Source organism: Dendrobates tinctorius, unplaced genomic scaffold (genome assembly GCF_039654945.1).
Source record: "Dendrobates tinctorius isolate UK_male_01 unplaced genomic scaffold, ASM3965494v1 ptg000324l, whole genome shotgun sequence".
Taxonomy (NCBI): Eukaryota; Metazoa; Chordata; class Amphibia; order Anura; family Dendrobatidae; genus Dendrobates; species Dendrobates tinctorius.
Genome location: NW_027361991.1, coordinates 2,441,111 through 2,513,199, shown reverse-complemented (window position 1 = coordinate 2,513,199; position 72,089 = coordinate 2,441,111). Strand labels below are relative to the sequence as shown.

The 72,089-nt window shown below is 46.5% G+C and overlaps 1 protein-coding gene across 5 annotated transcripts; it reads left to right on the top strand.

The window, feature by feature from the left end:
• The first annotated feature begins 20,615 nt into the window (after nucleotides 1–20,615).
• LOC141074136 (probable N-acetyltransferase 16) lies at nucleotides 20,616–44,584 on the top strand. Of its 5 annotated transcripts, none has more exons than XM_073561667.1 (4): nucleotides 20,616–20,827; nucleotides 35,197–35,417; nucleotides 43,562–43,786; nucleotides 43,958–44,584. In XM_073561667.1, the coding sequence occupies exons 1-4, from the start codon at nucleotides 20,716–20,718 to the stop codon at nucleotides 44,567–44,569; spliced, it is 1,170 nt and encodes a 389-aa protein (XP_073417768.1). In that variant the 5' UTR covers nucleotides 20,616–20,715; the 3' UTR covers nucleotides 44,570–44,584. The 5 variants fall into 5 exon arrangements, with proteins under 5 accessions (XP_073417768.1, XP_073417771.1, XP_073417772.1 ...); XM_073561670.1 differs by having other exon boundaries at nucleotides 20,688–20,827; nucleotides 35,202–35,417; XM_073561671.1 differs by lacking the exon at nucleotides 20,616–20,827 and adding an exon at nucleotides 21,647–21,712.
• Nucleotides 44,585–72,089: the final 27,505 nt, after the last annotated feature.

Genomic DNA, 72,089 nt, shown 5'->3' with positions numbered 1-72,089 from the left:
GCCGTACACACAATGCGCCTTAAACTTTGCAAGGTGTCATAAAAAGTGTTTTGAGGATTGGCTGTTTTTACCATCCTCATTTCACTTATTGTGATACTAGGCAAGGGGGATTATTGATATACCTTGTAATTAACAACATACTCTTATTACGTGTGTGTTGAATCTACTGGTGGGTAAAATACACGTCATATGTTAAATACCAACTGGTGAAACTCGGGCAAAAAAAAGTCGAGTTTCGTTCAAAACCCTACCACAATGTTAGTTAATGGGTTAATGGGAAATAAAAGTCGGCATTGAGCGGATTACATTCATCCACTCAATGCAGACTTTTATTCCCCATTGACTTGCATTGGGGTCTGGTTTTGAACGAAACTCCGACTTTTTTTCCACTAGTCGGACCAGTTTCATTTGAAACGAATTTGGTTTCATGAAACCCGATCCTACCAAAGTTGCTCAACTCTAATAATAACTATTTATCAATCATGGCCTGGTTAATACACATATCATATTTAACCTGCAGCTTTGCTTACGTACCAATATATTTCACTGAGACTAGCGATGCTGCAGTTTAACTCATATGTGTATTTACCTGCCCAGGTGTGAAAACACCATGAATTCACAGGTATACATGGGAAGTTTTTTATTTTATTGGAGTGTAAAAAACATAGTGCACTCGGTACTGGTATCAAAACAGGTTTTTTATTAACATACACACACGAAAACATTTTTACACCATTTCATCTTGCCAGTGCACCCGTCCTACATCAGAGATAAAGTAGGCCGCAAATTGGTCCCTCCTTTGGCCAACTTCAAGGGATGACCTGAGAGGGTGCTGAGTGAATTCAGGCAATGGGTTAGGAGCAGCATCATCGAGTTCAAAGGTCGGGTGCTCTTTAGCCATCAGAAAATGATGTGGAACCACACACGCCTTCACCACCTCATCCACTGTTTCAAGTTTAAGACTAATGGCTGTGCCAAGAATTCACCATCTGGAGACAAGAATCCCAAAAGCACACTCTATAGTCCTTCTGGCCCTGGTCATCCTGTAGTTAAAGATTTTTTTGGTGTGGTCGAAGTCATGGCTGGAGTAGGGTTTCAGTAGGTTTGCGCACATTTGAAAAGCCTCATCCCCAACCATTACAAAGGGCAGTGGCGGAGCTTCGGTGTGAGGAAGAGGCCGTGGCATAGGGAAATTAAATTGGTTGCCATACAACCTCTGGCCCATGTCTGAGTTTTTAAAAGCCTGGGAGTCATTACCACGGCCAAATGCTCCAATGTCCACTGCTACAAACATACATCCGACATGGCAATGAGTACTATTGAAAAGTACTTTTTGTAATTATAGTACTCAGATCCAGTTATTTTGGGTTTGATGATCCATATGTGTTTACCATCAACAGCTCCCAAACAGTAGGGGAAATTGCAGACTGTCCAGAATTTGTCAGCAATTTCCATCCACTTTTCAGCGGTGGGCAGGGGCATAAATTCTGGACAAAGAACGTTCCAGAGTGCCCGGCAGGTGTCCACATTAATTCCAGACAAGGTAGAGATTCCAATACGGTACTGGAAGTGTAGTGAAGATAGGGTCTCTCCAGTCGCCAGGAATCTGCGAAACAGAGAAAGAAGTAAAATTAATATTTCTGCATATGGTTTTTTAAAACTATAAAATAAAAAATTAGTACATTCATGAAAAATAATTAGCCCAGGTTTTGAATAGTACATGTAAAAAAAAAAAAAACTATCAGACCCCACCCCTTGGTTTTTAAATATTACGTACCGTAATGTCACCAGGAGCCGTTCCTCAGGAGGAATCGCATGACGGAGCTGTGTGTCCTGTCTCCGGATGGATTCTTGGACACGAGCAAACAAATCCCTGAAGCTTTCTTGGGACATCCGGATATCATCTGTAAATTTCTCTGGGTTTGCCTGTAGCTCACTGTAGAGAGTGTGGTACGCCCCACGGCTCTCCCGGAGTTCAACAATCGGATGTATCCACATACGCCGCCGCTGCCGTCTTCGCTGTCTCTCTCTCTTCCTTTGTTCATGGCAAGCAACTACATAAGCCTGAGCCATCGCGATGTCCAAATCCAAGTTGAAGTGAAAACTCTTCCAGCGCAGGTCCATGTTGACAGGAGAAAAATCAAGCAAATGTGAAGAATACTGTAGACAGGGTCTATCTATTAACATACCGCACCGCCACTGACGTCCCATTGGTCGTGTGTGTTGCAAGATTGTTATCTAGATTTTTTTTTGGGTGAGGACAAACAATGTGCAAAAAAACGCAAACGCACTAAAAATGCATACAAACGCTGCGTTTTTTTCCTGCATGCGCATAAAAATGCTTGCAAAAAACGCAGCGTTTGTATGCGTTTTTTTCATGCATTTGTGTGCGCAAAAAGCGCACCGCAAAAAGACGCAAGTGTGAAAGTAGCCTAAATGCTGCTGTTCTCCTGAATCTGGCGATGACTGTCTTTTGTTCCTGAACCTCCCCATTATTGAGATATGGCCTCCTCTTTTTTTGTGTTGAAATGTATTATTTGTAGCTAACTGGGAGTTGTCCTCAAGAAAAAAAGATTTGATGATCACACCCACTTGGTTTAAAAAAGGTCTAGATTTACATACAGACCAAAGGGGGCTATATCTCGGGAAGAGAAGAAAACCAATACCAGATCCAGGAGAACGGTGGCGTTTACACCAGGGTAATTTTGTTTTTTATTTCAAACCAATGAAATTTCACACAAAGCCGGTTCTACAGTATATATGACAATTGTCAAATTTTTTACCAAAAATATTTTGTGAACTGTACCAGGCCAAGCATTTTTTTAAAATTTTAACCCACCGTAGTTTTACACTAAGCATGTTAAAGTGTATGCACAAATCCTTAAAACTTTTTGGAACCTTTTTTTTTTTAGAGTTTAATACACCAGTGAAATGTAGCAAGAACGGCGTTACAGTGTGTCATGAACTGGGGGTGTTTGGTTGCTCCAATTGTCAGGGATTTATTATACCCCACTTTCCAGTTCTGATTTGGAACTTGCAGCTCTCTGGCATGCCCCCTTACCTCAGATCAGTCAGGGAACTACACCTAGGATAAGTAGTCACCAGAAAGACTGCCTTGCTCTGTACTGGCTATTGGGCACTCTACAGTGAGAGCGGAATGTATATCCTCTGTCTCAAGGAGGAAATACTAACATAAAATATCCGTTCCTTCACTGCCAGAGTCTCCCAAATACCCTAGGACACTTTGCTGCCACCAGCTCCCCATTCTACATAAAAATGAATACTGGGTCAGGAGCCAACCCACTAGGTAGCGTAAATTTAGCATGGAGGATGTGGCGGTACGTTATAGAGCAAGGAAAATTAAATTTTTTATAGATTTACACCAGAAAGTTTAGGCAGTGTTCACAAAAATATAAAAGATGTTACAAACGAGACAAGATACAGAATATACAGATAGTTACAAAATAAAAATGGATTAAAGTATGAAACTTACATATCTCAGACAATGGCATGCCATGTCGAGGAAGGGTGCCGTCTCCAATGGAAAATGGTCTATCAGCTCAGCTTCCAAGCTGGCACTCCAGGCAAATGATGACTTCCTACTCGAGCACCCTAGTCTTATGCCTTTCCCTGGGTGACCTCACTGGGTAGGTGAAACTATGGAAAGCACTCCCCTTTTGAAAGTTACTAACAAACTTATGAGAACCATAACTCTGGATGTGAGGCTCACAGCTTGCTGGCAGGAGTGTTATAGTTTTCTGACAAAATTAGCTTTCATTTAAGTCTAAACATCATATCTCTAGGTATTATGGGGAAGCATATACCCGTTTCTCAGTTTCTAGCGAGCATGGAAGTCGCAAAACACTGTGGTGAATAGCTCAAAGGATGTAGATTCCAAATATATATGTTTCCTGCCTCTATGCCTAATCTGCATTATTATATTCCAGTTTAAATGAACAAAGAAAACATGTGCTTAAAGAACTGCTTTTATCCAGTTAGGGTCATAAACTGTTCCTTGTGTTGCAGGCATTCCACAGTCTCACGTTACACCAAGCTGGAGTAGCTAGAGGGAGGGGGAATGTTGGTGAGCTCGGTGTCCTTTTTAAACCAATGGGTGGAGGGAAAGTGATTCATAGAGCAGAGAGAGTGGGGGGAGCTTCAAGGGGGATCATTGCTGGAGCATGTCATTCACATTCCAAGTATTTTCCTGACACAGTGTATGGATGAATCATTGAATCCATAAACATTTTTTCAAGGTTAATTTTATTTTATATACCACTGAAATGTAACAGAAAGCATGTAATACTGTATGGATGGGGAATTGAATCCAAACAAATTTCTCACTTCTTTTTTTGTAGTATTATATACACTGGCGACCAAAAGTTTTGCATTTTTTTAAAGTGTGATTACTTCTGTCTGGTTGATGTGATGTCATTTTCCTGGTGAGCTGAAAGTACATGAAGTTGTCATCATAAAAGATCTTAATTTTAACCAAAATGCTTTATAATATTTTTATGGTTATTTAAAGAAAACTGACTGTCATCAGTTTTGCATATACTATTTATTTATTTATTTATAATAGATAGATAGCAGTGCTAATATATGCACAGAGAACCAGCTGCAAATAAGACCATAAACCACATAGGCCAATGAGGAATTAAATGCAAAATATTGTTTATTTACGCTGTGGTTAAGTGTGCAGGAGATGATGGATCCAATAAAGGGAGGAGGAGGAGGAAGAGTTAATAACTCGTGTTCCAACACCAAGTAAAAGACAGGATTGTAATAAACTTATGAAGCACACTGCAATGCCTAAAACAACGGTGAATAACCTTGTATTGTGAGAAGGTCAGGGCCTCCGTGAGAATTCTTGTAGAATCGTAGGTATTTCTTCCTTGAATAGACTCAGAGGTTGGTAAATAGCAGGCAGGCAGCTATGCTGCAAATTGAGTAAACTGTAGAAAGTTGGAGCACTGTCCCAGCCGGTGACAAGCGCTCAATACACTGTATCTGGCAGTACCTGTGTTGAGGCTTCAGTACTTGCAGGATCTGTGTGACGTATTCGGTCACAACAGTGCTACAACTAGGGGCTGATATTAATAGGCTGGAAAGATCCATGGATATTGGCCCCTTCCCAGCCTAATAACACCTGCCTTTAGCCACCCCAGAAATGATGCATCCATTAGATGCACCAATTCTGTCTTTTAGCCTCTGCTCTTCCTGACAGCCCTGGTGCTTTGGCAATTGGGGTAATGGTTTATGGGTGTCATTTGTTATTTTTTGTCTTAAATGTAGTAATTGATAAAGGCCGGATGTGGCCGAAACATTTTTTTGGACTGCATTAAAAACCATCAAAAATTGATCCACAAGTTGAGTGTCTAGTTTTTAACTATATGATATATGGTGTGGGATCCTACTACGGCACCTTCTCGGTAGTGCACGCGGTTTCTTCTATATCCATATAAATGGCCCACCCTGTATATTTCTTTTGACCATTGGGTTAGTAATGGGGGTGTCTAATAGATGCCTCTACTTTACTAACCCTGGGGACTGATGTCAGCTGAAATTAAAAAGCTGACATCAACCCCATAAACCATTACCCCAAATTCCACCACACCAGGGCAAACAGAAAGAGCCCAAGCTGGCGCATCTAATAGCTGGCCATTTCTGGAGTGGCTGAGGGCTGTTCTTATTGGGATGGAAAGTTCTAATATCCATCTTTCTCAGCCTATTAATATAAGTCCACAGCTGTCTCCTTAGCCATTGCTGGTTAGTAAAAATAGGGGGATCCCACTTAATTTTTCTTATGGTTCCCCTTTTTAATAACCAGTAAAGGCTATGAAGACAGCTGTGAGCTGATATTAATGGGCAAGGAGGGTACATGGATATTGGCTCCTTCCCAGCATAATAACACCAGATCACAGCTGTCTGTTTTCCCTTAACTGGTTATTAAAAATAGGTGGAAACCATGCCTTTTTTATATAATAATTTAGTTAATAGATTAAATAAAGTTAAACACCCTTTATTGCCACATGAAAGGCACTAAAGGATCTTAATTTATTATATGTAGGGCACTTGTGACATTAAATATCTACTGGATATATAGCTACTCTATCTATCATCTATGTATATGTTTATATAAGAGTGATTTCTTATTTATGACCACAAGATTTAATTTACATACAGTAGTATTCTAGTATGTAAAACATGATGTTAAAAACGCATGTCATACTGATGCTAAGTGTGAATAGAAAGCACACTCACATGACATATGGAGTGACATACACCTGACACTCACCAACTTTTCTGGCTGAGAATCTGGGCGGTTTTACTTATGCAGATGTGAGTGAACCCTAAGGCTGTTATGTGGTACAGTGTCAAATGCGTTTGTAAAGTCCAGATAAATCCCATCAGCCGCATTACCAACATCCAGATTGCCTAAGAAGATTAGATACATAGGTCTGTCAATTATTGAGCTAAATTCCCTCAGTATCCGTGGATGAATGCCATCTGGGCCGGGGGATTTGTCAATGTTTGATATGCTCATATGCAGGCAAACTTTTTCTCGTGGTAAACTAGTTATATCAGGTGGTGAACTTTGATTTTTGCCTTGTGGAATGATTTGTGGCACAGTCAGTTTATTGGTGAACACGGATGACAAGTGCCTGTTTAATATCTCAGCCTTTTCTTTGTCCTCAATCACGTAACACAATTTTTGCTCCCGAGTTCTGTTATATTTCAACTTCTCACATATAAACTTGATAAAAAATTACCAACGTTCTTCATGAACTTTGATTTTCTGACAACGCGTGTTTTGTATTTATTGCAATAAAATAATCAATTTTGACTTGTGCTTGCGCTTTATCACAGAAACAATCAGCACTTCACTACAAATATGAATTTATTATTAAACTTGATCAATGCTGTGCAAAATAGCTTAAAAATATATATATTTATTTTCTGGATATGTGACTCTATTGTATATCACTTTCATGAATCAGTCCCCAAATATAGTCTCCCATCATGTTCTCGTCACACTGTCCTTGGTAACGGAATTCAAAGTTTATTATTTTCTGACGAAAGCGCTCGCCTTGCTCCTTTGAATAAGCTCAAATATTCTCTTTGCATTCATCAAGATGGGAATCAAGAATATGGACTCTGAGTGACATCCTGCAGCCCATAGCAGCATAGTTAGTTCTTTATCAGACTCTGTACCAACTGTGCATAGTTTTCATCCTTGTGATTGCCTAGGAAGCTGGGAACCATGACAAATCTGTTCCTAGACGCTTTCTGCTTCCTATTCAGCTTCTTATGAAATTTGCTGCAATCTATGATTTTCTTGACTTGTGGTCTGATGAAGAGAAGACGCTAGCTTTGACCTTTGCCTCAGACAACTTAAGGTCCCGTTACATTTAGCGATGCACCAGCGATCCCGACAACGATACGACCCGGTCAGGATCGCTGGTGCATCGCTAAATTGTCGCTAGTGAGCTGCCAAACAGGCAGATCTCACCAGCGATGCAGCAGCGATCGGCGGTCGTCACTTACCTGTCACACGCAGCGAGGGTGACGTCTTCCGCCCGCGTCCACGGAGTCGCTCGTCGGCGCCAGCAGGAAGCTGATGACGAGAAATGGACCATCCCGTTTTGCGCGATCAGCGATATCCAGCGGGGTACCGGGTCGGAGGTAAGTGCCACATGTAGCGAGATCGCTACCGATATCGCTGTTGCGTCACAAAATCGGTGACGCTTTAGCGATATCGCTAGCGATCTCGCTATGTGTGAAGGGGGCTTTAGGGAAAGGATCTTGGAGATTCTTGAATGTCCTGACTCGTTATCAAGAGCTGTGACAAATTGTTTTATGAGACCAAGGTCTCTGATCAGATAGATTAAGTCTTTTTGGTTAGGATAGCATGGATTCCCTTCCTCAGCTGCATCTCAAAAACTGAAATTGGGATCTTCAAAGTATTCCTAATTGTCTGACTTGTTGCTTTCTCCTGAAAGTGGTTGATCCCTGTCTGGAGGAGTTGGTACAATGAGCTCAGGGCAGAAAGTACTAGGGTGAAGGATAAAGGAATATCAGGATACGTGACAGGAGGTGCGTTTTTGACAGTTTGAGGTTTACAAGGGTCCACCATGTAGAAGTAGCAATTGGTTGAGTGGTTAATTGGTTCACGCCAAATTCTAAGGATAGCAAAATGCATGACTTTCTATTCTCCCGTGCACCAACATATGACAAAATAAAATAAAATTTGGATAGAGAATTTGATTTATTTCACACATTACTAGTAATATGTAAGGGATTAACATAGTAAATATTGTATATTTTTCCAGAATATTGACATTTGTGAAAAAGGTCTTAATTACAGCTCTTTTAAAGTTTAATAGATCTTAAAATTTAGCAAAATAAAAATTGGCCATCTAAGGCTAGTTTCACATTTGCGCTCAGGAAGGCTGCAGATGGATGCCTACTTCTTCCCTTCTTCCTCCCTCAAGCTCTGCCTATGCTCCACCTAATTCTGTATGTGTCCTGCATTTCTATTGGCGTTTGCGGCTGCAACGCCACCCGCTGGTTATCCTGTGAGGTTAACAGGGCCAGCGTGATTACCTTATTTGTGCAGAGACGACTCTGTCTTAACAGAGTCACTCTTAGGCTCTCGGGTGACGTTAACCCGAGCGCTGTACACCATCTTCTAGCGTGTCTGCCATTGTCCAGCAGCGGTCTAGTCACTTACCGCACGGTGGACCCCGGGTGGCGAATGCACCTCCTATTATTTATATTTGGTGCGTTCCACCGTCCCTAACACAATGTTACAGGTGTCAATGATACACTTAGAGTGTTGTTTGGAGGAGGACTTCCTGGCAGAAAGTGTACAGTATCACCAGATACCAGGTATATATAGCATAGTTTAAAAATTAACAATGTACGTCTATATATTCAGGAGTAGTGTTGAGCCACCCCGCTAGTGTTTTGGTTCGTCGCACAGGAGGCAAGTTCGTCGAATGTTCGTCGAACCCCATTGAAAACAATCGCAGGCAAGCACAAACACATACAGTCATGGCCAAAAGTATTGACACCCCTGCAATTCTGTCAGATAATATTCAGTTTCTTCCTGAAAATGATTGCAAACACAAATTCTTTGGTATTATTATCTTCATTTAATTTGTCTTAAATGAAAAAACACAAAAGAGAATGAAGCAAAAAGCAAAACATTGATCATTTCACACAAAACTCCAAAAATGGGCAAGACAAAAGTATTGGCACCCTCAGCCTAATACTTGGTTGCACAACCTTTAGCCAAAATAACTGCGACCAACTGCTTCCGGTAACCATCAATGAGTTTCTTACAATGCTCTGCTGGAATTTTAGACCATTCTTCTTTGGCAAACTGCTCCAGGTCCCTGATATTTGAAGGGTGCCTTCTCCAAACTGCCATTTTTAGATCTCCCCACAGGTGTTCTATGGGATTCAGGTCTGGACTCATTGCTGGCCACCTTAGAAGTCTCCAGTGCTTTCTCTCAAACCATTTTCTAGTGCTTTTTGAAGTGTGTTTTTTGTCCTGCTGGAAGACCCATGACCTCTGAGGTAGACCCAGCTTTCTCACACTGGGCCCTAAATTATGCTGCAAAATTTGTTGGTAGTCTTCTGACTTCATAATGCCATGCACACGGTCAAGCAGTCCAGTGCCAGAGGCAGCAAAGCAACCCCAAAACATCAGGGAACCTCCGCTATGTTTGACTGTAGGGACCGTGTACTTTTCTTTGAATGCCTCTTTTTTCTCCTGTAAACTCTATGTTGATGCCTTTGCCCAAAAAGCTCTACTTTTGTTTCATCTGCCCAGAGAACATTCTTCCAAAATGTTTTAGGCTTTTTCAGGTAAGTTTTGGCAAACTCCAGCCTGGCTTTTTTATGTCTCGGGGTAAGAAGTGGGGTCTTCCTGGGTCTCCTACCATACAGTCCCTTTTCATTCAGATGCCGACGGATAGTACGGGTTGACACCGTTGTACCCTCGGACTGCAGGGCAGCTTGAACTTGTTTGGATGTTAGTGGAGGTTCTTTATCCAACATCCGCACAATCTTGCATTGAAATCTCTTGTCAATTTTTCTTTTCCGTCCACATCTAGGGAGGTTAGCCACAGTGCCATGGGCTTTAAACTTCTTGATGACACTGCGCACGGTAGACACAGGAACATTCAGGTCTTTGGAGATGGACTTGTAGCCTTGAGATTGCTCATGCTTCCTCACAATTTGGTTTCTCAAGTCCTCAGACAGTTCTTTGGTCTTCTTTCTTTTCTCCATGCTCAATGTGGTACACACAAGGACACAGGACAGAGGTTGAGTCAACTTTAATCCATGTCAACTGGCTGCAAGTGTGATTTAGTTATTGCCAACACCTGTTAGGTGCCACAGGTAAGTTACAGGTGCTGTTAATTACACAAATTAGAGAAGCATCACATGATTTTTCGAACAGTGCCAATACTTTTGTCCACCCTCTTTGTTATGTTTGGTGTGGAATTATATCCAATTTGGCTTTAGGACAATTCTTTTTGTGTTTTTTCATTTAAGACAAATTAAATGAAGATAATAATACCAAAGAATTTGTGTTTGCAATCATTTTCAGGAAGAAACTGAGTATTATCTGACAGAATTGCAGGGGTGTCAATACTTTTGGCCATGACTGTACAAACACATAGAAAACAATTACAAAACACCTTAAAAGGTGTCCCAAAGCAGACAAAATGCTCAGAAGACAAAAAAAACATATGGAAAAGGGCAACTACATTTAGAAAAGAGGTGGAGGAGTAAAAGGAGGAGGTGGAGGAGACACAGATATAGGCTTGTCATGCCCTTATGAAGTCAAGAAAGGCTGGAATAAAAATGTAAAATACAAACACAAAAAAAAAAAATTCTGAAATCGAACATGATCATATACCGTTGGACTTCCCACCAATAAATTATGCCAACTGGCGATGGGGCGGCGTTATTCCCACGAACCTCCAAACAGCGTCATAAAGGCAAAGTGTTTGCTTTCCGGGGGCAGTATGATTGCAAAGCTGAACCTTAAAGGTATGTCCAAAAGGGCACCACCAGGAGTGGAGCCTGTGGCTTAATTGGACTCCACCTGGGAAACCACAACCATGCCACCTAAAGAAAAGATGCACAAATTGAAAGCTTTGTCGATTCTGTGTGTGGTATGTCCGTTTGTAGTAGTGCTAGTGATTTCTCAGCTTTATTCCGTTAACGACCGAGACTCCGGCATGCCCCCGTGGTATGCGTCAAGCTTACTAGAGGGATAAGCGAGGCTCTGGCACGCGAGATCGAGCAATAACAGGTCTATCATGCCCTTTCATGTCCGGGGCTGCATGCGCGCTACACTGAAAGGACCAGCTTTTGTCGCTTACAGGTGCAGATAACCCGCTGAACACTGTTAGTGATGTGGATCTGGGATTCCAATTATTCCCCGCGAACGATGATTTCCCAGTAAGTGCAGGTCAAGCGCAATTCCAGAATTAGGCTTAACCGGCATTCCTGAAAAAATTACGTGTCCAAACCACAGGTGCTGTAGCTTGCTTAACAGCTCTTCAGCCGTTCTCAGGCCCAGTATGGATTCGACAACATTGTAGAAAGTTGATAAAGGGTAACGTATCACCGGATAACAGGTGTATATGTAGCATAGTTTACACATTAAAAACCTATGTCTATATATCAGGAGGCAGGCTCAGACGGTCTCAGGCCCAGTATGGATTAGACGTGATTGGACAAAGGTGAGAAAGGGTACATTATCACTGGATAGCAGGTATATATAGCATAGTTTAAACATTTAAAATCTCCGTGTTCTCAGTATGGATTAGACAACAATCTAAAAAGTAGAAAAAAGGAAATGTATTTGAAGCGTACACCAGTATAAACTTTTGGTGGTATTTTTAAATCTTCATATATATTTCTGTCTCAGTAAGACAGTCCAGCCTCTCCGCAATAGGAAATGAGATGCATACAATTAATGACAAAGTCTAGTGATTGCAGAAATCTAGGAATTACTAATCACGGGAAAAACTTCCGTCACAATTCACAGAGGCGATGCTGACCCTCCATTAATTTGTGTGTGGAGACAGCGAAAACATTTCTTTGTGAATAAAGTGTTGCTGTATCGCAGTACCGTTGATCCCATCAGCGTTACTCATCTCCATCAAATTTTTATCACAGGGAGAGATGTAAACATGGTGCTCACTGCCTATCATGATCTGTCACGTAACTTTGGAGTGCAAAAGACAGAAGCCACAGGCCATAGGCGATTCTATGGGATTGGCATGAGAGGGCACATTTAAAAATGTGAGCCGGAATGTCACACGTCTGTGAGTAGGAAAACTGTGAAAGCTGATGATAAACCACCACTGCATGTCATTGTGAGTCGACGTCCATAAGAAATGGAAGCCATTGATCATCTGAAGCTAGAGCCCGGCCAGCGGGACAGGACATAGCTACGTATTAACCATCATCTATCAGTTCAACAAATTTGTAGTGGCAGTCCCAGTGAAGGATTTGACACCCCAGACTACACAGCGGAGGAGCAGGGAGAGGTAAACATTGCAAATGCTGTGGCCCTGCCCAAGCAAGGAGGGCACACTCGTGGGCATCAGTACTGGCACTGGGCCCCTCATAGTACGGCGGTGTGTCTGACAGAGGGTGTGCACCCCCACCGTCAGAGACACTTGATTGCACTATGAGGGACCCTGTGGGAGTGCCAGCACCCAAGAGTCGGCCTACCCACCTGTCCAGGGCAACGGCACTAGCACGTTTGCGTGCGCTAAGTGGTGACCCCGGCCATTGGGGGGAGGCAGCCAGTTAGGTTTACAAAATGGCATATGTTGATGTGGGACACTCAGCTGCTGCTAAAGGAGAAATTGGTCAAGCCCCAGGAAGAGGAGGACCAAAGCAAGCCATTTTTCTGGCAACCTATATGTCATTAGGGTAAGGTGGGACAAAATCCTTGGAAACCCATGCATGGTTCATTTTAATGAAGGTTAGATCATCCACATTTTGCGTCGACAGACGGGTCCTTTTTTCTGTCAGGATTGATCCAGCTGCACTGAAGACTCTTTCCGATAGCACACTTGCAGCTGGGCAAGCGAGCTCCTGTAATGCATATTGTGCCAATTCAGGCCAGGTGTCCAGTTTAGCGGCCCAACAGTCAAATGGGAATGACCTGTGAGGGAGAACATCGATATGGGATGAGAAGTAGTTTGTAACCATAATTGACAACTGCTGTCTCCTGTTACTTTCAATCGATGCAGTATTACCAGTCGTGTGAGCGGGACTTGAAAAATCAGTCCACAACATGGTCAACATGGTCATGAAACCCCTGTCTCCAACGCCACTTCTGATGTGTGCACCACGAACATCTCTTTCAAGCTGCCCCTGGCCCGTACGGCTCGTGTGAGAACCATCACCGCTGCTGTGTGCTGGGAATGCCTCAACCAACCGGTTTACCAGAGTTGCTTGTTTGTTAGCCAATATTAGGTCAAGGTTCTCCTGTGGCATTATGCTTTGGAATTTGCCTTTATAGCGTGGATCCAGGATGCTAGCCAACCAGTAGTCGTCATCGTTCATCATTTTGGCAATGCTGGGGTCCCTTTTTAGGATCCGCAAGGCATAATCTAACATGTGGGCCAATGTTCCCGGTGTCAATGATGCACTGCGAGTGCTGGTTGGAGGAGCACTTTCTGGCAAATACACATCCCTCCAGTCACGCACAAACCCTGTACCAGACCTTGCCACGCCAACATTTTCTCTTGCCCCACGAGAAGCATCCTCCTCCCTTAAATAATCATCCCCATCCTCCTCCTCCTCTTCTTCCTCCACCTCGTCCAGGAGAGGTCCTGGAGCAGACAATGGCTGACTGTCGTCACGGCTTCCCTCCTCCTCTTCCTCCTCATCAACCTCGGCTGCAGACGCCTGCTCCTTAATGTGCATCAAAGTTTGCATGAGCAGACGCATAAGTGGGAAGCTCATGCTTATGATGGCATCATCTGCGCTTACCAGCCATGTGCATTCCTCAAAACACTGAAGGACTTTACAGAGGTCTTTCAGCTTCGACCACTGCACACCTGTCAACTCCATGTCTGCCCTCAAAGTGCCTGCCCGTGTATCCTCTCACAAATGCATTACGGCCTGCCTCTGTTCGCACAGCCGCTCAACCATGTGCAGGGTGGAGTTCCACCTTGTTGCAACGTCGATAATTAGGCGGTGCTTGGGAAGGTGGAGCAATCGCTGCAGCTTCTGCATACGACTGGAGTGTACCGGCAACCGGCGGATGTGCGAGCACAGTATTTGAACCTTATGGAGCAGGCCTGTTAACTCCGGATAATTATTGAGAAAGCACTGCACCACCAGGTTCAAGGTGTGAGCCAAGCAAGGTATGTGTCTGAATTTTGAAAGGGCTATGGCTGCCACAAAATTCCGGCCGTTATCACTAACTACCTTGCCTGCCTCAAGATGTAGACTGCCCAGCCATGACTCAGTTTGTCACTGAAAGTAGTCGGCCAGTACCTCCGCGGTGTGTCTGTCGCCCAAACACATCATCTTCAACACAGCCTGCTGACGCTTTCCACTAGCTGATAGATAGGGGGACACCTCGTGTGCAACACTGGCACCTGCAGATGGAGTGCTTGTGCGACTGCGCTCTGTGGACGAGCTTTCGCTTCTGGAGGAGGAGGAGGGTCGAACGCCTACAGCCAACTGTTTCCTATACCGTGGGCTAGGCAGCACTGTCCCACCACCGCTGTCCCCTGTGGACCCTGCATCCACCACATTAACCCAGTGCGCAGTGATGGACACGTAACGGCCCTGGCCATGCCTACTGGACCATGCATCAGTTGTGAGGTGCACCTTTCCACTCACTGATTTCTTGAGTGCATGGACAATGCGGTCTTTCACATGAAGGTGGAGGGCTGGGATGGCTTTGCGAGAAAAGAAGTGGCGACTGGGTAGGTCATAGCGTGGTACTGCTTAGGCCATGAGTTCGCGGAAAGCTGCGCTTTCAACCAAGCGATAGGGCATCATCTCTAATGAGATTAGTGTGGCAATGTGGGCGTTCAAACCCAGTGTACGCGGATGAGAGGATGAGTACTTTCTTGTCCTACTCATAGTCTCTGGTAGGTTGAGCTGGACTTGAGAGCTACACATGGTGGAACTAGTGGTGAACATGGCGGACAGAGAGAGGGTTAATGATGGTGATGGAGTTGGTGTTCTTTCTGATGACCTAGATTCAGTTTTTTGTTGATATAACATTGTGATTCCCTGACTGCTTTGGCCTTGCGATGACACCTCAACATTTGCTGCTGGTGGTGTGCTAACCGGTGTGCTTACAGTGGGGGAAACAATTGAGGACAATGTAATGCTCTGAGTGAATGTACCAGCAGATAAATCTAGCAGTGGCTGTGCATCAGTGCACTCCATGTCAGATTCATCTTGGCCTGGGTAATTCACGATTTGACTTGATAACCCAGGCATGGTATGTGAAATCAGCTCCATGGAGTAATCTGTAGTGTGGCCTGCCGCATCCTTCAATTTTGGTTGGGGTGAAGGACACAAGGAAAGGTGTGGTTCATGACCATGAGCCTCCAATGACGACTCAGTGCTTTTATTTTTTAAAACTTCAGAAGAGGAGGCAATAGAGCTGGAGGCTGAGTCAGCAATGTAAGCCAAAACTTGTTCCTGAAGCTCCGGCTTTAAAATCGGTTTACCTACTCCCAGAAAAGGGAGCCTTCGAGGCCTTGTGGAGCCAGATGATGACGCAGGCTCAACACCTCCTGCATTTGGTGCTATTTTGCTTTTGCCACTACCAGCAGATCCACCACCAACACCATCATTACCAGCTGCCAACTCCCCCACTTCCATGGACTCTACCACCACTCTTCCTCATTTTTGGGGAAAATGTACCCAAAATACCATCAACTATATGGTACTGTAAAACAAGGTACAAGGTGTATATAGTAATGGGGAGTATTTGAATCTCTCTACAGACTTCAGGACACAGTTGTATTCTGTCAGGCCCTGTGTATATTACACCTCAAAGTATCAGGCTGATTCTGGATGGTGTAAAAGAGGTGTATAGTAGACTGGGGAGAAATGGAATCCCTCTACAGACTTCAGGACACAGTTGGATTCTGTCAGGCCCTGGGTATATTACACCTCAAAGTAACAGGCTGATTCTGGATGGTGTAAAAGAGGTGTATAGAGGACTGGGGAGAAATGTAATCTCTCTACAGACTTCAGGACACAGTTGGATTCTGTCAGGCCCTGTGTATATTACACCTCAAAGTAACAGACTGATTCTGGATGGTGTAAAAGAGGTGTATATGTTAGGAATCTGTGTCCTGCCATACTTATGCAGAGATCCAGATCCTGGCATTTGTCTCCAGAGGCTAAGACCTTTCAGCCAGCTTCTGAGCATGCTCTTGGAATGAGCCCCCATTGGAATTCAGGAGTCAGGTGCTCAGGTCCTGCTCCTGATTCCATTGGCTTAGCTCAGGGCTCTGGAGATTTCCGGCAGGTCCCGTACGCTATAAAAAGTGCGCATGGCCGCTATGCCATGCGCTAGTATTTTCATACTGCTGCTGTATGTATGGTGATGGATGCTTGGACTGGTGACTGACTTATTATGAAACCCCTTCCCTCTGATATTATGATTGTGTGAGTGATTGGGCAGCCGCCAGTAGCAGCGCTTGCACCAGCGCGCTCCAGCTATACGTTCTCAGCAGCTAGCGTCCTGCATCGCGCCAGCGAGATTGCGGTGTCTTCTCTGTGGCTCCGTTCACACCGCGCTGCAGTTGCAGTTTTTCCGCGACTGCAGTTGCGACGCCTCCTGTCTGATTTCACGGTAGGTCTAGAGGGAGTAGTCCTGCTGCCTAAGGCTACTTCTGTGACTATTTATACCGTGACAGTTTCGCTGTTAGTCTGTGTCCCCGAACAGACTTAGCGTATTACTTTATTCTTTTGTCTGCAGCTCTGTGAGCATTACAGAGCTCGCTTCTGTGCACTTAGGGTGCAGTTAACCCCGTGCACATTACCGCCATAGTGCTCTGCCTCTGTAGCAGCGGTTATATCACCTGCCGCACGGTGGACCCCGGGCGGCGAACACGTTTATTTATATTTTTTTAAGCGTGTTCCGCCGCCGTAACATAATACTAGCGCCAGGGTCTGGCTAGAGATGGCAGATCAGCAGCAGCTGTTACAGCTTGTGCGTCAGCTCGAGGCTCGTCTTGCTACCCTTGAGAGGTCTCTCGCAGCTGCGCAGGCTACAGATGCTGCCGTCCAGGCACTTACGGACACGGTAGGGCGTATGTCCATGTCCGCCCTTTTGCCGACAGTTACCCGCCTCCCGTTGCCCGATAAATATGCTGGGGATGGCGCCTCCTGTAGGGGTTTTATCAGCCAGTACTCGATACACCTAGAGCTGCTGGCTGCGCAATTCCCTACAGAGCGGGCTAAGGTGGCTTTTGTTATCTCCCTACTGTCGGGCAAGGCGCTGGAATGGGCTACGCCTCTGTGGGAGCGTGGTGACTCCGAGATTCGGTCCGCGGCTAACTTGCTAACTGCCATCAGGCAAGTTTTTTTCGGTCCTTGGGTCATGCATGATACGTCCCTGCAGCTACTCGCCCTTACTCAGGGGTCACTCTCGGTTAGCCAGTATGCCATCCGTTTTCGGACACTGGCGTCCGAATTGGAATCGTCCGACAAGGCCCTAATCCCCGTTTTTTGGCGAGGTCTAGCGGAGCATGTGAAGGATGCTCTCTCTACCAGAGAGATCCCCACTAGCTTGGAAGAGCTAATCTCAGTCTCCTCTCGTATCGATCTCCGTTTCTCGGAGCGCGGTATGGAGCGGGCTCACTCCAAGTGCAAATCCGTTTCGGCTCCCAAATTTTTTGTACCCCTTGAGCTAGACGAGCTGGAGGTTCTACCTCCTGAGCCCATGGAGGTGTCTTGCACCAACTTTAATACAGACTTTGACCAGGAATCCATCTGCGGTTGTCACCATGTCTGTGCGGTTTCTCTGGAAACCGGTCCCCCGCAAAGGTTGGAGCCTGAACCGGCTATCGAGACCTTTGTCCCTCCTCATCTCCGGGCTCAGGTGCTCGCCTGGGCGCATGCGTCTAACACGCACCACCATCAGGGCTATATGCAGGTTTCAAAACTGTTGGCTAATGCGTATTGGTGGCCCCATAGAGCTCGGGACATAAAAAAATGTATTCAGGCTTGCACCTTATGTGCCCAGCCTAAACCTCCTAGGCAGAGGGTGGCGATATCTGCCAACACACAGCAGCGTGCCTCTGTCACTCCCGCTCCTACTATCTCCCAAGTGTCTCTCTTGAAACCTGGTGACCTCGGTTCCTCTGATGCCTTCCAGGTGTCTCGGGGAGGAGGGGGCCTTAGGAGGGGGCTAATATTAGGAATTTGTGCCCTGCCATACTTATGCAGAGATCCAGATCCTCACATTTGTCTCCAGAGGCTAAGTCCTTTCAGCCAGCTTCTGAGCATGCTCCTCTAATGAGCCCCCATTGGAATTCAGGAGTCAGGTGCTCAGGTCCTGCTCCTGATTCCATTGGCTTAGCTCAGGGCTCTGGAGATTTCCGGCAGGTCTCATACGCTATAAAAAGTGCGCATGGCCGCTATGCCATGCGTTAGTATTTTCATACTGCTGCTGTATGCATAGTGATGGATGCTTGGACTGGTGACTGACTTATTATGAAACCCCTTCCCTCTGATATTACGATTGTGTGAGTGATTGGGCAGCCGCCAGTAGCAGCGCTTGCGCCAGCGCGCTCCAGTTATACGTTCTCAGCAGCTAGCGTCCTGCATCGCGCCAGCGAGATTGCGGTGTCTTCTCTGTGGCTCCGTTCACACCGCGCTGCGATTGCGACGCCTCCTGTCTGATTTCACGGTAGGTCTAGAGGGAGTAGTCCTGCTGCCTAAGGCTACTTCTGTGACTATTTATACCGTGACAGTTTCGCTGTTAGTCTGTGTCCCCGAACAGACTTAGCGTATTACTTTATTCTTTTGTCTGCAGCTCTGTGAGCATAACAGAGCTCGCTTCTGTGCACTTAGGGTGCAGTTAACCCCATGCACATTACCGCCATAGTGCTCTGCCTCTCTAGCAGCGGTTATATCACCTGCCGCACGGTGGACCCCGGGCGGCGAACACGTTTATTTATATTTTTTTAAGCGTGTTCCGCCGCCGTAACAGTATAGAGGACTGGGGAGAAATGGAATCTCTCTACAGACTTCAGGACACAGTTGGATTCTGTCAGGCCCTGGGTATATTACACCTCAAATTAACAGGCTGATTCTGGATGGTGTAAAAAAGGGTATAGAGGACTGGGGAGAATTGGAATCTCTCTACAGACTTCAGGACACAGTTGTATTCTGTCAGGCCCTGTGTATATTACACCACAATGTAACAGGCAAAAATTGCCTAGTGTATGACAAACTACAAGGTGTATATAGAATTGGGCAGAATTGGAATCTCCATAGAGTGTAGGTCTGTAAGAACGGACAAACTCCTCGACTTTTCCTTACAGAGTCACACACAGATTGTCAAGCTCCGTGTTTTTGTATATGGACTGACACACGCTGTCTCTCTCTAGTTTTGAATGTAATCAAACAGCAAATATACGAAACTGTTTGAAAAACGGACAAAACTCTAAGGTGTAGGTCTGTAAGAACGGACAAAGTCCGCGGCTTTTCCTTACAGAGTCACACACAGCTTCAATTTTGCCGTGATAACAGCCGGTACACAGTACTGTGTGAGGAGCGTACACCGCTGTACGGTGTGTGAAAAAATGAACGCTCAGTACACCTCACCAGGACAAAACAGTAAAATTTGGATTGCTTTTAAAAAAGCAGTTTGAACACCAGTGTGCGCACAGCAATGCAGCAAGCCTTAAACGGCAGGCTAATCACCACCAGCGCTGCTGCACAAAAGCAAAAATCTTCACCTTTCACTGCACACTAACTACAGTAAAAAGCACTATCAGCAGAAGCAGTTTTTTTTTTTCTTTTTGCCTTCCTAACGCTCTCCCTACAGAATCATCATCATCAGCAGCAGCTCTCCCTATTCTGAGATCAGCATAAGTAAGATGGCGGTCGGCGTGCACGCCCTTTTATACCCCCTGTCACGCCCCCAAAGCAAGCCAATCACTTGCATGCCCTTCTCAAAGATGGTGGTGACCGCTGCCAATGTCATCACGTTGCCCACAGTGTCTGTTCTTCCTGATTGGCTGAAAAAGGGCGCTAAAGCATCTTTTGAAACGCGACTTTGGCGCTCTGGTCGCCGACCTCACGCTAAGGTCGGGTTTCGTTTCATGAAACCCGCGTTTGGCGAAAGTCGGTGACTTTTGAATTTTTTCGACCCGTTTCGCTCAACTCTATTTATAATACAATAGGCTGTTCACCACTGAAAGGAGCACTTGAGGGGTTAAGGAATTCTCTGACAAAGGAGGCGAATCGTCCTAGATTACAATAGGCTCCCTATGTTCAGCCTGGAGCAAATACCCTGACGAAGTGGAGCACACGATTCCCTGAAATGCATTGGTTTCCTTTTTGGCTCCTTCTGGACACCGTACTGTGTGATGCCACACTCTTTTTCCAGTGAAGCCGTACATCTTGGATTCAGGTATCCAAGGAGGCTACCGGCTGGAGTGTGCACTGGCTCTGCACATGCGGCTTCTCCTTCCCCTGCTGACTCGCGGAAGCGTGTGTCTGTCTAAGGACGCAGCGCTCATCACAGCAACATCGCTGCAGGCAGGATTCTACACCGACCTAAAGCTGAGTGAGTACCGCTCATTTTTAAGTTTAATAACACTGCATCACCAATGAGAGCGCTTGAAAGTATTTCACGTGAGATTCTAAACTTGGTATTTGTGTCTATAATCACCAGAGTCAGGATTTCCACTCTCTTTCTGTCTTTTTGTTACTTTGTGTCGGGGCTGTCAGTCTCTGCTGCAATCACCTGTGTTCATTTTCCTTAATCAAGCTTCCACTTAAGCATGCTAGTTCCTCCTCCCAGTGTCAATCATACACTTGCTTTTGCCTGTGGAAGATTGATCCCTCTGCGCCAGTGGCGTATCTACAAAGTTATGGGCCCCAATGCAAACTTTCAAATGGGGCCCCCATGCCAAAATACACGCACATCTCTGCCCCGTCCACCTCGCGCACGCGCGGCTCCGCTCCGTACACCTCGCACACGCGCGGCTCCGCTCCGTACACCTCGCACACGCGCGGCTCCGCTCCGTACACCTCGCACACGCGCGGCTCCGCTCCGTACACCTCGCACACGCGCGGCTCCGCTCCGTACACCTCGCACACGCGCGGCTCCGCTCCGTACACCTCGCACACGCGCGGCTCCGCTCCGTACACCTCGCACACGCGCGGCTCCGCTCCGTACACCCATGGCTATGCTTCCCTGTGTGAACATTGCCACATACGGATTATTTTTTTGCACTGGTGTGCCACACGGCCAATCCCTGATTGTAGGCTGGCTGTCTCATTAGGTATTATTGCACCTGTGCAGTTGCCATTTTACTTGGGTCCGCTGCATTTGTATTGAGGTCTGTCTATACAGGTAAGCATTGCAGCCTGTTTTTGTTTTTTTCTCAAATATTGGAGGATTTTTTCCTCTTTCTGTGGTTTTCATGTTGGAGTAGGACTGGCAAGTGTAAGGAACTTTGACGTTAGTTTGCAGCTTATGTATTATGGCCATAATATTAACCAATACCTTACATATATTGATATGTTTGTTGTGCACTGTATATCTTTTCAGGGTGCAGTTGGGCCCAAATGGTTCTGTAAACTGTGGCCTCTGTTCACACGGGATGCATTCTAGTTATCACTGGGCAGCCCCCCTATATGGTGTTACTTAGGCCTGGATCACACTTCTGTTTTTTTAAATCTGTCGTTTTCCGTTAAACGGATCTGCCATGTTTTTGGCGGATCCGTTTTTTTCCCCCATAGACTTGCATTAGCGGCTACCGCGGATCCGTCAAAAAGACAGATCCTAACTGTTCCGTTAGCGGCAAAAAACGGAAACGGATCCGTTTGGCGGACACAAAAAACGGATGTGTGAAACAGGGCTAAGAGGCTGTGAACCATACGCTCTGCATTCCCTGTGTGAACACTGCCACCTGCGGATTATTTTTTCTGCACTGGTGTACCACACGGCCAATCCCTGATTGTAGGCTGGCTGCTTCATTTGGTATTTATACACCTGTGCAGTTGCCATTTTACTTGGGTCCGCTGCACTCTGATGCATTTGTATTGAGGTCTGTCTATACAGGTAAGCATCTCTGCCTGTTTTTTTTCTACGCGCCGCACACCCCATACACACACAGCTCCGCTCTGCACACTCCATGAACACATGGCTCCGCTCCGTACACACCCAGCTCCGCTCTGCACACCCCATGAACACATGGCTCCGCTCTGCACACCCCATACACACGCGGCTCCGCTCTGCACACCCCATACACACGCAGCTCCGCTCTGCACACCCCATACACACGCAGCTCCGCTCTGCACACCCCATACACACGCAGCTCCGCTCTGCACACCCCATACACACGCAGCTCCGCTCTGCACACCCCATACACACGCAGCTCCGCTCTGCACACCCCATACACACGCAGCTCCGCTCTGCACACCCCATACACACGCAGCTCCGCTCTGCACACCCCATACACACGCAGCTCCGCTCTGCACACCCCATACACACGCACCTCCGCTCTGCACACCCCATACACACGCACCTCCGCTCTGCACACCCCATACACACGCGGCTCCGCTCTGCACACCCCATACACACACGGCTCCGCTCTGCACACCCCATACACACACGGCTCCGCTCTGCACACTCCATGAACACACAGCTCCGCTCTGCACACCCCATACACACCCGGCTCCGCTCTGCACACCCCATACACACCCGGCTCCGCTCTGCACACCCCATACACACCCGGCTCCGCTCTGCACACCCCATACACACCCGGCTCCGCTCTGCACACCCCATACACACCCGGCTCCGCTCTGCACACCCCATACACACCCGGCTCCGCTCTGCACACCCCATACACACCCGGCTCCGCTCTGCACACCCCATACACACCCGGCTCCGCTCTGCACACCCCATACACACACGGCTCCGCTCTGCACACCCCATACACACACGGCTCCGCTCTGCACACCCCATACACACCCGGCTCCGCTCTGCACACCCCATACACACCCGGCTCCGCTCTGCACACCCCATACACACCCGGCTCCGCTCTGCACACCCCATACACACCCGGCTCCGCTCTGCACACCCCATACACACCCGGCTCCGCTCTGCACACCCCATACACACACGGCTCCGCTCTGCACACCCCATACACACACGGCTCCGCTCTGCACACCCCATACACACACGGCTCCGCTCCGCACACCCCATACACACACGGCTCCGCTCCGTACACCCCATACACACACGGCTCCGCTCCGCACACCCCATACACACACGGCTCCGCTCTGCACACTCCATGAACACACAGCTCCGCTCTGCACACCCCATACACACCCGGCTCCGCTCTGCACACCCCATACACACCCGGCTCCGCTCTGCACACCCCATACACACCCGGCTCCGCTCTGCACACCCCATACACACCCGGCTCCGCTCTGCACACCCCATACACACCCGGCTCCGCTCTGCACACCCCATACACACACAGCTCCGCTCTGCACACCCCATACACACACAGCTCCGCTCTGCACACTCCATGAACACATGGCTCCGCTCCGTACACACCCAGCTCCGCTCTGCACACCCCATACACACCCAGCTCCGCTCTGCACACCCCATACACACCCAGCTCCGCTCTGCACACCCCATACACACACAGCTCCGCTCTGCACACCCCATACACACACAGCTCCGCTCTGCACACCCCATACACACACAGCTCCGCTCTGCACACTCCATGAACACATGGCTCCGCTCCGTACACACCCAGCTCCGCTCTGCACACCCCATACACACCCAGCTCCGCTCTGCACACCCCATACACACCCGGCTCCGCTCTGCACACCCCATACACACCCGGCTCCGCTCTGCACACCCCATACACACCCGGCTCCGCTCTGCACACCCCATACACACCCGGCTCCGCTCTGCACACCCCATACACACCCGGCTCCGCTCTGCACACCCCATACACACCCGGCTCCGCTCTGCACACCCCATACACACACGGCTCCGCTCTGCACACCCCATACACACACGGCTCCGCTCTGCACACCCCATACACACACGGCTCCGCTCCGCACACCCCATACACACACGGCTCCGCTCCGTACACCCCATACACACACGGCTCCGCTCCGCACACCCCATACACACACGGCTCCGCTCTGCACACTCCATGAACACACAGCTCCGCTCTGCACACCCCATACACACCCGGCTCCGCTCTGCACACCCCATACACACCCGGCTCCGCTCTGCACACCCCATACACACCCGGCTCCGCTCTGCACACCCCATACACACCCGGCTCCGCTCTGCACACCCCATACACACCCGGCTCCGCTCTGCACACCCCATACACACCCGGCTCCGCTCTGCACACCCCATACACACCCGGCTCCGCTCTGCACACCCCATACACACCCGGCTCCGCTCTGCACACCCCATACACACCCGGCTCCGCTCTGCACACCCCATACACACACGGCTCCGCTCTGCACACCCCATACACACACGGCTCCGCTCTGCACACCCCATACACACACGGCTCCGCTCTGCACACCCCATACACACACGGCTCCGCTCTGCACACCCCATACACACACGGCTCCGCTCTGCACACCCCATACACACACGGCTCCGCTCTGCACACCCCATACACACACGGCTCCGCTCTGCACACCCCATACACACACGGCTCCGCTCTGCACACCCCATACACACACGGCTCCGCTCTGCACACCCCATACACACACGGCTCCGCTCCGCACACCCCATACACACACGGCTCCGCTCCGCACACCCCATACACACACGGCTCCGCTCCGCACACCCCATACACACACGGCTCCGCTCCGCACACCCCATACACACACGGCTCCGCTCCGCACACCCCATACACACACGGCTCCGCTCTGCACACCCCATACACACACGGCTCCGCTCTGCACACCCCATACACACACGGCTCCGCTCTGCACACCCCATACACACACAGCTCCGCTCTGCACACCCCATACACACACAGCTCCGCTCTGCACACCCCATACACACACAGCTCCGCTCTGCACACCCCATACACACACAGCTCCGCTCTGCACACCCCATACACACACAGCTCCGCTCTGCACACCCCATACACACACAGCTCCGCTCTGCACACCCCATACACACACAGCTCCGCTCTGCACACCCCATACACACACAGCTCCGCTCTGCACACCCCATACACACACAGCTCCGCTCTGCACACCCCATACACACACAGCTCCGCTCTGCACACCCCATACACACACAGCTCCGCTCTGCACACCCCATACACACACAGCTCCGCTCTGCACACCCCATACACACACAGCTCCGCTCTGCACACCCCATACACACACAGCTCCGCTCTGCACACCCCATACACACACAGCTCCGCTCTGCACACTCCATGAACACATGGCTCCGCTCCGTACACACCCAGCTCCGCTCTGCACACCCCATACACACCCAGCTCCGCTCTGCACACCCCATACACACACAGCTCCGCTCTGCACACCCCATACACACACAGCTCCGCTCTGCACACCCCATACACACACAGCTCCGCTCTGCACACTCCATGAACACATGGCTCCGCTCCGTACACACCCAGCTCCGCTCTGCACACCCCATACACACCCAGCTCCGCTCTGCACACCCCATACACACCCAGCTCCGCTCTGCACACCCCATACACACCCAGCTCCGCTCTGCACACCCCATACACACACAGCTCCGCTCTGCACACCCCATACACACACAGCTCCGCTCTGCACACCCCATACACACACAGCTCCGCTCTGCACACTCCATGAACACATGGCTCCGCTCCGTACACACCCAGCTCCGCTCTGCACACCCCATACACACCCAGCTCCGCTCTGCACACCCCATACACACCCAGCTCCGCTCTGCACACCCCATACACACCCAGCTCCGCTCTGCACACCCCATACACACACAGCTCCGCTCTGCACACCCCATACACACACAGCTCCGCTCTGCACACTCCATGAACACATGGCTCCGCTCCGTACACACCCAGCTCCGCTCTGCACACCCCATACACACCCAGCTCCGCTCTGCACACCCCATACACACCCAGCTCCGCTCTGCACACCCCATACACACACAGCTCCGCTCTGCACACCCCATACACACACAGCTCCGCTCTGCACACCCCATACACACACAGCTCCGCTCTGCACACCCCATACACACACAGCTCCGCTCTGCACACCCCATACACACACAGCTCTTATAAGTGCTCTATATGTAGCTGGATAATAGCGAGAAAATAGCAATTAGAAATAGACAATTGTAAGACCTCAGAAGAAGTGCTTAAGGGAAAAAAAAAAAAAATTAATATATATATATACTGGTGGCAATCTTAGTTCCAACCTGAACAATCATTAAAAACTAAAAAGGCATGAGTGAGGGTAAAAACATGAAATCACTGAACAGGTTATATACTGCAGGGTACTTCTCCCTGATAGCAGCTAAAAAAAAAGTCAAATTGCAGCCTGTGAACGGCTGTGCAGAGTAGCCGCAATAGTAAATGCACAAGTCAGAGAGCGGTACCTGTAAAGAGAATGCGATGTGAAGTCCTCACTCCAGTAAGCGGTGCAGGTTAAAATAGCGCTTTTTGCTCCAGCGCTTGGAAAAAGAGGGGGAGGGGGGGGGGGTTTGTACACTGGGGTATAGACGAGTTACAGGGGCTGCCCCGGCCGGTGGCAGCCTCCTGTCAGTGCACCTCCAGCTGTGGAGCAGACGTGAGCGGCCTCTCGTGCTCCCGGCGTCTGTGAGCTGCTCCAGGTGTACAGGACCTTCGTGATGTGAGTCAGCACATGACCACATCGGTTTCACTTGCTGGTGTTTGCGGCGGGGACCAATGGACTTTCCAACATGCTTCAAAGACTAATTGTCTTCTTCCTCATAACCACCTAATTTAGATTTCCCTCTTCTTTATGAGTGTTTCAAGCGCACACTAATATTATGAATTATAAACTTGTATTGAGGGTCGGCCAGAGCCAACAATACAACAGAAAAGTATTGTTTAGAATTGAAGAATTGGGAGCCAGAGGTGGGCGGCTTACGCACCCGGATATGTTTGCCATCAAGGGCCCCAATACAATTTGGAAACTGGCAGTCCTCCTCAAAGTCCCTTGATATCCTCAACCAGTCTTCCATCCTGGGCTCGGGCATGACCACTTGATGGAGTCTTGTCCAGATTTCTGTACATGTTGACCTCACTATGCCTGAAATGGTAGATCTACCAATCAGAAACTCATGGTGGAGGGCGGCATAAGACAGGCCAGTGGCCAGGAAGCTGAAGAACAACAGAAAAGGATGATTTTAGAATGCACAAATTACAAAAAAAAAAACAACAGGTACATACATACCAAACTTGTTAGGATTTCAGATCTACTAACACACATATTTGGTCGCACAATGACTACGTGATATTCAGGACATATTCCACATAACATTCTGGTCTGTAAGCTTAAACATATCTGGAATAAGATGAGGGCATTAAACTTAGTCTAATAAGCCAAAAATACATACTTTAGCCAACACATCATGAACATAGAGAATGTGGTTGTGTAGCACAAACCGTATTGTGAGTAGAAGTCGCACCTCTGCAGATATGGCTTTGCGCATCCTTTTGTCCTGAAAGGTCATCCCAGGGCGCACTGTCTCCAAGAGTCGATCAAATGTGGAAATGCTCATGCGACAGTATTGGTAGAATTTCTCCGGATGATCCCGCAGAGAAGAACAGAGGCGGTGAAAATGACCTCTTGTGAGTCGGTGCCTCAAAAGTGGATGGACCCACATGCGTCTCCTCCTCTGCGGATCCACTATCACTGGGTATGGTTGCCCAAAGCGGCGTGACAAAAGCCAGTTGAAGAGAACCTGCTCAGTTGTGGTGAAAGTCAGACTGTCGGCCATGTTGCACATACAACACAAACACACCTAGTCAAGGCAAGGTCACAAATGGACAGAATGGAGGCAGCCACCTGTTCCTGAGTGTATAAATAGGGTGCAGGCTAATGAGTTAAATAGTTAGCAGGCCTCAAAACCGTTAAATGTCCATTTTGCAAGCCTGCGAGAAAATCTCGCCATACGGATTACATACGGATGCTGACATGCGCAAAATACGCGACCACACCTTGATTACGGATGACATACGGAGCACTGTTTAGGGGTCATTCATCCATATTACGCCTGTAAACTACGGACCGTATTTTGCGTCGGTTAGTGTGACCCAAGGCCTATAAGTAAAAAGCCTGTTGCACTGATTCCTATAACAAATTGCCCCTTGGTCAGGGTGCAGATGGATGCTTATAGTAAATCACGGATGGGTAAACTTCTCAAAGCACATACAAATTGGATTTAGAAAAATAAATATATATGGCATATACAGTATAGACTGATCTAGCTACATAAGAGGAATGAGTGCTGAGCTCTGTGAGCACAAGGCTAATAATTGTAGCCCTCCGTATCAAGTTCAAAGCCACTCAGTGAAGATCTATTAGAGGATTTATTACTTGGTATTAGAGAATGCTCATTGGTGATGCAATGTTAGTATGCCGTGGGTTTGTAACTTACGATCAAATATGCGCTCTGTGCTTTCCAGGCTGGTTGTGACGCAAGTCATAGTACTAAATATATATACTACTTACTGTAAGTAAAGGGAGGTCAAACAATCCGCGGTCAGGTCCAGGAAATGGCGCAGTACGACAAAGGGAAGTCAGAGACTAAGTCAATACACGATCCGAGGTCAGGAAAGCCAGAAAGACAAATCAGTTTACAGGGAGCAGGCACAAGCGAAGTCAGGTCACAGGCAAAGGGTCTGAGTCCAGGAAGAGAATCAAGTCAAGCTGGGTCAGGCATAGAGCGCAGAGCAGGGGTGTAACTACCGCGGTCGCCACTGCGACTGGGCCGGGGGGAGTCAGGGGACTGCAGGTCAGACCATGTTATCTCCCAAGTCCGAACCATGCCGATTCTCACGGGACAGTTCCGTTTCTGACGCCCCGTGCCCCGCATTGAGCCGCCACGCCCCCCCCATTATCGCCCTCCCAGATGGACCCCCCCGCAGCCTGCAATGTGGGACCTGTGATGAGGTCAAAGGAGGGGAGGAGTCAGGAGTCACATGATCAGGAGCCTCGTTGTCTGCAGGACTTTGCTGTGCTGGTTGTCATGGTGCTGGATGAGGTAAAGTTTCTGTGTGGGGTCAGGAGAGGTTTACAGTGTGGCTGTAGCAGAGCTGTGTGTGTATGAGGTGTATGGAGCGAAGATGTGTGTGTGTATGGGGTGTGCAGAGTGGAGCTATGTGTGTATGAGGTGTACGGAGCGAAGATGTGTGTGTACAGAGGAACCGTGTGTGTATGGGGTGTGCGGAGCGGAGCTGTGTGTGTATGGGGTGTGCGGAGCGGAGCTGTGTGTGTATGGGGTGTGCGGAGCGGAGCTGTGTGTGTATGGGGTGTGCGGAGCGGAGCTGCGTGTGTATGGGGTGTGCGGAGCGGAGCTGCGTGTGTATGGGGTGTGCGGAGCGGAGCTGCGTGTGTATGGGGTGTGCGGAGCGGAGCTGCGTGTGTATGGGGTGTGCGGAGCGGAGCTGCGTGTGTATGGGGTGTGCGGAGCGGAGCTGCGTGTGTATGGGGTGTGCGGAGCGGAGCTGCGTGTGTATGGGGTGTGCGGAGCGGAGCTGCGTGTGTATGGGGTGTGCGGAGCGGAGCTGTGTGTGTATGGGGTGTGCGGAGCGGAGCTGTGTGTGTATAACTTGCTTTTATTTGTGAAAAAAACGGAAATTGGGCAAAAATTTTGAAAATTTTCCAACTTTTGAATTTTTATGCCCTTAAATCACAGAGATACGGCACACAAAAAACTTGATAACTAACATTTCCCACATGTTTACTTTACATCAGCACAATTTTGGAACCCAAATTTTTTTTTTCTTAGGAAGTTATAAGGGTTAAAAGTTGACCAGCGATTTCTCATTTTTGCAACACCATTTTATTTTTACGGACCACATCACATTTGAAGCCACTTTGAGGGGTCTATATGATAGAAAATACCCAAAAGTGACACCATTCTAAAAACTGCACCCCTTAGGGTGCGTGCACACGCTGCGGATTCCGCTGCGTTTCCGCAGCGGTTTTGGCCGTTGCGGACCCGCAGCAGCTTTAGCTGCGGTGTACAGTACCATTCAAATGAATGGGGAAAAAAAACCGCTGTGCCGACGCTGCGGAAAAATCCGCGCGGATTTGCTGCGGTTTTGAATCCGCAGAAAGAATTGCATGTCAATTCTTTCTGCGGAAACCGCTGCGGGTTCCTATCTCCACCATTGTGGAGATAGTGAATCCGCAGGACCAAACCGCAGGCAAAACCGCAGATAATCCGCAGGTCTTTTGACCTGCGGATTATCTGCGGTTTTTGCAAAATCCGTGCGGATTAATCCGCAGCGTGTGCACACACCCTAAAGGTGCTCAAAACCACATTCAAGAAGTTTATTAACCCTTCAGGTGCGTCACAGGAATTTTTTGAATATTTAAAAAAAATGAACATTTAAATTTTTTCACAAAAAAAATACTTCAGGTTCAATTTTTTTATTTTACCAAGGGTAACAGGAGAAATTGGACTGCAAAAGTTATTGTGCAATTTGTCCTGAGTACGCTGATACCTGATATGTGGGGGGGGAACCACTGTTTCGGCGCATGGCAGAGCTCAGAAGGGAAGGAGCGCTGTTTGACTTTTTCAATGCAAAATTGGCTAGAATTCAGATCGGACGCCATGTCTGGTTTGGAGAGCCCCTGATGTACCTAAACAGTGGAAACCTCTCACAAGTGACCCCATTTTGGAAATTAGACCCCCAAGGAACTTATCTAGATATGTGGTGAGAACTTTGAACCAACAAGGGCTTCACAGAAGTTTATAACCTACAGCGGTACAATTAAAAAATCATTTTTCCACAAAAATGATCTTTTCACCCCCAATTTTTATTTTCCCAAGGGTAACAGGAACCTAAAAGTTATTGCGCAATTTGTCCTGAGTACGATGATACCCCATATGTGGGTGTAAACGACTATTTGGGCGCATGGCAGAGCTCGGAACGGAAGCAGCGCCATTTGACTTTTTTGGCTGGAATTGAGATCGGACACCATGTCGCGATTGGAAAACCCCTGATGTACCAAAACAGTGGAAACCCCCCATAAGTGACACCATTTTGGAAACGAGACCCCCTAAGGAACTTATCTAGATGTGTGGTGAGCACTTTGAACCCCCAAGGGCTTCACAGAAGTTTATAATGCCCAGGCGTGAAAATAAAAAAATCGTATTTTTTCAACAAACATGATCTTTTAGTCACCAATTTTTTTTTTACTTTCCCAAGGATACCAGGAGAAATTGGACCCAAAAGTTGTTGTCCAATTTGTCCTGAGTACGCTGATACCCCAAATGTGGGAGACAACTACTGTATGCTCACACGTCGGGGCTCGGAAGGGAAGTAGTGATGTTTTGGAATGCAGACTTTGATGGAATGATCTGTGGGTGTCATGTGCGTTGGGAGAGCCTCTGATGTACCTAAACTATTTAAACTCCCCACAAGTGACCCCATTTTGAAAACTAGACCCCCCACGGAACTTATCTAGATGTGTGGTGAGCACTTTGAACCCCCAAGTGCTTCACAGAAATTTATAACGCCCGGGCGTGAAAATAAAAATCATTTTTTTCCACAAAAATGATATTTTTGCCCACATTTTTTTATTTTCCTAAGGGCAACAGGAGAAATAGGACCCCAAAAGTTGTTTTGCAATTTGTCCTGAGTAGGCTGATACCCCATATGTGGGGGTAAAACCCTGTTTGGGCGCATGGCAGAGCTTGGAAGGGAAGGAGCACCATTTGACTTTTTCAACGCAGAATTTGGCTGGAATTGAGATCAGACGCAATGTTGCATTTGGAGAGCACCTGATGTGCCCAAACAGTGGAAACCCCCAATTCTAACTCCAACCCTAACCCCAACACACCCCTAACCCTAATCTGAGCCCTAACCCTAATGGAAAAATGGAAATAAATACTTTTTTTTTAGTTTTATTGTTTTTCCCTAACTAAGGGGGTGATAACGGGGGGTTTGATTTACTATTTATGGCGGTTTTTATGTTTGGCGGCTGTCACACGCTAAAAGACGCTTTTTATTGTAAAACTAGTTTTTGCATCACCACATATTGAGAGCTATAATTTTTCCGTATTTTGACCCACCGAGTTATGTGAGGTCTTATTTTTTGCGGGACGAGTTGACGTTTTTATTGGTACCATTTTCGGGCACGTGACATTTTTTGATCGCTTTTTATTCCGATTTTTGGGACGCAGAATGAACAAAAACCAGCGTTTCATGAATTTCTTTTGGGGGGGTGCGTTTACACCGTTCCGCGTGCGGTAAAATTGATAAAGCGGTTTTATTCTTCGGGTCAGTATGGTTACAGCGATACCTCATTTAGGTCGTTTTTTATGTTTTGGCGCTTTTATGCAATGAAAACCATTTTATATAAAAAAATAATTATTTTTGCATCGCTTTATTCTGCGAGCTATAACTTTATTTTTTCTCTGATGATGCTGTGTGGCGGCTCGTTTTTTGGGGGACAAGATGACGTTTTCAGCGGTACCATGGATATTTATATGCGTCTTTTTGATCGCGCGTTATTGCACTTTGTTTGGCGGTATGATAATAAATCATTAGTTTTTGCTTTTGTTTTTTATTTTTTAAGGGGTTGGCTAAAGGGGTTAACTAATGGGACAGTTTTATAGGGCAGGTCGTTACGGACGCGGCAATACCAAATATGTTTACTTTTATTTATTTTTTTATTTCCAAAAAATGAATTTATTAGGGATTTTTTTTTTTTTTTAACTTTATTACATAGTACCAGTTGGGACATCACAGATCACTGTGACAGATCAGCGATCTGTCACAGGCACTGCACAAGGCTTCCTCCTTGCCTGCGCTTTGCAGGCATGAGGAAGCCAGCTCCCTGCAGGCCCCCGAAGGTCCCCGTCGCCATCTTGGACCGATCCGGAGACCTGCAGGGATGGAGCCCCCTGCAGCAGCGCTGCACATTGCGCTGCTGTGGGAGGCTCAGGGAAGCACGGTGGGAGCCCCCTCCCTGACGATGCTTCCCTTTAACCCCCGGTACACCGCGATCATGTTTGATTGCGGTGTGCAAGGGGTTAACGTGTCGGGGCGGTCCGTGACCGCCCCTGACACATTGTGCCGGGTGTCAGCTATGATAATCAGCTGACACCCGGCCGCTATCAGCGGCGCTCACCACGTGGGCGCCGCTGATCGCTGTGATGTACTATCCCGTCCCTGGGAATTAAGTCCCAGGGCACATGGACGGGATAGTACGTCTGATGGCAGAAATGGGTTAAGGGCATAAAAATTAAAAGTTTGAAAATTGCCAAATTTTGGCCAAATTTTTGTTTTTTACACAAACACAAGTCATATCTAAGAAATTTTACCACTATCATGAAGTACAATATGTCATGAAAAAACATTCTCCGAATCACCGGGATCCATGGAAGTGTTCCAGAGTTATTACCTTATAAGGGTGGTTTCACATTAGCGCTTTTTAAGCGCACGCACGGCCGGGGGTAGCTCCGCCCCCGAGCCGGCTCTCTGCCTGGCGTGCCCGCCCCTTGCTTGTAGCGCCGCCTCCTAGCGCACAGCGGCGCCTGCGATCGGCGCACCCTATCTTTAGCATAGGGTGCGCAGATCGTGCGCAGGCCGTGCGCTAGTTGCGCTTTGACCTGCGCTGCGCACTTTTGACGTTGCGCCGTGCACGCCAAAATCAAACTTTTCGGATTTTGGCGCGCACGGCGCACCGTCAAAAGTGCGCAGCGCAGGTCAAAGCGCAACTAGCGCACGGCCTGCGCATGAACTGCGCACCCTATGCTAAAGATAGGGTGCGCCGATCGCAGGCGCCGCTGTGCGCTAGGAGGCGGCGCTACAAGCAAGGGGCGGGCACGCCGGGCAGAGAGCCGGCTTGGGGGCGGAGCTACCCCCGGACGTGCGTGCGCTTAAAAAGCGCTAATGTGAAACCACCCTAAACTATCAGTGGTCAGAATTGTAAAAATTGGCCTTGTCATTAACGTGCAGACGGATAAAGAGCTTAATTCTGCCACCAAATCTCTACAAAAGTGCAGTGAAAAGTGATTTAAAGTTTTAAACATCGAATTTACCACCAAAATGGTATCAATAAAAATATCAGCTCCCCAAGCAAAAAAAATCAAGCTCTGATCCCCACTCTATCAATTGAAGACAAATAAGTTATATGTCTCAGAATATGGGGACATAAACCAATTATTACAAATTTCTGATGTTTATTTTTCACCGCTGATATGAAATAATTAAAGAAAAACCTATGGATGTTTGGTATCGCCGTAATGGTACTGACCTGAACAATCATGATTCCAATTTTAACAAAATGAATGAAAAAAAAAATCGATGGCGTCATTGGGGAGGTCTTCTTTTTTTTTTTTTTTTCCCACCAATATACCGGACATTTTTTTTCTGTTTTTCGATATTATATGTTAAACTGAATGCTGTTATTCAAAAGTAAAATTTTCCCATGAAAAAAACAAGCCCTTGTACGGCGATGGAAATAGAAAAATACAAGATATGGTTCCTGGAAGAAAGGAAGCAAGAAAAAAAAACCAGAAAAACGCAAAAATTAAAGTTTGCTCCATTATGTAATCTCCAAGTGTTTTAATAAATAATCCATTAGGAATTCTGCATATTGTCTATTCGGCGAAGACAGAATCCTCGAATCACATGGGATTACAGGTGCAGGCTGTGTCTCTCTTGGTGAACTTTGCCTGGCTGTAAAACCTTCTTGTTTTCTCGTCAGTCCAGCTGCAGCTCGTATCGGGATCGTGTGGTGACACCATGTCTGGTGAGACTTCATTTTCACAAATTGATTTTGTACCTGCCACGGCTGAAGACTATGAAGCAGTGATGTCCATCTCTGGTGGGATATACAACGGAACGGACTATCTGCCTTTTAAGTACCAAGCTTGGCTGAAGGACCCACAGAGAAGAATGTTTCTGGCCAAGTGTGAAGGAAAAGTGGTAAGTAAAGGGTAATAGAAAAATTAAGGATCAGGCATGTCGAAACCCAACAAGCCAAATCCAATCCTTCTTCTCCTCAGTCATCAGTGAGAAGTCACCATTAACGTTTGGCACTGACTGGGCAAAAATATTTTATGATAGACATACATCGAGATTTACATACAAGAACCTGTCAAGAGGCTTAAAATTATTCTGGGAATCACTCTTTTTTTTTTTTTTTTTTTTTAAGTAAGACCATTTTGATTTTGGGGTCCAGATTATTTGGTTCCATTTCTCTTTCTCAATGACTTGTTTATTTGACCAGTGCCCCTCAATGCCCTGGCTTTTCACATCCTAATAAATGTAGCAGTTTCAAAAACTGAATTGTAGTCCTAGAAATTCCTTTGTCTAACAGGACTTCTACCCCAGAAAGAATAGCAGGGGGAAAGTACTGCCATCACTCTACACCAGCTCAATTAAACCCTCACGTGCCATGGTAAATAGCGACCGTGGAATATAAGGAGTTTGACAGAGGGAGATTGCTCCCTCTGTCACTGCATCAGCTCCCACAATGTGATTTCAAAGAGCTGATATCGGTATGGAATTTGCTATGGGAACAAGAGGCCTAACAAGAGCCTAAAGTTCTGCCATAGATCAAGCCTTAATAAATTGTGTATAAGGCCTCATTCGCATGTAGGAGTGGGCCATGACAGCAGTAGTGGCAGAGCCTAGCTGGCTTTTGCATGCCCTGGCCTTTCCCACGTGGAAATTACATTCTTCAAGCAACGTACTTGCCTGCTCATTCCCTGCATCATTAGAGTCTCCACTCTGGTCCTTAGTTACCTCTGGCTGCTTCTGAATAATCAGAGACACAGTCCAGGTGCAACTCAAAACACAAAACTTTACTCTCATATCTTCTCAGCACTTCCAGATCCATTACAGCATTAACAACAGGTTTCATATCGTACGTCACTTCAGCTTTCCCTGTACTCTTCTCCCTGTCACATAGCTCGAGACCGCGCCCCACCGTAGTATATGGTTTTCCAGCATCTTCCCTGGTCAGATGTTCTGTTTTCTGGGGTTCCCTCATCGTTTCGCCCTGGCTTTGAGGGCATCAGCCCATGCAATCACCTGCCACATTGTGAGTGACCTGCTTGTCTGTCCTGCCGTGACTTCTCCTTTAATGCTCACTTTTGTGGCTCTAACTTCTGTGACTGATGCAGCTGTAACAACGCTATTTTCGAGAAACATTATCAAGTTATCGTTCAGTAAATACTCTGCGTTTGAATGACGGTCTCCTTTATGAACACAACGCGAGTACTCTGAACCCTTTTTGGTCATTCCGTAGTTAGTAGCTTTCAGAGACCATCCATTTTCCCTTATCACAAGTAGTAATCCTTCCCAGCCACCTACTCGTACTTTATAAGCCTTTCACTTTTAGTCCTTTTTTACTAGACATTGATCATGGAATTTTTTTTGTTCAATGACTGAGAGAGGAAGAACTGTGAAAAATAACGCAGAGAATAATCTACTTTCTTTGTCCATATCCATCAACCTTTAAGAAAGGACGTAAGCGTCTCCATAGAGATAAATGATTTCCGCATCAGTTTCCATTTCTCCTTCATTCATCTATCAAGCTCGGAATGGTGGTGACACATAATACTCTATTGCGCTCTACCAAATATTAAACATGTGAGGGTTAGATCATAAAATATAGCAAACTTGAACAGAAAGATTAAAAAAAAAACATTTAAAAAAAATTAATTTGTAGCCCTTAAAGACTTATCAAGGTCTATTTATTGTAAAATTCAACCTTTATTTTTTCCAATCCTGTAGGATTTTAACTGCCTTGGTCAAACATGGTGAGTGGTGTAGACCCCACAGATTCCTAAGTTTGTGACCCAGTCACCTCTATATTGTCGCACTGTGCTCAGACTTTACAATTGACTAGAGACTCTTAGAAGCTACCAGGCCGGACTGGCCATCTGGCAAATGCCAGGAGGGCCTGTCCCGACCATGGGCTGCATTGTGTGCTACGCTGTTTACAGAATTGGCCCATACTGTTAATAGTTGTGATGGAGAACAGAGCCACCGACTCTGTCTCTTACTGCAGCAGGCTCCCTATTAGATCGCAATCTGATGGAGGCCGACGCCTCACGGGGGTGATATCGGTGGTGCAATTATGTCACTACATCGTGCCAACAGCGTCCACTGCTAGACCAGATAGAAAAGTGGATGAAGGATGAGGTGTTTAGATTACATGAGTAAAAGGTTTTTTATTTTTGGGGGCTGTGGGGGACCATCATACTATATAGGGTGCTGTGGGGTGAACCAATTATACTATATAGGGGGCTGTGGGTGGACCTTCACTCTATATAGGAGGCTGTGGGTGGACATCTTACTGTATAATGGGCTGTGGGGTGAACTAATCCTACTATGTATGGGGCTGTGAGTGGACCATCATACTATATAGGGGGCTGTGAGTGGACCATCATACTATATAGGGGGCTGTGAGGTGGACCATCATACTATATAGGGGGCTGTGAGGTGGACCATCATACTATATAGGGGGCTGTGAGTGGACCATCATACTATATAGGGGGCTGTGAGGTGGACCATCATACTATATAATGGGCTGTGGGGTGGACCATCATACTATATAAGGGACTGTGTGGTGGACCATCATACTATATAATGGGCTGTGGGGTGGACCATCATACTATATAAGGGACTGTGTGGTGGACCATCATACTATATAATGGGCTGTGGGGTGGACCATCATACTATATAGGGGGCTGTGAGGTGGACCATCATACTATATAATGGGCTGTGGGGTGGACCATCATACTATATAAGGGACTGTGTGGTGGACCATCATACTATATAATGGGCTGTGGGGTGAACCATCATACTATGTAGGGGGCTGTGGGCTGGACATCATACTAAATGGGGGCTGTGAGGTGGACCATCATACTATATAGGGGGCTTTGGGGTGAACCAATCCTATGTATGGGGCTGTGAGTGGACCATCATACTATATAGGGGCTGTGGGGTGGACCATCATACTATATAATGGGCTGTGGGGGGACCATCATACTGTGTAGGGGGCTGTGGGGTGGACATCATACTATGTAGGGGTCGGTGAGGTGGACCATCATACTATATTGGGGGTTGTGGTATGGGCCATGATATTATATAGAGGGCTATAAGGTTAAACATCATACTATATACTGGTTTTGGGGTGGACTATCATACTATATTGGAGGCTGTGAGGTGGGCATCATACTACATAGGGTGCTGTTGGGGGATAATCGTACTACATAGGGGACTGTAGAGTGGACCAACATACTATACACTGTGTGCAGAATTATTAGGCAATTGAGAATTTTGATTACATCATCCTTTTTATACATGTTGTCCTACTGCAAGCTGTATAGGCTTGAAAGCCAAATGCCAATTATGTAAATCAGGTGATTTGCATCTCTAATGAGGGGTGTGGTCTAATGACATCAACACCCTATATAAGGTGTGCTTAATTATTAGGCAACTTCCTTTCCTTTGGCAAAATGGGTCAGAAGAGAGATCTGACGGACTCTGAAAAGTAAAAAAATTGTGCAATGTCTTGCAGAGGGATGCAGCGGTCTTGAAATTTCCAAACTTTTTGAAGTGTGATCACCGAACAATCAAGCGTTTCATGGCAAATAGCCAACAGGGTCGCAAGAAGCGTGTTGATAAAAAAAGGCTCAAAATAACTGCCCATGAATTGAGGAAAATCAAGCGTGAAGCTGCCAAGATGCCATTTGCCACCAGTTTTGCCATATTTCAGAGCTGCAATGTTACTGGAGTATCAAAAAGCTCAAGGTGTGCCATACTCGGGGACATGGCCAAGGTGAGGAAGGCTGAAAAATGACCACCTTTGAACAAGAAACATAAGATAATACGTCAAGACTGGGCCAAGAAGTATCTTAAGACTGATTTTTCTAAGGTTTTATGGACTGATGAAATGAGAGTGACTCTTGATCGGCCAGATGGATGGGCCCGAGGCTGGATCAGTAAAGGCCAGAGAGCTCCACTCCGACTCAGCAAGGTGGAAGTTGGATACTGGTATGGGCTGGTATCATCAAAGATGAACTTGTGGGACCTTTTTGGGTTGAGGATGGAGTGAAGCTCAACTCCCAGACCTAGTGCCAGGTTCTGGAAGACACCTTCTTCAAGCTGTGATACAGGAAGAAGTCGGTATCGTTCAAGAAAAACATGATTTTCATGCAGGACAATGCTCCATCACATGCATCCAAATACTCCACAGCGTGGCTGGCCAGTAAAGGTCTAAAAGAAGAAAAAATAATGACAAGGCCCCCTTGTTCACCTGATCTGAACCCCATAGAGAACCTGTGGTCCCTCATAAAATGTGACATCTACAGGGAAGGAAAACATTACACCTCTCGGAACAGTGGCTGCGGCACATTGCAATGTTGATCGTAAACAGATCAAGCAACTGACAGAATCTATGGATGGAAGGCTTTTGAGTGTCATCGCAAAGAAAGGTGGCTATATTGGTCAGTGTTTGTTTTTGAATATCAGAAATGTTTATTTCTAAATTTTGTGTTATATTGGTTTACCTGATGAAAATAAAAGTGAGATGGGTATATATTTGGTTTTTACTAAGTTGCCTAATAATTCTGCACAGTAATTGTTACCTGCACAAACAGATATCCCCCTAAGATAGCCAAATCTAAAAAAAATCCACTCCAACTTCCAAAAATATTAAGCTTTGATATTGACACATACTTTATATAGGGGCCTGTGGTGGACAAGATGCTATATATTAGTGGGCTGTGGTGAATATTATGGGATGTAGTGACCATATTACTGTGTGGGGTTTGTGGGACAATTATAGTGTGTGGTGTCATAATCTTTGGGAGTCATGAAAGGGGTATCAATGTGGGTGAGACAATTTAGGGGCTTCATTGAGGGCAAAATAAATGTGTAGGTGCCGCAATACATATCCCTCACCCTGTCTTAAAGAAGCATTCCACCCATCAAAGTTTTTATCCTCATCATATAATGCAATCATCATATTATATAGCACTGTGTACTTAAAAAAATTGCTCATTTTGCCTTTCTACCCTGCTAATTTTTCTCCTTTCTCTGCTCTATGTAGAAAACAGGAAGTTTCCTTTCCCTACATTTATCTTCCCCCTCTTCAACTCCTGTCCTAGCTGCTCCCTCTTCCCCCATGCCAGGGACTTTTGCAGTGACTCATTACTCATACAGAGAAAGTTGACCTCCTGTCTCTACACTGAGCTTAGAAGGATTCAGCTCGTTAGGTTTTAATCATGTGATGTCATAGACCTAATGGAAAAGAGAATTAGGCTAGTTTCACACTAGCGTTTATGAGCGCAGCGACGGCCTGCGCACGGCCGCCGCTAAGCCCCGCCCCCTGCCGCGCCCCGCCGGTAGCTCCGCCCACCGGTGCATGACGCTGCATGCGCCCTGCGTCCCCTATCTTTATCACAGGGGGCGCAGGCCGTGCGCAGTATGCGTTTGGCGGCGCATGCGTCCTTTTGACGGTGCGCCGACCTGCGCCAAACGCAACCTGCTGCAGTTTGGTTGCGTCGGCGCACCGTCAAAAAGGCGCATGCACCGCCAAACGCATACTGCGCATGGCCTGCACCCCCTGTGATAAAGATAGGGGGCGCATGCAGCGTCATGCACCGGTGGGCGGAGCTACCGGCGGGGGCAGGGCTTAGCGGCGGCCGTGCGCAGGCCGTCGCTGCGCTCATAAACGCTAGTGTGAAACTAGCCTTAACTGGGTAGAAAGGCAAAATGAGCAATTGTAAGTGTAGAGTGCCATATAGTAAAATATGATGATTGCAATATATTAAGAGGATAAAAATTTTGATGGGGGGAGTCAGGGCCGGCTCCAGGTTGTCGTGGGCCTCAGGTGAAAAAGTCTCAGTGGGCCTTTATAACACATACCACAATTCATGATTCACAGATACAGCAGAGAAATATGGGTACAGTACAATGCCAAAGATTTCACTTCTTACATTACATGAGTGATATCTATTGTAAACTCTACAATAGGTCAGAAAAAGGACAGTATAGTCCTCCATACAAAATTATGGGCACCACATAGTCCTCCATACAGAATAATAAGCCCCATATACAGCTGTGCTCAAAGTTTACATACCCCAGAAGAATTTTTGCTTTCTTGTCCTTTTTTTCAGAGAATATGAATGATAACACCAAACCTTTTTCTCCACTCATGGTTAGTGTTTGGGTAAAACCATTTATTGTCAAACTACTGTGTTTTCTCTTTTTAAATCAAAAGGATTTAATAATGCTCCAGTATATGATGGGCCCCATATAATGCTCCATAAAGAATGGACCCCATATATTACTCCAAACATAAAAAATATGAAACATTCACCTCCCCTCGCTGGCCGCTCCTCAGCATCTTCCGGCTCTCTGCACTGTGACTTTTCAGGGAGAGAGCGCACACTAGTGACGTCATCGCGCCCTCTGACCTGAAACATCACAGAGTCAGAAGACGTGGAAGACGCTGCAGCAGAGAAAAGGGGAGAGGTGAGTATCGCAAGTTCCGGGGACCTGAGCAAGCAGGGGGACCCACTCTCAGGTGTTAGCACCAGGCCTCCATTGCACGCTGGTGTCCCTGATGACAAGTGGGCCCTCACCTGCTCAGGGCCCCCCCGGCACTTGCCTGGGTGCTGACGTTGGCACTGGGGGTGTGCTTCTTTAGAAAGTTGGGAGTTACGCCTTTCTGTGACTGTGACATTTGCTATGGGGCGCCTGTTATTTATATTTTTATATATATATATATGCCCTTCTTCAGGATCACTATTACAATAAAGAGGCGTCTCTCTCACAGCCAAACCAGATCTTCTCCCACTTTGCACTGATGAGGGGCAGTACCCCGAAACACAGTGTCTGCAAATGGAGATTCTGGCTTGGCTTTTATCCTAAGTCATGTAACTAGGCTCGTTAAAGGGTCAACATTGACTTTTAGGATTGCTACCTCCAATAAGTGGCACTAGAGTTCTAGTCCTCTTCCTCTCTGAAGAGACAATTTGCATAATTAATATGGTTTTGATTACGGTAATGCCAAAGCGTTTCTGCGCTGGCCGGTGCCAAGGTATGAAAACTAAGCGAGTCATTATCACTATAGGGGAATCAAAGAAGGCATAATAATACTAATAATAATAATAAAGCATCAGGGTGTTTTTATTGTTATGAAGTGGTACGAGGTCATTATTATAAGGGTTCAAGGGGGAGTATTATTAAATGAGGCCCAGGGGAAATATTAAAAGGAAACACTGAGGGACATTATTACTGTATGATGTGGTATAGCTGTAAGGAGGCATAGGGGAGCATTATCATTATAAGGGGGCACAGGGGGATGTTATTTCTATAGGGTGCTGTGTAATTGTAAGGAGGCGCAGCATTATTACTCTGATAAAATACAGAGGGAACATTATTACTGTGTTGGGGCACAGAGGGGGCACTGTTATTGTGTGGGGCACAATAGGAGGGTACTATTACTATTTGGGGCAAAGAAGGGGCATTATCACTGTCTAGAGCATTATTAATAGCGCTGTATGGTTTGTGTAGAATTGGAAGAATTTGAGGAGGGTCCTGGAAAAGCAGTAAGTCAAGGACATCTGTGTGTTACATTTTACGGGGTTGAATTATAGATGGAAGAAGAGGTCATGGCGGTCTGGGTCAAATGGAAAGGAAAAGTAAAAGTGATGACAATCAGCAAGAACTTAAGTAGTGAGAACCTACACAGTACACACATAGATGGTCTACAGAGCACTGGTGCAGAGCTGATATCATCATTATGTGGTCACCGTATGGTGGTGATATCAGGCCTAGTACAAGGGTTTTGATGAAAGGTTCTCCAGGCTTGAAGATAAAGTCTGCATTCACTCTATTGGTATTATTAGAAATAATAGTCTTGTAGTAAATCTTGCTTTCTCCCACGTAACGTTATATTAGTAATAGATATCCCCATCTGTTGCTCAGGGGTGGGAATAGTAAGTGCCTGTGTGCTTTCAAATGCCAGGGCTGAATTTCTGTCCCAGTCCATCCCTGGAAGCTACTTTCAGCTCATCTTGTTCTTCTTCCCCATCATGGATTGTCAGGTGGCCTTCGAGTCATTCATATTGGTTGATGATGGAACTACTGCTGTGCTGCAAGGTCTTCGGGTAGCTCCGTGGATGAGAGGACAAGGAGTGGCTGGATTGATTGAGAAGTTTTGTTTGGCTGCTCTACATTCTGACCACCCAGAGGTTAAAAGAGTCCGACTAACCCGGGGAGAGAATCCACCGGCTGCCATGCTGATGAAATACAAAGTGATCGACACTAAGGTGAATTCTGTTTATCTACTTTGTCTCTTCATCTTCCCTTCTTTTACTGTTGCCTCCTTATTTTCCACACATTCTCCCCATTACACATTTCTGACCTGTTATACCTATTTATTGCACTTCACATATTAACATTTTATCTACTCTCCAATGTCCCTTGTGTTCCCCCATTAGGCAGTGTTACCAATTCTCCTTCCCGCTGACCAGCTGAAAACAGCATTGATGTTACTGGAGTCTCGAGTGAGCAATTTGGACAGATCAAAAGAGCTAAATGTTCTGAGAGAAGAGGAAATTCTCAAATTCTTTGAGGAGTCTAAGACGAGGGAAAAATTGCTTCCTGGTGGATTCCTAGTTCAAGGCTGGCTCCCTCTTACCACTCAGAAGTCCAACCTACATCTTCTACTTAATAAAAAAGTTGTCTGGATGTATTCACATCCTGTGGAATCGAGTGACTCAGAATCCACTTCCGAGATTTCAATCAGCTTTAGTGGAACCCAATCATATATGGAAAGGTTTCTTAGTCTTGGCACCCCTCCGTATCCAGTGCCCTTTGCAAAGGGAATTTACCGCCTAGACATTGACATGTTTGGAAATGACCCATCTTGTGCCAAGGTCCATATCTTACAGCAGATGAAGGTAGCGGTACAAGCGCTGCCTGCAGGGAGTGGTGTGATCTGTGTCCTATATGCAGACGAGAGTCTCCGGGCTGAGATTGAACAACTGTGTGAAGGGTTGACTCCATTCCACATAGTGAAGGAACAGATGATATTGGAAATGGAGATTTAAGGTTGCTTGGGTTCTACTTGCGTGTCTTCGTAAGGTCTTACTTCAATGTTTGGCTGCTTTTATCATGAAAAATATCTGTCAATGCATCCAATTAATATCTATACTCTAGCTACTATAACTAAATGCTGTAATAAATGCTATGGAAATCATTTCTATGAATCTGTTTTCCAAGAGTTCCAAAGTAAAAACAGAAGATACACTATGGAGAAAAGTACTGTGCCCTCTCCATTTACAGACCTCCCATTCTACATCCACAGACAATAATATGGATATAACGGCTCCCACTTTTCTTCTGGGGAAGCTTTTGGAAGCATCTGAGGGAAGATGTGATCATTCATTCAGAAAAGCATTTATGACGTTAGACACTGGTGTTGGGGAGAGGCCGGACTCGTAATCTCCAATCTAGTTCATCCCTGTGGTGTTGGATGGGGCTAAGGCCGGGTAATATTCTTCTCCCTCGAAGTCTGTATGGACCTTGTGCACTGGGCAGAATTATGGAGAACAGAAAAGGGCCTTCCTGAAACTGTTCCCGCAAAGCTGGAAGCTACAGTGGTGGGGGCTTTACATCAGTCCATCTGACGCTCAGCATTGTGCTTGGTGAAATGGAAGCCGGTGGGGTAGTCATATCAGCCGGTGGCAATACAGGCACACCCTGACCCTCTGCTCTATTAACAGTAGTTCACTCACTTGCAAGTCAGGGTCCATTCCACACGGCCGTGGCTCCTTTTTCTTTAACAGCACACAATGACAGTCAGAGTCCAGGTTCATCTTCAACAAAACAATTTTACTCAGCTCGTCCAGTTTAGTCACAGGAACAGCACAAGACTCTTTGCAGAATATCACCATTCTGTTCCCTGTGCTGTCCCTCGCTCCTCCAGAAATATACACCGGATCCTCCAATCCCGCAGCTTCCTTACTTGGCAGACTAACCCACTTCAGGAGTTCACCGCCTGCTTCCCTCTCCGAAGGTGAAGTCGAGAAATGGCTCTTCCATTCCTTACCAGGCCCTAGGCCTCGGACGTTTAGGGTTCCCACGAAGTTAGTTGCTACCATTCTGATGCTGCCAAGATATTCCTCCACACTGTGTGACTGTCAGCTCTAAGGCGCTGGACTGCTGGGCTCCACTACTTTCCCCTCCTGACCATGACTGTCCTGTCCTTGCTCCCGACTAACACTGACTAACTCCAGGAACCTCCCCAACTACTCTTTCTTCCTAACCCCTCCTAACTAACCTAATCCTATTGGTCTATCTAATCCCTATTCTATTGTGCTCCCCCTACTGGGCTAAGTGCTACACTAGCCCTATATTTTTACAACATACAAACAATAGTACAATGCAATACACAAGATATATATATATACATACATACATTACAGGACACATGAAATATACTGTTTCTGTCAGGAACATATTTACACACCTTATGACATTCTACCAGGGACGTATGCAAGAGTGCAGGGCATTAAACTGGACCCCTTACACATGCAGTTGCTCAGCCATGAAGCTCCCTGTGTCTGTGCTGATACCAGAGGAGGTCTGGACTCTGCAGTTATCTAGTCAGCAGAGCAATGGTGACTTTTCTGACCCCTGCACCTCAGCACTCGGCTTCCCACTCTGAAACATTATGGGGTTTCCACTTTTTGGCTGAATGCTGCAATTCATTCTACTTCTCAATAATATCACACACGGTTGATGGGGAAGATTTAAAAGGGAAGAAATGTCATGACCAAAATTGCTACATTGGTGGCTCCTATTACAAGACCGCGCTGGTATGCGTGAGCTCTGCATCACCGGGCGTTCTGTCATGTGGTAGCAAAGGCAGACAGCATGGGGTCAGATGCTATGCACCAGGGGGGAGCGAGGAGTCGGGATATTATACCATTGGGACAATGCGGCCAGATGTTATATACCAGGGGCAATGGGACCAGATGTTATTTACTGGGTGCAATAGGGCAAGATGGTATACATCAGGAGCAGTGGGGTTGGATGTTATACATCAGGGGCAATGAGGTCAGATGTTGTACATCGGGGTCAATAGTGCCAGAAGTTATACATCAGGGTCTATGGGGCCCGATGTTATACACAAAGGGGACACACTGGGGGCCGGATGTTATACATCAGGGGCAATGGAGCTGGATATTATATACAGGGAGACAATGGTGCTGGATGTTATACACCAGGGGCAATGGAACTGGATATTATACATAGGGAGACAATGGTGCTGGATGTTATACACCAGGGGCAATGGGGTAAGATGTTATACATCATGGTCTACGTATACCCTGGGGGGCACTGGAGCCATATGTTATACTCCAAAGGGCACTGTGGCCGGATGTTATACATCAGGGGCAATGGGGCCAGATATTATATACAGGGAGACAATGCTGCTGGATGATATACACCAGGGGCAATAGGATCAGATGTTATACATCAGATCTATGGTGCCCGATGTTATTCCCTGGAGCCTTTGGGGCTGGATTTTATAAATCGAGGTCAGTGGGGCCTGATGATATATGCAGGGAGGCAATGGGGCTGAATGAGAAACAAATTCAGTGATTAAGATATGTGTCTGACACTTTTGTTCATATAGAGTAGAGTTGAGCGAAACGGGTCGAAAAATTTCAAAAGTCGCCGACTTTTGGCAAAGTCGGGTTTCATGAAACGAAACCCGACCCTAGGATGAGGTCGGCCACGAGGTCGGCGACTTACGCGCCAAAGTCGCGTTTCAAAAGTTTGTTTTGCGCTCTTTTTCAGCCAATCAGGATCCACGGACACTGTGGGCAACGTGATGACATAGGCAGGGGTCACCACCATCTTTCAGAAGGGCATGCAAGTGATTGGCTTGCTTTGGTGGGCGTCACAGGGGGTATAAAAGGGCGTGCACGCCGACCGCCATCTTCTGCCGATCTCAGTATAGGGAGAGGTTGCTGCTGATTCTGTAGGGAGAGCGTTAGGCAGGGAAGAAGACAAAAAAACTGCTTCTGCTGCTAGCGATTTGGCCTGCACAACACACCAGTCACTGTGTGTGCAGTGCAAGGGGAGGCTATATAGTGGTGTATCAGTGGTGTTGGTTGTTGGGCTGCCTTCTAAGGCTTCCTGACATTCCTGCATTGCTGTTTACCCACTGCTCCGCAAACTGCTTTTTTAAAAGCAATCCCAATTTTTTTTTTTTGTCCTGAGAAGAAAAAAAAACTGCTTCTGCTGCTAGCGATTTGGCCTGCACAACACACCAGTCACTGTGTGTGCAGTGCAAGGGGAGGCTATATTGTGGTGTATCAGTGGTGTTGGTTGTTGGGCTGCCTTTTAAGGCTTCCTGACAGGCTGGTATTGCTGTTTACCCACTGCTCTGCAAACTGCTTTTTTAAAAGCAATCCGATCTCCCTTATCCTCTAGTCACTTTTGTCACAGCTGTGCCATCGAGCCTGTCACATAGCGCTCAGATATCAGTGGGCCTCACACAATCCAAAAGTGTCCAGTGTCCACAAGTGTGTGCAGAAATTCAAAATCTCCCTTATCCTCTCGTCACTTTTGTCACAGCTGTGCCATCGAGCCTGTCACATAGCGCTCAAATATCAGTGGGCCTAACACAATTCAAAAGTGTCCAGTGTCCACAAGTGTCTGCAGAAATTCAAAATCTCCCTTAGCCTCTAGTCACTTTTGTCACAGCTGTGCCATCGAGCCTGTCACATAGCGCTCAGATATTCATTGGGCCTCACACAATCCAAAAGTGTCCAGTGTCCACAAGTGTGTGCAGAAATTCAAAATCTCCCTTATCCTCTTGTCACTTTTGTCACAGCTGTGCCATCGAGCCTGTCACATAGCACTCAGATACAGTGGGGCAAAAAAGTATTTAGTTAGTCAGCAGTAGTGCAAGTTCTACCACTTAAAAAGATGAGAGGCGTCTGTAATTTACATCATAGGTAGACCTCAACTATGGGAGACAAACTGAGAAAAAAAAATCCAGAAAATCACATTGTCTGTTTTTGTTTCATTTTATTTGCATATTATGGTGGAAAATAAGTATTTGGTCAGAAACAAGCAATCAAGATTTCTGGCTCTCACAGACCTGTAACTTCTTCTTTAAGAGTCTCCTCTTTCCTCCACTCATTACCTGTAGTAATGGCACCTGTTTAAACTTGTTATCAGTATAAAAAGACACCTGTGCACACCCTCAAACAGTCTGACTCCAAACTCCACTATGGTGAAGACCAAAGAGCTGTCAAAGGACACCAGAAACAAAATTGTAGCCCTGCACCAGGCTGGGAAGACTGAATCTGCAATAGCCAACCAGCTTGGAGTGAAGAAATCAACTGTGGGAGCAATAATTAGAAAATGGAAGACATACAAGACCACTGATAATCTCCCTCGATCTGGTGCTCCACGCAAAATCTCACCCCGTGGGGTCAGAATGATCACAAGAACGGTGAGCAAAAATTCCAGAACCACGCGGGGGGACCTAGTGAATGAACTGCAGAGAGCTGGGACCAATGTAACAAGGCCTACCATAAGTAACACACTACGCCACCATGGACTCAGATCCTGCAGTGCCAGACGTGTCCCACTGCTTAAGCCTGTACATGTCCGGGCCCGTCTGAAGTTTGCTAGAGAGCATTTGGATGATCCAGAGGAGTTTTGGGAGAATGTCCTATGGTCTGATGAAACCAAACTGGAACTGTTTGGTAGAAACACAACTTGTCGTGTTTGGAGGAAAAAGAATACTAAGTTGCATCCATCAAACACAATACCTACTGTAAAGCATGGTGGTGGAAACATCATGCTTTGGGGCTGTTTCTCTGCAAAGGGGCCAGGACGACTGATCCGGGTACATGAAAGAATGAATGGGGCCATGTATCGTGAGATTTTGAGTGCAAACCTCCTTCCATCAGCAAGGGCATTGAAGATGAAACGTGGCTGGGTCTTTCAACATGACAATGATCCAAAGCACACCACCAGGGCAACGAAGGAGTGGCTTCGTAAGAAGCATTTCAAGGTCCTGGAGTGGCCTAGCCAGTCTCCAGATCTCAACCCTATAGAAAACCTTTGGAGGGAGTTGAAAGTCCGTGTTGCCAAGCGAAAAGCCAAAAACATCACTGCTCTAGAGGAGATCTGCATGGAGGAATGGGCCAACATACCAACAACAGTGTGTGGCAACCTTGTGAAGACTTACAGAAAACGTTTGACCTCTGTCATTGCCAACAAAGGATATATCACAAAGTATTGAGATGAAATTTTGTTTCTGACCAAATACTTATTTTCCACCATAATATGCAAATAAAATGAAAAAAAAAACAGACAATGTGATTTTCTGGATTTTTTTTTCTCAGTTTGTCTCCCATAGTTGAGGTCTACCTATGATGTAAATTACAGACGCCTCTCATCTTTTTAAGTGGTGGAACTTGCACTATTGCTGACTGACTAAATACTTTTTTGCCCCACTGTATTCATTGGGCCTCACACAATCCAAAAGTGTCCAGTGTCCACAAGTGTCTGCAGAAATTCAAAATCTCCTTTATCCTCTAGTCACTTTGGTCACAGCTGTGCCATCGAGCCTGTCACATAGCGCTCAGATATTCATTGGGCCTCACACAATCCAAAAGTGTCCAGTGTCCACAAGTGTGTGCAGAAATTCAAAATCTCCTTTATCCTCTAGTCACTTTGGTCACAGCTGTGCCATCGAGCCTGTCACATAGCGCTCAGATGTTCATTGGGCCTCACACAATCCAAAAGTGTCCAGTGTCCACAAGTGTTTGCAGAAATTCAAAATCTCCTTTATCCTCTAGTCACTTTGGTCACAGCTGTGCCATCGAGCCTGTGACATAGCGCTCAGATATTCATTGGGCCTCACACAATCCAAAAGTGTCCAGTGTCCACAAGTGTGTGCAGAAATTCAAAATCTCCTTTATCCTCTAGTCACTTTGGTCACAGCTGTGCCATCGAGCCTGTCACATAGCGCTCAGATATTCCTTGGGCCTCACACAATCCAAAAGTGTCCAGTGTCCACAAGTGTCTGCAGAAATTCAAAATCTCCTTTATCCTCTAGTCACTTTGGTCACAGCTGTGCCATCGAGCCTGTCACATAGCGCTCAGATATCAGTGGGCCTCACACAATCCAAAAGTGTCCAGTGTCCACAAGTGTCTGCAGAAATTCAAAATCTCCCCTGTCCTATAGACACCTTGTACCTTGTTTTACATTACTATATAGTTTGTTGTATTTTGTCTACATTTCTACCAAAAATGAGGAAGGCTGGTGGAAGAGGCCGTGGAATTGGGCGGGGGTTGGCAGCTGGTAATGATGGTGTTGGTGGTGGATCTGATGGTAGTGGCAAGAGCAAAATAGGACCGAATGCAGGAGGTGTTGAGCCTGCGTCATCGTCTGGCTACATAAGGCCTCGAATGCTTAGTTTTCTAGGAGTTGGCAAACCGCTTTTAAAGCCAGAGCATCAGGAAAAAGTTTTGTCTTACATTGCTGACTCAGCCTCCAGCTCTATCGCCTCCTCTTCTTCAGTTGTAAAAAGTAAAAGCACTGAGTCGTCATTGGAGGCTCATGTTCATGAACCACACCTTTCCTTGTGTCCTTCACCCCAACCAAGATTGAAGGATGACGCAGGCCATACTACTGATTACTCCATGGAGCTGTTTTCACATACCATGCCTGGATTATCAAGTCAAATGGTGAATTACCCAGGCCAAGATGAATCTGACATGGAGTGCACTGATGCACAGCCGCTGATGGATGATTCTGCTGGTACATTCACTCAGAGCACTACATTGTCCTCGCAGTGTACAGAGCCAGATTCTGACCCTGATGAGACTCAGGTGCCCCTTCCCGCACACTATACCACCATACACGGTGACACAGAGGAAGGTGCACATGACATAGAAGAGGAGGTGATGGATGACCCAGTTGTTGACCCAGATTGGCATCCATTGGGGGAAGAGGGTGCTGCTTCCAATAGCTCAGATGAGGAGCATCCACAGCAGACATCGACATCGCAGCAGCTGTTATCTGGCAGGCCCGGAGCACTCCAAAGACAGGTTCCAAACATCAAAAGAGTTGCTGGACAGCTTGTCCAGAGGGTCAAAAGATCACAGCGTGCTAGGCCGCAAAATGTCTGCCAAAGTAGGAAGAGTGCAGTGTGGCACTTTTTTGACCAAAATCCTCATGATCAGGCCAAGGTTATCTGTAAGAAGTGCGCAAAGACCTTTAGCCGAGGGAAAAATCTGAAAAATTTGAATACCAGTTGCATGCTTAGACATTTAACCAGCATGCACTTGCAAGCGTGGACACAACACCAAACCTCAAGTGCCACATGTGCAACTGATCACAACGAAGGTAGTCAGCAACGCTACATTGTTTCCCCCACTGTAAGCCCACCGGTTAGCACACCAGCAAATGTTGAGGTGTCGTTGCAAGGCCACAGCAGTCAGGGAATCCCACTGTTATATCAACGAAAGACTGATTCTAGGCCATCAGAAAGAACACCAACTCCATCACCATCATCAACCCTCTCTCAGTCCGCCCTGTCCACGGCTACTTCCACCATATGCAGCTCTCAAGTCCAGCTCACCTTCCCAGACACTATGAGTAGGTCAAGAAAGTACTCAGTCTCTCATCCGCGTACACTGGGTTTGAACGCCCACATTGCCAAACTAATCTCGTTTGAGATGATGCCCTTTCGGTTGGTGGAAAGCACAGCTTTCCGCGAACTCATGGCCTATGCAGTACCATGCTATGACCTACCCAGTCGCCACTTCTTCTCTCGCAAAGCCATCCCAGCCCTCCACCATCATGTGAAAGACCGCATTGTCCATGCACTCAAGCAGTCAGTGAACGGAAAGGTGCACCTCACAACTGATGCATGGTCCAGTCGGCATGGCCAGGGCCGTTACGTATCCATCACTGCGCACTGGGTTAATGTGGTGGATGCAGGGTCCACAGGGGACAGCGGTGGTGGGACAGTGCTGCCTAGCCCACGGTATAGGAAACAGTTGGCTGTAGGCGTATACCTTGCTTGGCTCACACCTTGAACCTGGTGGTGCAGTGCTTCCTCAAAAATTATCCGGAGTTAACAGCCCTGCTCCAGAAGGTGCGAAGACTGTGCGCGCACATCCGCCGGTCGCCTGTACACTCCGTTCGTATGCAGAAGCTGCAGCGATTGCTCCACCTTCCCAACCACCGCCTCATTATCGACATTGCAACAAGGTGGAACTCCACCCTGCACATGGTGGAGCGGCTGTGCGAGCAGAGGCAGGCCATAATGCATTTGTGGGAGGATACACGGCCAGGCACTTTGAGAGCAGACATGGAGTTGACAGGTGTGCAGTGGTCGAAGCTGAAAGACCTCTGTAAAGTCCTTCAGTGTTTTGAGGAATGCACACGGCTGGTAAGGGCAGACGACGCCATCCTAAGAATGAGCATCCCACTTATGCGTCTGCTCATGCAAACTTTGACGCACCTTAAGGAGCAGGCGTCTGCAGCCAATGTTGATGAGGAGGAAGAGGAGGAGGGAATCCTTGATGACATTCAGCCATTGTCTGCTCAGGAAACTCTCCTGGACGAGGTGGAGGAAGAAGAGGAGGAGGAGGAGGATGATGGGGATGATTACTTAGGGGAGGAGGATGCATCTCGTGGTGCAAGTGAAAATGTTGGCGTGGCAAGGTCTGATACAGGGTTTGTGCGTGACTGGAGGGATGTGGATTTGCCAGAAAGTGCTCCTCCAACCAGCACTCGCAGTACATCATTGACACCGGGAACATTGGCCCACATGTCAGATTATGCCTTGCAGATCCTAAAAAGGGACCCACGCATTGCCAAAATGATGAACGATGACGACTACTGGTTGGCCAGCATCCTGGATCCACGCTATAAAGGCAAATTACAAAACATCATGCCACAGGAGAACCTTGACCTAATATTGGCTAATAAACAAGCAACTCTGGTAAATCGGTTGCTTGAGGCATTCCCAGCACACAGCAGCGGTGATGGTTCTCACACGAGCCGTACGGGCCGGGGGCAGCTTGGCAGAGGTGTTCGTGGTGCACACAGCAGAAGTGGCGTTGGAGACAGGGGATTCATGACAATGTTGTGGACTGATTTTTCAAATACCGCTCACACAACTGGTAATACTGCATCGATGGAAAGTGACAGGAGACAGCAGTTGTCAACTATGGTTACAAACCACTTTTCCTCCCATATCGATGTTCTCCCACACAGGTCATTCCCCTTTGACTATTGGGCCACTAAACTGGACACCTGGCCTGAATTGGCCCAATATGCCTTACAGGAGCTCGCTTGCCCAGCTGCAAGTGTGCTATCGGAAAGAGTCTTCAGTGCAGCTGGATCAATCCTGACAGAAAAAAGGACCCGTCTGTCAACCCAAAATGTGGATGATCTAACCTTCATTAAAATGAACCATGCATTGGTTTCCAAGGATTTTGTCCCACCTTCCCCTGATGACACATAGGGTGACAGAAAAATGGCTTGCTTTGGTCCACCTCTTCCTGGGACTTGACCTATTTCGCCTTTTGCATCAGCTGAATGTCCAACATCAACATATGCCACTTTCTAAAACTCCCTAACTGTGCTGCCTCCCCCCCCATGGTCGGGGTCATCACCTAGCGCACGACACCGTGCGAGTGCCGTTGCCCTGGACAGGTGGGTAGGCCGACTCTTGGGCGCGGGCACTGGCACAGGGTCCCTCATAGTGCAATCAAGTGTCTCTGACGGTGGTGGTGCACACCCGCCGTCAGACACACCGCCGTACTATGAGGGGCCCAGTGCCAGTACCGACGCCCACGAGTGGGCCCCCCTTGCTTGGGCAGGGCCCCAGCATTTGCAATCTTTACCTCTCCCTGCTCCTCCGCTGTGTAATCTGGGCCGTCAAATCCATACTGTGCCTGACACCATCTGAGCCTGCCTCCTGATGTACAGACATATATTTTGAATGTGTACGCTATCCATACATGTTATCCGGGGATACGGTACCCTTTCTAACCTTTGTGCAATCACGTGCAATCCATACTGGGCCTAACACCGTCTGAGCCTGCCTCCTGATGTATAGACATATATTTTGAATGTGTACGCTATCCATACTTGTTATCCGGGGATACGGTACCCTTTCTAACCTTTGTGCAATCACGTGCAATCCATACTGGGCCTAACACCGTCTGAGCCTGCCTCCTGATGTACAGACATATATTTTGAATGTGTACGCTATCCATACATGTTATCCGGGGATACGGTACCCTTTCTAACCTTTGTGCAATCACGTGCAATCCATACTGGGCCTAACACCGTCTGAGCCTGCCTCCTGATGTACAGACATATATTTTGAATGTGTACGCTATCCATACATGTTATCCGGGGATACGGTACCCTTTCTAACCTTTGTGCAATCACGTGCAATCCATACTGGGCCTAACACCATCTGAGCCTGCCTCCTGATGTACAGACATATATTTTGAATGTGTACGCTATCCATACATGTTATCCGGGGATACGGTACCCTTTCTAACCTTTGTGCAATCACGTGCAATCCATACTGGGCCTAACACCGTCTGAGCCTGCCTCCTGATGTACAGACATATATTTTGAATGTGTACGCTATCCATACATGTTATCCGGGGATACCGTACCCTTTCTAACCTTTGTGCAATCACGTGCAATCCATACTGGGCCTAACACCGTCTGAGCCTGCCTCCTGATGTACAGACATATATTTTGAATGTGTACGCTATCCATACATGTTATCCGGGGATACGGTACCCTTTCTAACCTTTGTGCAATCACGTGCAATCCATACTGGGCCTAACACCGTCTGAGCCTGCCTCCTGATGTATAGACATATATTTTGAATGTGTACGCTATCCATACATGTTATCCGGGGATACGGTACCCTTTCTAACCTTTGTGCAATCACGTGCAATCCATACTGGGCGTGAGAACGGCTGGCGAGCTGTTAAGCAAGCTACAGCACCTGTGGTTTGCACACGTAAGTTTTTAATTTTTTCAGGAATGACGGTTAGGCCTAATTCCGGAACTGCGGTTGACCTGCACTTACTGGGAAATCATTGTTCGCGGGTAATAATTGTAATCAGTGATCCCCATCACTATCGTTGTTCAGCGGGTTATCTGCACCTGTAAGCGACAAACGCTGGCCTTTTCAGTGTAGCGCACATGCAGCCACGGACATGTAATGGCATGACACACCAGTTATTGGCCAATCTCATGTGCCAGAGCCTCACGTGTCCCTCTAGTAAGCCGGACTCGGACCGCGGGGCATGACTGAGTCTCGTTCGTTAACGGAATTAAGCTTGCAATGTGTGCATCTGTTCTGTAGCTGGCATGGTTGAGGTTTCCCAGGTGGAGTCGAATTTAACCGTAGGCTCCACTCCTGGTGGTGCCCTTCTGGACATTCCTTTAAGGTTCAGCTTTGCAACCATACTGCCCACGTAAAACAAACACTTTGCCTTCATGAACGCTGTTTGGAGGGTCATGACTCGTGGGAATAACGCCGCCCAATCAGTTAACCTGCTAGAGAGATCGTTCGTTGCTCCCAAGCATGACATCACACTCCCTAGGAGGAAGGTAATGCCACTGTGGCGACCGTACTCCTGGGGGCGACACAAGTGCACTGATGCCCAGCCACTGCTCGATGAATCTGCTGGTACATTGACCCAGACCACTACATTCCCCTCGCACGCTACACGGCCTGAATCTGACCCTGATGAAACTCAGGTTACCCTTCCCATATACAGTTCCATCTTACACGGTGACAAAGAGGAAGCTGCAGATGAAAGTGCAGGTTCGGCCCACCCGCCATCAGACACACCACCGTACTATCAGGGGCCCTGTGCCAGTGCCGTCGCCAACGAGTGGGCCCCCCCCTGCTTGCTCAGGATCACAGCACTTGCAAAGTTGAAATACTGTGCAGTGAGATGGAAGATCGGGACGACGAGGAGTCCAGACAAGTACAGGGATTCCCTAGCGAGGAGACTTATTTGATTGTTTTCAATGTTGGGACAGCAATTTTTGGGGAGCACTATACTCTGGAGAATGATAGATGGTGCCCACCATATACTGGAACATTCCAAAGGTGGACATCAGACACTGGAGCAGCATTTACAGGGCCCATTATACACTAGAGCATTAGAAATGGGGCGCTCTTTCGCCCAGGGCACATGAAAACCTGGAGCCAGCCCTACCCCCCCCACAACTTTAGCCAAATAACCCCCATTTTTCAGTGCGTAACTTGTATTATGAAGTTAATTAAGGTTGACAAGCTTAAGTAAGAAGAATTGATGCTTTTGGCATTCAAATGGGCACTGTAGGTGTGTTTCCTGTCCTCCTCTCACTGCCGACTTTTATTCCCCATTGACTTACATTGGGTTTCGTGTTTCGGGACGACCCCGACTTTTCCCTATAATCGGACGATCTTGCTCGACCCGACTTTTGGAAAAGTCGGGTTTCACGAAACGAAACGCGACCCTAAAAAACCAAAAGTCGCTCAACTCTAATATAGAGTAATTTTTTCTTGATTAAAAATCTGCCATTTTTTTCTATAAAGCTCCCGTGCGGACTTGTGTGTCTCTAGTATTACGACATTTCTTATCCTCATCTCTTAGTGAGGCTCTTCTCGGTGTGTTTCTGTGCCATTTTTATGACCACTGCAACCTTATCCTTACCACATATTGATCTGGTTTCAGTTCTCCAAAATGAATAAATCTCTGAACCAGTTAAGCTAGTGTAAGCCCTTTGGCTATCTGAGCACCTCGACCCCTGGGGAAACTGTGAGAAAGGAGGGTCCTATAGTTGCATTGTGCTGGTTGGTTCTTTGCCTGTATATGGTAGGATTCACATTGCTGCAGATTAGTGCTCCTCTCTGCTAATTCAATTTCCCAGCTCACATTTGGAATTCCATATTACTATAATTAGTTTCTATATGGTCCAGAAACCCCAAAACTCTCAAAAGTCAAATCAATGATGATGTTTGCAGAACAGATCATACAAATTAAAATTTCACACAAATTAGATCACATCCCAGTCCAAAGAACGTTGTCCCAGAAATGTCTACTTACATTTTACCCATGTAGTGGCAGTGAAGTTCAGGGCAGTGACAAGAAGCAGATGAGGGAATTCGCTCTAATTGATCTCCTCTTTATCCTCCTTCTATTCTCCCCCAGGCTCTTGCTTATCGTATTGTTAATGCCAATCTGATTTCCAACATCTGGTTTGTCACTCATTTTGGCACCATTTCTACATTTTTGCCCACCACTTGGAGTCTTCATCTTCTGGAGATTTTTTCATTGGCTAATTCTGAACACTGTCAATTATGGGAACGAGAGGTCACCAAGGATAGCCTTCTAAATGTTTCTGGGCTACTAAAACTAAGAGTTTCAAAACCTTAAAGAGGTCACAGGCTGGGTCTAATACTTCACCGTATGGTACCCTCACATACCAGACTCAACCTATCGAGAATTAGGGTTATATTTCTAGAACAAGCAAGTATCTTTTTTCTTTACAATATTGTACAAACCTTTAAAGGAAAGTGAGATTGTATACCGGAAAGTGGAGTTAAGGTAGTCACACACATCAGGTCGGCTCCTAGGAATAACAATATTGAGGGTTGAGGTTAAACATGCCTAGTTCTTCTTTCATCCACATCATCTGTCGAAAGAGAGTCAGGAGATCCTTACTCATTTTGATGGTTGGCCCGTCCTGACAAAGTCAGCAGGTTATATTAATATTAATCCAATATGCATGCCCACAGACCAGTGACGTACCTAGATAAGAGGGCCAGGATTGTTTTCCCACTTGGACCACAACATCCAATGTAAATATATATCATCATGTAAAATTACTTTTTTCTTTCATAACACAATCATTGATGGTCAACTGATGTTAGATTTTGGGAGTCTGTATCAACCTTCAATTTCCAAGAAATTAGTGGACGTAACAGTTGTGACACAGTGCCGTTATTATGTGATTATAATACGGGGTTGCGTGAAAAATTAGAAAACTCAAAATCAGTCTTGAGCTATACAGGGCGGCAAGATAAACGAGGCTCTTGGTGATCTACTTTGAGGACAGTGATGGGTGTGGGGGAGTGTGAATAAGGCAATGCACCTGTTAAACCTTAATGTTCATGACAAAAGTGGAGTACAGGAATAACAAGACCTTCTCGTGGCGCAAAATGGCAAAAACTATTTAAGGCAGAAGGCAAAATGATGAGCCTAAGGCTATAGATGGCGTTATGGTAAATGAGAGGAGTCAATTATTTACTTCGAGAACAGTGTCAGGTAGAGATCTTAAGTGGGACGGTACCTATGTCAAATCATGATACGGATATCTTAATGCGACCTGAGCAAGGGACAAAACATAACATGGAAAAGAGCAAGAACAAAATATATAGAAGACAGTGTAAGGAGAGGACTCACTCATCACTCTTGCGTTACGTTTGGGTGGTATGATAAATAAGAGGACTCAATGAAATACAACAAAGGACAGTGTTGAGAAGAGGTTGACAAAGGTGGTATGTTTGTCAAACCAAAAATACTGGTGTCTTAGGGCAGAAACCTTTTGTGGCAAGTAACAACAAAGATATTTAAGCATAAGCCACCAAATCAGTGGAGAAGGATCTGTGATCAGTCATGAGACATAAAGGGCTTTTCATAGAAACAAAAGACTCCATTAGTCTTGAGCTGTACAATGTGGTATACAAAATGAGAAGACTTGATGATTAGTTGAGTTTTTGATCATTCTTGGTTGACAAATCAGCCCCAAACACCATACGGCTAATGCTCTTGCCTCCTCTTCCACTACTAGCTTTGACTTGATAGGCAAACACCATAAGGCACAAGGCAGATGCATCATTTATGCTACCTCCATATCAGTGGAGGAGCAGAGTCCTCTTTTGCCTTTCAGATTAGAACATGAATCATTGATTCATGTGAATTTGAAGCGTCCAACTTTCCTTTATCACTCATCTCACTGATCACTATGTTGAATGATTTATTTCTTCTGAGATGCCGAGAAAAAAAATCGGTTCCTTCCCCGTTATCTGTGCTACGAAGCATCTTGCCCTTCCTAGAGAGTACGTATCGTAGACTGTCGGCAATTATTATCCTCATGAACATCAAAGAAAGCAGATATACCCAAAAATAATGTATGCACTTCATCAGTAATCCTGCCGAGAGTCCTGTTTTTCCTTCCAGATAATGTCTGCCGAAGATTAGTGAACCTCTAACTGGTGAGTTATGATTCATGATTTATTAAAAGTTCCATAATCACAGGCTTTCATGTGAAAATGCTGTGTCTATATTATGTGCTCGGCTTAGTCATTTAGACTAATGTATTCTGTGTGTCATACACGACAATCCTTCCGGAGAGCGCTTCAGGTGGTAATGTCTATCACACCTCTTGACTATCTTATTTTCCTGATGACTGCATATGGTTGAGGCCAGGGAATCTTTGCCAGAACGTATCCCCCTCTTCTATATCAATTAAAAGCAAAAAAAAGAAACTTTGAAACTTTTTTAATGTATTCTACAATGTTCTACAACTCCACCAAAAGGCTTAACATTTACTGAACAAGGTGGACTTCCACCAACCTGCTGTCCACTATACCGGTAGAGCATTTGGTCCTCAATGATGCTCTAAGCCAAAGGTGAAAATCCAACTTGTGCCCAGAGAGGTGGTGACCATGTCCAAAAATATAACCATTAGTGTCCTGCCAATGAGGGCCATTTTACAGGCTGCTTATTCAGCCTATAACAATATACTTACCGGGCACTATTTTCTGGACCAATTTCAGGGAAGGTCATGACATCTGCTTCCTGGGACCTGAGAATACACCCAGTTTGGATTTAGACCTTCTTAGAGCTTGGTAAAACTCATCCCTAAGCAATCATACAATTCCGTGAATACTTTAGACACTTGGTGTACATCAGGGTCTGTAATCCGTGTGGACTCTACCATACTATTGTAAAGCTACTGATGTAGGCACTGTATGGCTGCACTTTCTGGGGGGGGGGGCATAATTTGGAGGTATTATTTACGCAATGTATGGTTGGGACTGTTATTTGGACGTACTGATTTTATTGCCAATCTGAATTTTTGTAGATTTTTTTTCATATGAGGTCTATGGGAAAAGCATGTATAATATGGCATCCTTGTGGAATGAGGACGACCGCAATATGGTTCTCAATCTGTTTTTGTGTTAGGCAACATATTGTGGACCAGAACACTCATAAATGTGAAGAAGCTCAACTATTTCCTGGCAATACATAAAAAAAGAACCATCCTGGATCCATAATATAAGGTTTTCCTACTTTCACATAGAGGTTTTCGCGAGGGCAACTGGGCAAAATATACAGCTTCAACGTGGTTCGTAAATATGGCTGTGTGAGCTCATGCGTAGGATCTTAGCCTGAAAATATACTGTTATGTCCACTAAGTAATGAACTGTTACTTGTGATGCCCAGAAAAAGGACCAACTGGACGACTCTTCTTCACCCTTAGCTCGTCTCTTTCCCAAGATACCTGAAGAGTAATAAGACAAAATAATGTATGATAATAAAGTATAGCTGACTATGGCATCACTACCAGCCAGACCCACCTGGCAGGGTAGAGAATATGACGGAGTGGGACCAGGTGATTACAGGACCCTCTAGTTAGGTAATACAATTTATGTGTTGTGATCCTGTATACGCTGCCAACCATTGTGGTGTTATCCGAACTGTTGGTTACATCAATGGGTCTTATTATAAATCATTGATACATCGCTTTCTCATCCCTTTCTTTTCCATGCTGACTTCACTTTTCCACCAGGTGGCAGTCCCCGACAAGGACAGAAGATTGAGAAAGTTTCTGTATTTAAAAGTTCGTATCTAGATATTAGCGTTTATGGAGGGAGACAAGGACTGTACCGATGATTGGAAACATCCTACGGAGAGTCCACACCAGATACAAAGCAATCCGCACTGCTGTAGCACCCAAGCCAAAATGTCCAACTATGGGTACCACCTCGCTTCAGGCATTAACACTAGGACCTCTGGGTGCCAGTCCAAAGAAAAAGTAACATCAATAGTCCATATGACGCTAAAGAAATAGATGGCACTCACCGTTCCTTAACGTCCAGTGTTTTTTGCAAAAATGTAAAACATCTTCGGCAGGGGGGCAACATGTGGAGTGAAAAGACGACGGCCGTTTCGCGCTCCTGCGCAGGACCCGTAGAAGCACAGGAGTGCGAACAGGCCGTCAGCCTTTCACTCCACATGTTGCCCCCCCCCCCCGCGCGAAGATGTTTTAAATTTTTGCAAAAAACACTGAATTTTTAGGAATAGTGAGTGTCATCCATTTCTTTATCTTCATACTACTTCCTACAGAGAGTAGTAGTCAATCAAGGTATAGAATATAATTATTGTACTGTAATAAAAAGGAATCAAAAAAGTCAACAATTATCCTGATAAACAGAAGAAATGTAGGGCTCTCCATTTCCTAAAGTTTCTAATCATTGATAACACACTAAAGATAGAAACTGCCCAACAGTTTCCATCTCTCACAATGGCGCTATTAGGTGGAATATAGTCTCGGTATCTCAAAAGTATGACCTCCACTGAATACCATAGTGACTAATGACCACAGGTATTGCCCCTTATCTTCACAGTAGCCGTTTTCTATGGCTGGGTCCATGTATTTTAGCTACACATTGGTGGCTCTGCCAGGATTCTCCGTCGGAACGGAATTCAGATGTGCTTCAACAAAGGAATAGACTCCAATTATCAGAGTCCATACTATTACCGCTTTGGAATCTGAGTTTTATTTTTGGGCCTCTGTTTCCAGGTTCAAAGATGGATACTGTAAACCATAATCTGAAACACAGTCCAAAGTTGCATGCTTTCCATTAACTAACTGAAATCTATTGCTCCATTGGGGGCAAGTCCGAATCCTTTTTTTTTTTTTTTCGAGGGTTCAGAAAGAAGTCCCAATGGAATAATCAAAACTTGAGATGAAGCAAGTTTAACGCATCAAGATGTCTCGTCAACATGGTCTTGGGAAACTATAAGCCTCTGTTCTGCTACTTTTCCTGGGGTGTATAACCCATCTTCACAACTCTATCCTTGGGATGGAGAACCATCTGTATAGCGCTGCTTTTCTCCTTTATGGCTCACAATGGCAGATCTGTCTGTACCTCAAGAGGATGTTGAATTGGTGCAATTTATAGGATGCCCTTGTGTTAACACAGTCATGCCTGTACACAGTACACAATCCATACTTGATTTGCCCACTAGTATCTTTCCCAGAGCATGGATACATAACAGTATTGGTGCATACCATAACACAACAAATAATGCGTATATATAGCAAAACAGAACTGGGAAGCATCAACTAAAAAAAGCATACCCAACTGTAACCCACAGCAGAAGTCCAAGGCTTCAAATGGTAGAGGTGAGCAGTGACATTGTCAACCCTCTTATAAATAGGAAAGAGGTCCTTATTACTATCCAGAGGATAGACAGGATAAAACTAGACCAGACAAGACAAAACTACATCACATTTGGAGCAATTTACTAGACACTTTTCTTGTCTTGACGCCACCTGTTGACTACCGTAATTTCCACCAATTTTATCATCATAAAACTGTCAGGTTGCACACATTTTTTCCACTCTTCTTTGCCACAACCCTTCATCAAGACATTTTTCAAAACTGCCAAGAAAGGCGTAAAAAAAAGAGTCTAAACTCATAATAAATTTGGTTCCTGAATTAGGCATAAAACCACAAAAAAAAGAAAAAGCTTTCGTATCCAGAAAGCCAAAGTTGTTCGTGTCATTAATGGGTTAAGAGAATGTCCTACAATCGGCGTCTTTTGTGTGATCACCTGTAAGCCACAAAACATAAAACAGGCTCTCCGGGCCCTCCAGAAGAAAACTTGATTGGACGCGAGCCCAACTCATGACGCATTCTCCTACAATCATGTAGTCAGGTTTCTCATTCCGCAGCCTACAACACTCGAATCGGCCGAATAAAAGGAGCAATCAACTTGTTCCATAGTTAACGCTCCATGCGGAGCGAGATCTGAAAAGGCTTTCAAGTCATGTAACAATGATATAATCAGCTGCTTATATGGGGTAAATGCCCTAATGGAAAAAATGGGTCTAAAAAAAAGTATTACTAACACCAACATCGTTGGTATTAGAACTTCTGATTTACCCATCCAGACTGCAGTTAAAGAATAGTTCCTGATTATAATTACCCATGGAATTTTTTGTACAAAAAAAAATAATACAATTTTCATTTTACCATTGCATTGACTTTCCGTCAATGTTGTGCACTTGTGGCGCCCCTGAGGCTCAGTCGCCACAGAGGTACTGCGCCATCTCCTAAGGTGTAGTGCCCCACCATCCAGGTAAGGTGGGAACTCCTTTCCACACTCCAACACTCGCACCCCACACAGCAGGGTAGTTCTGCACAACCACATTGCGGCTCAGTGCTTAGAGAGTAGCAGAGCACCTCTGGTGGTTCCCTGCTTGGAACACTGGATGTGCTGGGAGGTGGGAGGAGTTAAGATACATAAAAGAGTGGGAAAGTGTAGGATTACGGGTTCAGTCTGACAGTAGGTCAGTGAGGAAGAAAGCCACTCTGGAGGAATGGGGATCCCTGGAAGAAGGGATGGAGGAAGGAGTGCTGCAGCTGCCTCAGTGATCTGAGCCAGCTGGCACGGGAAAGGAAAAGGAGAAAGACGTAGAACTAAAACCGAAGCTTCCATAAGAAAGAGAGACAAGTACGGAACGAGGGAGTAGAGAGAACAGAGAGGACGTGGGTTAGAAGAGGAACCCTGCCTATAGGTTCTCAGCGCAAGGCCGGGGCCCGGTCCCCGAGGTTGTATGGACACTTATGGTTCTGCAGCAGACACCGGTGGAGTAGTTGGCTGTAAATGCACTACTCCCATCTAAGTCTTGGGGCACAACAGCAATTGGATAGAGAGCCGGGACTCAGAAGAAGGGAGTCCCTGAAGCAGGCTACAGCTATCTGCCGTACGAGTAGAGTTCTTGGGAACATCTGTAAAGAGGAACTCCAGAGTACCACGGTACTGGAGATCTTCACACTTAAAGGTGCAATAGAGGAGACGTTCAGGAAAGGTACATGTTGGCGGAGTGTTGGAGGGGAGCTTTCCATCTTGCCTGGAGGTTGGCTGAGTCTCTGACCGGGAGGACACGGCCCGGAGGCAGGCATCCTTGTGTACCGCAGACTGTGAGTAAAGCTTTGGAACTGCAAGCCCCGGTGTCCTCCATTCATTCTTGTGCCAACCCGCCCAGTACCACTACATCTGGGTACCATCCTTTACACTGCCTGTGCCTCTCCTCATCCATTGCAACTACACGGCCCTGGGGCTACAGCTTCACCTGTGGGGAGCTACGCCATCTATGCTGCAGCACACCACCAGCCCCAGAGGATCCGCATGCAGCGTCGGCCTAACATCTAACTTGCCGAACACTACAGGTGGCGTCACGAACTATTCCATTACATTATAAACTCCCATTGATTACTTAGGCGCCCAGGGCCACGAACCGGGTCACCGCTGCTGTGACACATCCCACTGACACCGGCCCGGTACCGATTACCTCACAGCCCTGGGAGAGCGACTCACACTCTCCTATCTCAAAAGTCCAGATAGATCACACAGAGCCTCCTGATTCATTATTATTATGCCAGAGCGTCAAAAAAGTCTTTACCCAAAAAGTGCAAGAGCATAGATGAAGGTTTGGGAGCATTTCTGAAATCCCCCTCCTGCTGGCTACCATTTTTGGATACCCAGCAAGTACATATATAGAAAAATGCTTGTTTTTTGGTGTAAATATTGGGATGTGGTGATCAATACAGAGTAACACTCTTCAAAATCTCAATAAAGTGAGGTGATCTAAAAGCAAACACCACCAATCTCTTCAACAACGTATATGCAGGGGTGAAACTCAAGGAGGGTAGGCATGGAATTTGCCCAAGGTGCAGCCAGCAGGGGGTAACATCGGGTGGCTTGTTGCAGCGGTCTGAAGTGTCTCCCAGGTGGTGGCATTTTGTCACCCTCCTGAGAGTGGGATTCAGCCATTCTCCTAGCCATTTGTTGAACTGACAGCTGCCTCAGGGAACATTTTAAATGCTGACTCCTTGCATTCAATTGAAATTGCATCTTTCAGACACAAAATAAGAGGAGCCAATGTAACAAGAAAGATGGGGGGATTTAATATAAGGGGTAAGTATGAGGGTAAAAAGAGAGGGGGCATTATATAGATTCTAGACAGTACATGGGGAAAGGGTGAGGGGGTAGTTTGAGGAAAAATTGGAAGGAGAGGGCTCAGTATGGAGACTAGGCAGAATGGAGGGACAGTAAAGAGTAGGGCAACATTGGGGGACAGGGTAAGGGCATATGATCCAGGTGACAGTATGTGGAGGGGAGATAGTGTGATGAGGGAGCACAGTAAAGAGATGGGCATTCATGTACTGACATTGCTTCTGGTGATGTATTCCTGTACTGTTGGTGGTTCTGGTACTGTATCCCTGAACTGATATTGGTTCTGATTCTGTAGCAATCCATAACTTGTCAGATAATGTGGCTATGTTATTAAAGTCTTGTGTTATCTGACAAGTTAAGGGTTAAAATTAGCACTGTAGGATGCCAAATCCTAACAGTGCGTAATGTACTCACTGTTAGGATTCAGTTCTGCTTGCCAGCTCCAGCAAACATCACATGACACAATCATAGGTGATATTTATACTTATAGTCGTCTGCCAATTAGCTTCCCTTCCTTCTCTCAATTAAGAAGAGGCTGTAGTGTTTCACTGAACATTGAGAACATTAGGAACATATATGAGCGGTGACATTAAAGGGGTTCTGCGGTCACAACTGAGTGACTGCAGACTTATGACTCCCCCAGCGCACGCAATTAGGGATTCGCTGGTTTAATACTCGGCAACAGAAGGTACATACGTAGCTTATACATATCCCCGGCCAGTGGGCGCGGCCTTGCTCTCCATACACTTGTATGGATGTATGGAGCGAGACCATGCCCTCTCGTCGGCCTTGCCCCCACTGGCCTTCCTTGTCACTGTTTGGGGTGCGACCTCAGCTCCATACAAATGTATGGAGCGAGGCTGTGAACACTGGACAGGTGTATGTATAGCTCATACATACCTTCCATTCCTGGGTCTGAAACCGGCAAATCCATATACCGCGCAGTGAGTGCCCTGGGGGTATTCATAAGTCTGCAGTCATACAGAGTGACTGCAGACTTTTCGATTTTGACTGGACAACCCCTTTAAGCTGTGTAAAGGAAGGGGCAGCAGGTAGAAATTTTGCCATGGGTGCAGGAAGACCTTGATACGCCTCTGGTGGTATATGTCCTCATATGACATCCAGAAGGAGCGAGATGACCTGGCAGGTGGCCTAGCAGGCGTCTCTTTGATCCCTGTGTAAGGCCTCACTTGTGATCAAGCACATTTGAAGATTCATTACTGTGGATCTCCAGGGTCAGGCAAATGCAGCAGAGAACCAAAGAAGCCTCAGGTGGGTCAGGTGGACACAAGAAAAGGGGATAATTTGGAGCAATAGGCAACCCTTCTTGAAACCATTCGGTTGCCACAAAGGTTTATACATATATTTGAAAGATAGGCAATGCACATGGTCTCTATAGATGGAGGGTGGCCTCAAGGAGCATTCTGACATTGCAGTTCCCAATGAAATGCGAGATCTGATAACAATTCTTTGTCATGGATCTATTTTATAAGTTATCAAGCTCAGAACACAGCTATAGAAATATAGATAAAAAGCATTATTACAAGACCTGTCTTGATCCTTAATTACATCCTGTATTACACTCCATGTAACGCTGGTGGGTGTGCACAGACTGCGCCGTACCCCGGACTTACCCAGGAGGGACATGACTAAGTGTCTACCAGGAATTCACTAGAGCCTCTGGTGGTGAGGATAGGCTGGGTTGCCGGTATACACCAGTTATCTCTCCAGGGCAATCCGTGGGACTGCAACAGAGGGTCAGAGACATGAGTATGAGATACAGATGGAGGAATGCAGAGATGTGGTCAAACAATCCGAGATTAGGGCAGGCAGCACTGGTTCAATATACATAGCAGAGGTCAGGAGCAGAGAGATCAGGACAAAAAAGAAGGCAAGCCGGGTCCATAACAGGAGTGACCAAACAGGAATAGGCCAATACAGGAAACTAGAGACTTACCACTAGGAAACTAAGTCCAGGCGAGAAGTGGAGGGTGGAGCTGTCTGATATATCACCTTCCGGCAAGTGATAGGCTGGGGAAGCAGATCTCTGCAGGACATGGTAGGTACAAATTCATGCAGAGTTTGGCAGCGCCTCCCTATAGCCGGGTAGAGACTCACAGAAACAAGCTGAAACAGCAGAGCTGGAGGTATAGCACAAGGCAGGTCAGCGAGATGGTCAGGCACTGGGATAGAGCAGATTGGAAAACGACGTGTGTAGGCTGGCGTTTAGAAGGTGCGCGAGTTGCCGGCGTAACACTCCAGAACTGCACTCACTATTCTGCCAGTGATGTCATTGTGTACATACATTACATTACTGATCCTGTACTGATTCTGAGTTACATCCTGCATTATACTCCAGAGCTGCATTCACTATTCTGCTGGTGCAGTCACTGTGTACATACATTACTGATCCTGAGTTACATCCTGTATTATACTCCAGAGCTGCACTCACTATTCTGCTGCTGCAGTCACTGTGTACATACATTACTGATCCTGAGTTACTGTACATCCTGCATTATACTCCAGAGCTGCACTCACTATTCTGCTGGTGCAGTCACTGTGTACATACATTACTGATCATGAGTTACATCCTGTATTATACTCCAGAGCTGCACTCACTATCCTGCTGGTGCAGTCACTGTGTACATACATTACATTACTAATTGTTGTGAATTCGCTTTCTGGCCTCCCTCTGGTTATTACTGAAGGTAGTGGAGCTGGTCAGTTTGACAGAGGGGTTGCGAGTTCTCTTTCTGGGCTCCCTCTGGAGGTAATTGGAGGTAATGGAGCTGATCTGATTGACAGAGGCTTGCCACCTGATAATGAGGATGACGATTGGAGATCTGGGGTTTCAGATTGCGATTTAAGACAGCCGACTCCCTCTATCCCTGCTGGTGATTTTCTTCCTGTTCCTCCTGAGGTCTGTTGTCTCCAGCTCTGTCCCTGCATGTTCAGCTAAGTGGTTCATTTGCTACTCTGTTTGCATTTGATCTGGTTTTGTCTATCTCTGCTTGGTGCGGGTCAGCCAGCTCCTGCTGGGACTGTGCTGAACCACAGCCCATATGTTGCTGCTTGTGCCAGTTTGCATTGTCCCCTGTTAGATCGGACTCTTTTTGCTCTGCTTTCAGAATATACCAGAGTGCTGATATAGTTGAGGGCGAAGTCGTGCGACTTCAGTGTTTTTGTGCATCAGACGTGTTGGACTTTTTGCAGGGTTTTTTGAGTAATTGCAGACAGTGTCTTTCCTTTCCTGTCCTGTCTAGTCAGTGTGGGCCCCATCATTTGCTCAGTCTATTTTCCTGCCTGCGTTTGTGTTTTCATCTTGTCTCACCGACAATATATGTTTTGGGGCTATCTATTCCTTTGGGGTCTGCTCTGGGGCAGTTTAGATTTCCCCTTTCTTGCTTTAGGCTTAGTTAGCTCTCCGGCTGTGCCGAGGCGTTTAGGATCATCGTAGGTACGCTCCACGGCTACTGCTAGTTGTGTGGATAGTATCAGGGGTCTGCAATCCGCATAGTTACCAACCTCTCTGGTTTTCTGTGGCTTAGCCTGGACCTGCTCTCCTCCTCAGTGACCCAATCATAACAACTAATCCTGAGTTACATCTTGTATTATACTCCAGGGCTGCACTCACTATTCTGCTGGTGTAGTCACTGTGTACATACATTACATTACTGATCCTGAGTTACATCCAGTATTATACTCCAGAGCTGCACTCACTATTCTGCTGGTGCAGTCACTGTGTACATACTGTACATTACATTACTGATCCTGAGTTACATGCTGTATTATACTCCAGAGCTGCACTCACTATTCTGCTGGTGCAGTCACTGTGTACATACATTACATTACTGATCCTAAGTTACATCCTGTATTATACTCCAGAGCAGCACTCACTATTCTGCTGGTGCAGTCACTGTTCACATACATTACATTACTGATCCTGAGTTACATCCTGTATTATACTCCAGAGCTGCACTCACTATTCTGCTGGTGCAGTCACTGTGTACATACATTACATTACTGATCCTGAGTTACATCCTGTATTATACTCCAGAGCTGCACTCACTATTCTGCTGGTGTAGTCACTGTGTACATACATTACATTACTGATCCGTACTGATTCTGAGTTACATCCTGCATTATACTCCAGAGCTGCACTCACTATTCTTCTGGTGCAGTCACTGTGTACATACAGACTGTGGGGACCTGTGTGTCTCAAACAGTGCGTTCCCCCCTCCAACCAGTCCCGTAATGAAAACACAGACAGGCCTAAATGGGTTGAAACAGGTCGGTCACAATTTATCTACTATATAATTGTCTAATTCTGTCTGTCTGTCTGTCTGTAATGGAAATCCCGCCTTGCTGATTGGTCGCGGCAGTTAGGCCGCGACCAATTAGCGACAGTTGCTTAGTCATCTCGGCAACACGGCTGCATTGCTTATTGTACAGGCACATTACAGCCGTTAAAGGCATCACTGCTGCGTCGCTCATTACACAGGCACAGTCCTGTACATATTCTGGAATACAATACATTAGGTAACAGCAGAACAGTGACTGCAGCTCTGGGTGTAACTTGCGTACAATACATTAGGTAACAGCAGAAAAGTGACTGCAGCTCTGGGTGCAACAGGAGTATAATACATTAGGTAAGAGCAGAATGGTGACTGCAGCACTGGCTGTAACTGGACTACAATACATTAGGTAAAAGCAGAACAGTGACTGCAGCTCTGGGAGTAACTGGAGTACAATACATTAGATAACATCAGAACAGTGACAGCAGCTCTGGGTGTAACTGGAGTACAATACATTAGGTAACAGCAGAACAGTGACAGCAGCTCTGGGTGTAAAGGGAGTACAATACATTAGGTAACAGCAGAACAGTGACTGCAGATCTGGGTGTAACTGGAGTACACTACATTAGATAACATCAGAACAGTGACAGCAGCTCTGGGTGTAACTGGAGTACAATACATTAGGTAACAGCAGAACAGTGACTGCAGATATGGGTGTAACTGGAGTACACTACATTAGGTAACAGCAGAACAGTGACAGCAGCTCTGGGTGTAACTGGAGTACAATACATTAGGTAACAGCAGAACAGTGACTGCAGATCTGGGTGTAACTGGAGTGCACTACATTAGATAACATCAGAACAGTGACAGCAGCTCTGGGTGTAACTGGAGTACAATACATTAGGTAACAGCAGAACAGTGACTGCAGATATGGGTGTAACTGGAGTACACTACATTAGGTAACAGCAGAACAGTGACAGCAGCTCTGGGTGTAACTGGAGTACAATACATTAGGTAACAGCAGAACAGTGACTGCATATCTGGGTGTAACTGGAGTACACTACATTAGGTAACAGCAGAACAGTGACTGCGGCTCTGGGTGTAACTGGAGTACAATACATTAGGTAGCAGCAGAACAGTGACTGCAGATCTGGGTGTAACTGGAGTACACTACATTAGGTAACAGCAGAACAGTGACTGCAGATCTGGGTGTAACTGGAGTACACTACATTAGGTAACAGCAGAACAGTGACTGCAGCTCTGGGTGTAAGGAGTACATTAGGTAACAGCAGAACAGTGACTGCAGCTCTGGGTGTAACTTGCGTACAATACATGAGGTAAGAGCAGAACGGTGACTGCAGCTCTGGGTGTGACTGGACTACCATACATTAGGTAAAAGCAGAACGGTAACTGCAGCTCTGGGAGTAACTGGAGTACAATACATTAGATAACAGCAGAACAGTGACTGCAGTTCTGGGTGTGACTGGACTACAATACATTAGGTAAAAGCAGAACAGTAACTGCAGCTCTGGGAGTAACTGGAGTACAATACATTAGATAACAGCAGAACAGTGACAGCAGCTCTGGCTGTAACTGGAGTACAATACATAAGGTAACAGCAGAACAGTGACAGCAGCTCCGGGTGTAACAGGAGTATAATACACTAGATGGTGGCCAGATTCTATCGCATCGGGTATTCTAGAGTCTCTGTTAAAATAAAAAATAGTTATATACTCAACTTCCGACAGCCCCCGGACTCTGTCCCGCCTCTCACCACGCTCCCGGCATCTTCCGGTCCCAGTAATGCTTAGCGAGAAGGGCTGGAGATGAAGTCACTCTCACGTGAGCGTGACGTCATCAGCGGTGTTTCACGCAAAGCATTACTGGGACCGGAAGATGCCGGGAGCATGGAGAGGAGAGAAAGAGTCCAGGGGTC

Excerpts from the sequence above, each read along its gene's own strand:
- LOC141074136 (XM_073561667.1), top strand. The coding sequence starts at position 20,716 with ATGCGGCTTCTCCTTCCCCTGCTGACTCGCGGAAGCGTGTGTCTGTCT. Across the intron at positions 20,828-35,196 it reads CTACACCGACCTAAAGCTGA|TCCAGCTGCAGCTCGTATCG; the intron begins GTGAGTACCGCT and ends TTTTCTCGTCAG. Across the intron at positions 35,418-43,561 it reads CCAAGTGTGAAGGAAAAGTG|GTGGCCTTCGAGTCATTCAT; the intron begins GTAAGTAAAGGG and ends ATGGATTGTCAG.